The 72089-nt window shown below is 39.9% G+C and overlaps 1 protein-coding gene across 1 annotated transcript; it reads right to left on the reverse strand.

Moving 5' to 3' along the window:
• Positions 1-13073: 13073 nt before the first annotated feature.
• Positions 13074-24195, reverse strand: ISL1 (ISL LIM homeobox 1). The gene is made up of 6 exons (XM_004265939.2): positions 23615-24195; positions 22596-22785; positions 19597-19856; positions 17482-17768; positions 16077-16244; positions 13074-14028 (listed from the first exon to the last, which is right to left on the reverse strand). Exons 1-6 carry the CDS (start codon positions 23640-23642, stop codon positions 13912-13914), a joined length of 1050 nt encoding a protein of 349 aa, XP_004265987.1. The 5' UTR covers positions 23643-24195; the 3' UTR covers positions 13074-13911.
• Positions 24196-72089: the final 47894 nt, after the last annotated feature.

The raw sequence follows: 72089 nt of genomic DNA on the forward strand, positions 1-72089 counted from the left end.
CTTTGAAAAAAGACAATTCATATCAGGTGATATCAAATTAATCTAGCTATAAGAGGTAAGTTACATTTCCACTATTAATATACTTTCCACATGATGTGTATTTTGGAAAGTTTATCACATGAACACAGATGATATTTCATTCAGAAAAAAAAGTCAAAGATTATATTGGAAAGTATTTTATATGCCAATTCTGGATTCCACAAGGAATAGAATAACTAAAACCTTTACAATTATGGAGGTGTCTTCATTTGATCGTTTGATGCACTTTAACATAATCCCAAAATTAGAGCTGCAGGTGGAAAAAGATGGAATCTCTATCATTTTAGGGGAAAATAGTATTAAAGAACTCACCAAGACTAAACATTTTCAAAACTGAGTAATTCAACGATACTTACTGAAGTCTTTTGTCTTGTCTTTACACACTTGTCCATACTACACCTAGCACATTTAGCAATCAGATGAGTGTTTCCCATTTCCTTTATGTTGGCCCTCAAAATCAAGTAAGCCTTTCTCTTCTTCCTCCATTCATTCCTACCTTTACCAAAGATTTTATGTTTTACCTTCTTGTGTACACAAATAAGGGGGATAATTAATCTTTTCAAATTATTTTAACTACAAATAATAACTAACCTAGTGTGTTTTTATGTTACTAGATTTAGTCTTTACTTTTCCCTCTAAAGGGCCTACATTATAGGCACATCTATAGTGGCACATATACAACCCACCATTTCTCACAGAGCAAAGTAAAACTAAGAGAAACTTTGAATTCTTGGTAGGCATCCATTCCATGAGAGGCAAATTGTAGCAGATATTATCACTGGTTTTCTCTTCCCATGGACACCTCCGTGATGCAAAACGATATACCATCTGATTCCCCAGTGTTTTCAGACTAGCAAAGCATCAGTTAGATGATGACTCACAATTCAAAACATATGAGGACTTTGCTTCTTGCCACTTAAGTTTCTAAGGCCCAACTGATGTTTTTTCCCGTTACTTCATGTGGTTTTCAAACCTGTTGCTCTTTCTCAAAGTGTTTTCAGTTGCGTTTTTAATAGTATGATAATATAGAGCCCAAGGAATATTACTTACTGTTGAAACATCACATACACTAGCCTACCGTCAACAAAACTAAGCAAATTGCTAACCTCTCAAACAGTTTGACAACATGCCAATAGGACTTTTTTCTTTTAGGTTTTTGCCTAGGTTCTTATAATTACTGGATAATGACCTCTCCATACTCACTTTCTTTTGACAGCTTAGTTCTAGCCTCTGGGATTTTAACATCTAATTGGTTTGTCTGCTTAGATTGTGGATACTTGAGTCTTCCTGAACTCAGCAAAGCCAGACGGCCAAAGGGATTAAAAGCATTTTAGGTAATTCTGTCCCCCAGAGCCCTTCTAAAATAGAAGTACCAGAGTCTGGTACTTCCATCATTCTTCACAAACCTGGTAACTGGATTCAGCGAATACTTTGGTTATCAGAACAGCACTCTATAGAATCACTGCACTCAATAAATGTCCAATAACAATGGTGAAGAGTTAGATGAACTATATTTAAAATATTTCCCCCTTAATTCCCCTCCTAAATCTGGCTTCCATCTTTGCCTCTTTATGGTATCCAATGATCTCAATTCAGCCAAGTTCAAAGGCATTTTCTCTGTCCTTATCTTCCTTGATCTTTCTGATGTATGGGGCACAGCTTTTCATACCTGCCCCTTTGAAGGCTTCTGGCTTTAGTTCCTGAGACATTTCTATTGTCACTTATTTTTCTTCATCATCACCCTGATCTCTTCACTTATTTCTCACATTTCTTTGTCTTTCTTTTTTCCTTATACCTTTCCAGTCACTTTTCTTCTAAACATACCTTTGATGAATTACTGTTTTCCTTGTGTCTTCCTGCTTTTTTTTTAATTCTACAGAGATTCTTTTGTTTTCACTAAGTTGTGTAAGTTAATAATTTACAGATACCTCTCTAACATTGATCCATTTCTTTCCGTACATCAAGGACATGTTAAAACTCAAATATACAGTTTCAATATAGAATTGATACAGTACATACATTATCTCATTTTCACTTTTTCAAGTGCTCACCATCTCTTCAAAAGTCACTGCTTCTGAGAAGCTGTACTTGATCACCCTACTTCAAATTCTGTCCCCCTTTTTTTTAATCTGCTTGATTTTTCTTCATAGCATTTGTTATTGCTTTCACTGTAATGTGCATTTATTGTACGTCATCTGAATGCATCACAAAAATATAAGCTTCATGAAAGCTTCATGTTTACTGCTATATAGCCAACACATAAAATAGTACATAGCATGAAGTAACCACAAGATAAATATTAGAATGGGTTAATGGATGAGTGAGTGATTAAGTAAATAAATGCATGATTCATTCAGAATCTGTCATTCAGATTCAGAACCTTAGAATCATCCTTGATTTCTTACTACCTCAATGCTCTAGTCTATATCCTGTTGTATTAGGATAATAAGGCTAATTACCAGCCTAAGGCTAGGCTGATGTAATAAATAGACCTAACAATAATTCAGTGGCTTGGGGCTTCCCTGGTGGTGCAGTGGTTGAGAGTCCACCTGCCGATGCGGGGGACACGGGTTCGTGTCCCAGTCCGGGAAGATCCCACATGCCGCGGAGCGGCTGGGCCCGTGAGCCATGGTCGCTGAGCCTGCGTGTCCGGAGCCTGTGCTCCGCAACGGGAGAGGCCACAACAGTGAGAGGCCCAGGTACCGCAAAAAATAATAATAATAATAATAATAATAATAATAATAATAATTCAGTGGCTTAACGAAGATTTAAAAAATTACTTCTCACTTATAGTTTGAACTGTTTCAGGCTCCACTGGGCAGCTGGGCAGCTCCATTCCGTGAAATTATTTAGAACGTTAGTTATTTCCACCATGTTGATCCACCATACCCGTAGGGCACTTTCCTCATCTGTCCTATTAACACTGGACTTTCCTGGGTTCCAGCCAGTTAGAAGGAAAAAGAGAACATGAATGAAGCACATCCCCAAGCCCAGAATAACCTACATTATTTCTGCTTAGATTCCATTGGCAAGGATGTGATCATGTGCACCCCACACACACCTGCAAGGGAACCTGGGATATAAGCCTATTATACAATAGCTTATGCCAAAAGGGAAAAACAGATTCTGATGAGACAACTGCCATTCTCCTCCACATCAGTCAATTTCTCAGAATATTTTTCAGACCAACTCCTTCCATTCTCTTCCTGCCAAATCTAAAAAAGTCCTTCCCTTGCCTGAACCACTATGATCCTTGACTTGCTGTTTTTCTAGGCTTTAGTCTTTCATCTCACAAGCTTATCTCATTCCGAAATCCAAATGACTTTTCCAAATTATCACTGTCATTTTTAATTTGCTGTCTCAAAATACTGCAGCCAGAAATTCCCACATATGTCAGGTCAGAATTATTCCTCATGGATTTCAGTGCTCACCATCCTCCAACTTTACTAGGGTAAAGGAGAAAAAGATTCTAAAAGATAAAACATAAAATAAATGAGTCCCGCACATATTACATACTCTAGTCCACATTCATGGATCTGTTTCTCCTAAAGTTTTTTTAGAAAGGAGTCTTAAATTTTCAGTTATGTAACATCACAATATTTTTTTTCTTCAAGGCCCTGGATATAGGTGACTTTCAGATCAGTGTTTGGTGACGGAATTGGAAAGTCACAAAATAAAACTGCAACGAGAATTTGCCTTAAAAACAAACGTGTTATCACTAGAACATTAACCTAAGCAATTAAATTCCCTCAAGCAATAGTTTCTCTATAATCCTTTTGTAAAAGCCCATTTTTAAGGCAAAGATTCTCACTGTGTGATCTGGGGACCTCTGAGGAGGTGTCTCTGAAACCTTTTCAGGGGGTCTGTGAGGTCAAAACTCCTTTCATAGTAATGCTAAGACATTTTTTTACCTTATTACTTTCATTCTCTCATGGGAGGACATGGACTTTTCCAGAGGCTACAGGATGTGTGATATGACCACAGTTTGAATGAGGAAGCAGATATGAGGATTAAGCTGTCTTCTATTAAGCCAGATATCTAAAAGATTTGCAAAGATAGAAAACTATACCACTCTCTTCTTAGAGAACAGAACTTATGGTTACCAGGGAGGAAGGGTGGGGGGACAGGATAGTTAGGGAGTTTGGGATTGACATGTACACACCACTATATTTAAAATGGATATCCAACAAGGACCTACTGTATAGCACAGGGAACTCTGCTCAATGTTATGTGGCAGCCTCGATGGGAGGGGAGTTTGGGGGAGACCATTGGATACATGTATATGTATGGCTGAGTTGCTTTGCTGTGCTCCTGAAACTACCAAAACATTGTTAATCATCTATATACTCCAATATAAAATAAAAAGTTAAAAATATTAAAAGATTTTAAAAAAGAAAACTATATCACTCTTCTTACTAGATTTTTTGCTTTGTAGTCTATACTTATTTTTCATTAAAAAGTAATTTATGTGATCATATGACACATTATTTTAAATAAATAATAAATATTTCAAAATCATCATTTAAAATTTATATAGTAAACACTGACAAATATAACTCGCATAAACCAAAACTTTTTGAGATCCTCAATAATTCTGAAGAGTTTAAAGGGTCCTGAAATCAAAAAGTTTGAGAGTCACTTATTTAAGGAGATAAATTACAGTTTTGCTAGTCAATTTCACACACCCACTTCACCATTCAGCATCTCCCCTCAATTCCTGGAAGTAAGGAGAGTGGACCTCACTGAAGATGTTTATGGAATGGTTTCCATTCTCTGATCTAATTTAGTCCTCACTGAAGCCATCAAGGACAAAGTATTGCTTCTTTGATGTTCTGCTCTTACACATATGAGGGAAAGACAAGGGAATTGAGAATTATGCTGAGAAACAGGTAGAGAGGTCATTAGAAAAACAGGCTCAGGGTGGCTCTCATGCATAACTAATGACTGTAAAGTGCTTTACAGATAGAAAAGTGTCATGTCATGGCAGAAGCAACCACTATGCGTCTCTTGCTTTAGGAGAAACTGCCTCCTTCCCTGATATTCCCTATAAAGACGATTTAAAATATTCTTAGTCTATATAGTGGTTCTAGAAGATTTTAACTTGAATAACCAAAACAACATTCATGATGAACAACATTCATGATGAACAACATTCATCATTTATATTCTTGGACCATCACTCAATTCTGTAATGTTACAGATTCAATTCTAATACCAGCCACTTAGCCTGGCCCTCGAGAAAACTATGCCACGGCCAAAGGCTGCCATAATACACGTTACAAATGCACACATTTATCCACAAGAATGATTTCATAGAGTCCATCACCACTACAAAATGAAAACAAATAAACAAAGCATTACTCAATTCCGGTAGTTAATTCATTAGAAACAAGTTCCTATATGGTGAGTAAGCAGTATATCACCAGCTTTGGTCCTAGATCTCAATGGTAGAGAAGCTGTATTATTTGCCTGGCCTGGCAGGAATATTTCTGAACAGTCAGTTAACAAATAAGGGTTACTCCTAAAATTCTAAAAGGTCAGGGAAAATATTTTTAGGCCTTTTTTAAAAAAATTAATGCATCTGTTTTTAAAGTCAATTCTAATCCTACCATTTCATATGCTGATTTTCACCTGTGAGACTAATATATTATCTAGGCCTAGGTGTGACTGAAATTATTTCTTAGGTCGTTTTGGCCTTGACATACCTGCTATAAGGACATTGCTGGGTGAAATACCTCCAAGCCCTGTTTTGCAAATGACACATAAGGACATTTTCCATTAACATTAATGAGACTTATGAATCCATTGATGGGATAATAGAACTAAAAGGTGAATTTCTATTGGTGATATACAATCCTTCATCCAAGTGTTAAAATTCTGGTAAACAGGGAGAAATTTGGCCATGCATAAAATGCCACAGTGCCTAGTATCTCTGAAGCTGTAAAGACTTCAAGGATATAGCATAGTCTTAAAAATACGAAATGTACTTTGATACAAAAATGAAATTCTAAGTAGTGATCTCTAAAATATTTCCATACATTACTGAAGGAAGTAAATGATTTCAGAATTTATTCAGCATTTTTATTCTCCAGAAACTGATAATCAGTTTCATTCTCCAGAAACTGACAATAATGTATTTTCCACACTTAATCGTTTTAGACATCAGCATTCATTGTTAGTGGAAGAAAATGACTGCATTTTATAAATAAAATCACTCATTTTGTTTCATGAATTAAATCTTAAATGTTATTTAGGTTGCCAGACTATTTTTATTTCAAGTATTTCTTCTTGAGAACTTATATCCCACAACAAAAACTCTTGGACAAAACTTTAAATAACTATTATTTATAGTTTGTGAGTTTAAAATGAGATTTTAACTATTTAGCCCACAAGCACTTTCCCCTTTATTGCTTAAAATATACTGTTTCAAAGTATATACGCTCTCTTCCCAAATAAAACTTTTTTTTTCTATTTCCTGCTAGTTCTCCCCCGAAGTCAGATATTCTTTTTCCTTTGCTAAACCTATTTTTAAAGTAAACCTCCTGTATATAATAAAAACAAAGTAATATTTGATCTAATAAGTAATTATTGAAAATTTTAAGGCAAAACATGATCTTAACTAAGTGTGGGCAGTTTTTATTAATGGTAAAGAAAACTTATTTAAAACTAATTGAGACTATAAGTAATCTAAATTATCAAAATAACTGCAGACCAGAATCTGCACAAGTAGCATTTTGCCAGTCATGTCTTTACTGTGCTCCGAACAATTCTTTACTGTATGATATTACAGAACTGTGAAAAAAAAATAGATGTAACATTTTGAAGAAATTAATTAAAAAGCTATTGGGAAAAAGTAAAATCCTTCATAGCCCCTAAAAGTTCATTCCCACCGTATTTTACCTTATCATATTCAGTGGCCTGTCTAGTATTATCTCCATATACCTGCTAAGTTTAACAAGTTTCAAACAACACATTGTATTTGTGACAGGTCAAAATAAACAGCAACTCTTACCCATGAGAAAAAGGAAAGTCAATGCCTGAGTTACAGTTAAGGATTATTTTCTGGAGAAAGAAAAAAAAAATTAAGCTCCCTACAGAAATTCTTCGATTTCACGAAACTTGGGTTTTGTCTTTTTTCATTTGACACATTTGTGAGACTGGGACCAGGCAAGGAAGAACATGATGTGAATTCGCATACCTCCAAAGCTGGGAGATGGTGTTGTCTGTATGGCCATCACATGAAGCAAATAACCAAATTTTCTGACCTCCATTGATGGTTAGTTTTCAAACAGAGGCAGTATTATCTGTTCCATGCCAAAGACACACACACATACACACATACATTGTTTGCAAACTAGAAGAATAGTGAATAACAAGATGTAACTAGAAACTCTCCCTTCTTTTTGAAACAAGAGAAAAACCCCACAGGGAAGGACCAAAATTATAATTAACTGAATGCTACTCAATTAATTTGAAATGCAAGCCACAAAATCCTTGGTTATAAATCCCCAAGCTGGGTTATTCGTCATTCCAAAAAGGGCACTGCAAGCTCTGTCCCAATGGTCCCCTCGCTCCCAAGTGGATGGTAGTGCCAGCCTCTCTGTGGTGGAAGCCAGATGGAGGATCAAGGCAGGCTTCCACGGTTTGCCCAGTGAACTGGTCACGAAAAAAAAGTCACGCCACACCTTGTGCTTGCTGGGAAAGAAAGGGCGCTCCGCCGCTCAGGGACACTCTAAGATGGTGACGCATCCTTCTCGGTACACGGTGTGGGGCGAAGGGGGGAGAAGCTTATTACTGAACTAAATGTTTTTACTGATTGCCCTTGAGTCAGAGCCCACTGACCCCGCAGACCGTAAGTGGTTATAGCGCAGACCTGTCATTTCCAGGCAGCAAGAGGAGATACCGGATTAGTCTAGGACACCTCGCGCTGAGCTTTCTCCTACAGCCCGCCACCCCCTAGGCCTCCGAGGCGCGGATAAAGATGCGCGCCGCGCTGGGGTCTCCGGCGAGCCCTGGCCAGGGGCTGCGCGGGGGCGGCATGGGACCGGATGGCCGCGCGCGGTGGCCCGCGGGGACCGAGCGGACGGCTGCGCTGGCGCGCGTCCCACCCGGTGTCCGAGGCCCGCCGCCACGCAGAACGGCCCGGATCGGGGCCGAGAAAACAAATGACTGCTTTGCGGCCCTCCGCATTAAACAATAAAGCGAGCTGTAAAGCCTCAGGTGCCGTGTTTGTTGTGCCGTCTGCGCCGCGCTGTGGCTCCGGCCGGGGCGAGCCGAGCGCAGTGGGCCGGGGAGCGCCTCTTCGGCTGATTCCAGGGAAAGATAAGGAGCCGCCGAGCCACCAGCTCTGTCTAGACTCGCGACCTCACAAGTCAAGCGCCTTGTTTGGATTAGCCCTCCAGATCTGCCAACCTGATCAACCCCTGAAAGAGAAGGGCCCAGCAACACCCTTTTTTCCTCTCCCGGACCACGATTGTCCCTGCTTTAAGGGATCAAGGGCTGACTTGCCTGCGGGAGTCATGGGGCTGGTTAGACCGCTGTCGGGTCCCCCATTCCTAGCACCCACCCACCCCAAACCCGAGTGCAGCCCGGCTCTGCCCTGCCCGCTGGACATGGGAAACACTTCAGAGGGGAGACCACTAGGAAGACCGGAAAAATTAGTTGCCAACCCAATCAAGTCCACAAATAACATCACCCTGAAATGAGCACGAACTTTTGCTCAGTGGAAGGGAAAGAGGGTCCTAGGCGTGGAGAGGGCTGAGCGGAGTCTCCCCGTAGGGCTCTCGTAAAGCTCAGGTTAAGGTGCCTTTCTTCCCATCTGGTGAAAAGCAATCTTACCCCCCAACTTTCCCCCCTAGTCTTAGGCGTCCTCTTTTGTAGAAAAAAAATGGTTTTCTTTTTGGAACGCTTTGCTTATCATTGCTGAGCCCTTTTTCAGAGGCATAATTAAGCAGAAAGATTTGCAAAATAAATGTTAAAAAAACTAAAAAGGATGAAGTACTCTTTAAGTGCGGCTCCGGGAGAGGCTGACTTCTCCAAGGCATAGAAACTGGCTTCTCGGAGCCAACAGCTTAAGCGCCATAAAAATTAAAGTATGTGATAGTAACAATGCTCACAGCAAACACTCAGCAGTCTTCCCTCCTGCCCCTCCCCCTCCTTCGCTCCCAGTGAACCAACTTCTCTGTCTACACTTCAGAAGTCTCCGGGAGGTGTGGAGAGATCCTCCATCACGACTTGGGACATTGTAAGCTGTGAAGTTTATGTTTGTGGCGCCTGGGCTCAAACAGCCATTCAGTGGCTTGCTCGGTTATCAAGAAAACAACAATCAGAAAAGATCAGTAAACAGAATCGGCTGCCAGCACCCTGAATTAACTACTTACACTTTAGTTTAAAAATACCCAGTCACACTGTACGTTAATTGTTTTCATTTTAAATAATTAATGAGAATTCAAGATTTGCAGTCATTTTTTGAAAGTAACACTTTTAAAATAAGGGCACAAAAATAATCTCCTCCCCCTTTCTCCCAGCGCCCCCAAAGAAAATTTGACTTGTCTTGTTGTGACATAATCTTTAATTGTTGATTAGCAGCGAGGAAGTAAATAGTCCCTAATGAATAGAACCCAAGCATAATTTGGATTATAAATCTCCTTTACAAAAGTTGACTAAACTGAACTTTACAGATAAGAAAACAAGTACTTTCTGCTTAGTTTACTTGTATTAGAGGTGAGATTAAACTCAAACTGGCTGGGTTCCATCCAAACTTAGCTCTTCTGGTGGTTTGGACCTAGTTTTTACTTTTTTTTTTTCTTCTTCTTTTTGAAGAAAAAGGAAAAGGCTAAGTAAATCCACAGGGGGCTTATAAGAGATATTTCAATGAGATCGATCTTATGGCTTAAAAATTCAAGGTGCTAGAAAAATGCCAAGTACTTTGAGGTACCTCAAAAGCACACTGTGTCTTTCTGGCTTTTAGCCAAAAGGATAAGATAGACCAAAAAGGGGGTCAATAGATAGGTTTAACAACTTGATCAGGGTGAAGAGCAGCAGAGCAACACAAAATCATCTATTTAATCTTGGATTCCAAAAAAGTTGTGAATTGGGAAGTGGGTAGACACACCCACGCAGAATCTCAAATAACCAGAAATGTTATTTCAATGAAGAAAAAAAAATCTCTTCGAATATGATTCTAACTTAGAAAGGACCTTTTTTTAAAAAAAATTTAATGGTAAGAAAAGCCAGGTCCATTTGATGAAAGGAAAAGACAGCGACAGTAAACTGACACAGAGGATGTTATTGCTCTGAACAATAAGGAGAAAAAAATCCTGTCTTTTTAGGAGTATAGATGTTGATATAGATTCCCTGATTTAAGGACAGCGTCCTGGATGTTTTTAGTTGCATTAAATTTTAGCTTGCAGAGCTGGAGGAAATGAGTCATAATGTCCAGAAGGAAGAATTCAGAGTAATAAGGGGAGGGAGGATCAAAGATAATGGCAAACAGGAGGAATTTCATTAGAAGAGCACCGCTCAAAATTCGATCTCCAGAGGTGTGCAGGGAAAAGGAGAGTATGTGCAAAAGATGGTTTGCAAACAAGAAGACATTTCAGCTACACATTTTAGAGCACATGCTGAGGAGTCTAGAAGGGAACACACCTTTCATATGAATAATACAAGAACTGGAATGCTATCAACCCATCAATCCGTTCTCAGCCATCAGGCAACATATATCTTGAATCTAGCAAGTGAACCCAAATCATTCAACACTTCCCTCCCAAATTACTGTACTTAAATTCGAGCTGTGGACTTCAGAACAGACTGACATCTATATATGTAAAACATTATCTCCCCACACACAAACCTAATCTTAGAAATAAATGTCAGGATGAAAAACCACCACAAAGATGTGTGCCTCACTTAAGTACCTCTATTGCATTCAACCCCTAAATAAAGTTTTTATCCAAGTCCTAATGTTTTCAAAAGTGTCTACTAAAGGCTATGGCTGGGAAAGGGAACTTAATGGTTTTCAAACCAGGGCTTGGGCTATCCGTAACTCCGCACTCCTGATACCAATATCCATGTTGTACCTGCCATCCTTGCACTTATTAGTTAGTCGCCTCAGGTATGACGGTGAGCAAAAAGGAAAATCAAAGACAGGCGAATAGAAACAGTGAATCGGAATCTGAAAAAGTCAAGTCTGGTGCAAGAGATTAGAGGAGAGAGACGGGACAGAAAAGAAAAAGAAGAAGAAGAAGGAGAAGGAGAAGAAGAAAAAAAAGAAAAAAGGCCTTTCTTGGAGAAGATCCGTGTGAGATAAGACATAACTCCTGTTTTTCTCAACAGATGACTACAAGCCATTATTACTGCGGCCAAATTATTACCCCTCTGTCAAGAATTAGACACAACAATCAAAGTAATCAACGGGCATGTCTAATGCACTGTAACATTTTCAATGCAAAGTTTGTTTTCTCTCTGGCCCCACCACGTTAGAGCCTGTAATTAACCCCTTATGTAGGACAAAGCCAAACAAAAGCCTAATTGAGGCTCTTTCCCGACTTGCGGCAGGTTTGGAGAGGGTGAAAGCGACTTGAGAGCTGGGGAGACGCGGAGCTCCCGGGGCTCCAGCCCGGCCTCCACCCCGCTCGCCGTCAGGGGTCCTAAGGGGCGCACGCCACGAGACACACGATTAGGGTACGTTAGCTTTCGTATTTATTACGAGTTGTCAGATGTTTAAAAAGGCATTACACTGGCGCGTACAAATGCATTCAGTCTGTAGAGAGCCAAAGTATCATGGGGGGAGGGGGAGGGGAGGAGACAGGGTGGAGCCCCAAATCCTTACTCTACACCCACAAACGAACCGAGAAGCCTGATTTCGAACAGGGCCATTTCTCCTTCCCTGGGTTCTGGTTCTGGCCCAGGAGCCGCTGCTAAATGCCAGCGGGCAAGGTGTTAAGAGCTCACGTCCACGAAACTCTGACCGCACGCAACCCGGATTCCTGCCCCTAGAAGGCGGTTCCCCACCTAGTCCTCGCCGCGCCCCTCCACCCTAACCAATCACCCTCGTAAGGTTTTGGGGGTCTGAGTTAAGGGAGAAAGAGAGAAGGGGAGGGGGGTAGGAAACAAGTTAGAGACGGTGGGGAAGGAGAGGCAAGAAAAGACACCCACTGACTGGTCTGGGAACTGGTGAGAAAACTCCCCTCTCTCCGTCTGGTCTTCCTGCTCAAATAAAGCAGCATTTCTCAAACGGCTGACAGCCGCCACTGGTAAATAATGATCATACTTCACTGGCTAGGCAGAAAGCCTCTCTTTTAGCGAGAGCTTATACTTGAAATATGGGTCATTTCAACGATCCTAAGCAGAAGACTTTGGTATAAAGCACTCTAAGGAGATAAACATAGTGACTCAGGATCAAAATCCATTTTAAGCAGGACCCTCTTCCTATTTTGGGTGGGGTGGAGTGGGATGGAGGGTGGGGCAGGAAAAGAGACAGGAGGAAAGAAAGGTGGGAAACAGGACAGAGGAAAGCATCTCATTGTCAAAAAACCAGTAATATTATCACAGCTGAGAGCAAAAGGCTTCCAACCAGTTTTGATCCAACTATTGAAATGCAAACTTGCAAGTTCCACCTTAACTATCTGCAATAAAATATCACACCTATTATATGTCAGTTTACCCCGATTCACATGCAGTCTTTAATTTCAGACATTTTAATAACTTACTTGTAAACATATAAAAGAGGGACCCTGGATCATTGTGTTTATTTATTTATCTATGCCAAACATTTATTGGTGAAATAGTCCTGAAGATATAATTCTACATATGGCGCTTTGATTTCACATAATATTTAAGAAAAAAGACAAAACACATAGAATTAGACATATAATTCAAAGACCACGGTACAACCTTTATCTTTTTTTTTTACTTCAGCAAACAAAACATAATGTCAAATGACATGAAAAGTGGCAAGTCTTCCGACAATAAATAATAAATTATAATTTTTGCAATGCAAGAGCAAACAAAAAAAAAGTTTCCTTTTTTTCCTCTTTATTTCCAGAGAGAGCGAAAACAGTCATTTTAACCAATAACTATACACATCTTTGGGGGAAAAGTTCTTGGACAGACACAAGTCAAACACAATCCCGAGACGCTTGTGGCAAAATAGAGGTAACCTTGTTGCAATGCTTTATAAGTTGGTTTTTAAATCTGAATTCAAAAACCTTTAAAGTCGCTTCAGACTTCTTGATAGAGGATGGATCTCAAAAAAAAAGAGGGGGAGGGGCAAAAGGAAAAAAGAAATCAGCTACAGGACATGCTAGAGACCCAGGATTTCAATTAACCCCTTGTTCAAGTCAACTAAAAACATCGCAAACCAACGCAGCTCCACCTTCCTGAAAGGACTCTTTCAGCCAAAGAGGCCAGTTTCTCTTTCTGCTCATTTGCTGGAGCTCCTGTTTGGCAAGGCAATGACCAATATAGAAACAGCACCATTCAGAATAAGATGGACTAGAAAATCTCTATTTCTGCTTTTCTCTAGATGTGCAGTGAAATGAAAATGCTTTTTTTGAGATCCTTGAATATAAATCCTCTACGTTTTAAAAACGTCTTTTTTTTTTCTTCAGTACTCCTAAGGTCATTGGATAGCATTATGTTGGGTTTGGGTTTTGTTTGTTGTTTTAATTCTAGTAAAATCCCATGATTGTCTTCACAGTGTTGCTACCATATCACCTTGTCATTAAAACAGACTTCGTGCGTTTCATGGAGCATTCATTTCTTGATTCAGTTTTTATTGACTGGGTCGTTAAATACTTTTGTTTCGGAGTTCAACATTATAATTTCCCACTTTCTCCAACAGGGAAAAAAATACATCTGAATGAATGTTCCTCATGCCTCAATTGGACTGGCTACCATGCTGTTAGGTGTATCTGGGAGCTGAGAGGACATCGACGCCACTTCACTGCCAGTGGAATTAGAGCCCGGTCCTCCTTCTGAAAAATTGACCTGCATAGAAGGTTAAGAAATGAATAAAGGAGGCTGTGATCGTATTCACAAAAGGATTATAAACTTGTCCTCTGTGTGTGTGTGTGTGTGTGTGTGTGTGTGTGTGTCTGTTTGCAGAGACAGATATATAGATAGAGATATCCGCACATATAATTGAATTTTAACAGGCTTAAAGAAAGCCTACAAGGAAAAGAACTTGGGAAGAAATCCTCTCGCTTTCCCATCTTCCAAGAGATCTCTGTTTTAACTGAAACTGAATTCCCAACATTATGTTGCATTAAATTATTTAAGAAGAAATGTGTTTCCCACTGTAAAATGGCATCGCAACTCTACCATGCATGCTCGAAATAAAATTATCCTGCTGGCTACGTGTTGCCCTTGGAGCAGGCGAGTTCTCAGTCTCTAGGCGTCAAAGCCTCTCTTCTTGAGTTGGAAAATCCATAACACGCCGCTCAGATCGTGTGACGGGAGATTCAGAGGAGGCTCCACAGAACAGTGATTAACTCCTCAGAGGGTTCACAGCGTGGCCTTTCTTCCTTGTTGTTGGTCCTGCTGCCTTTTGGCCTCTTTCTCTCTTTCAATCAGGCTCTTCCTTCCGAGAGGAGACCCATATATTATAACGTCATCCACATTATAAATATCTGGCTCCTTCTCTTAAGCCGAAAGTACTGTGTTGCTGTTGTAAACCTTCTTCTCCACTCTGCTCCCAACACCTCCCCATCCTCGGCTTCCCTTCCGCTGCTCTCAGCTGACACTAAAGTTTCAGGAGGTGCAAACACTTGGCTGCCCTGAACCCTCCCCTTACCTGCCTTCTATGATCCAAATAACTGGTAAGATTAGCCTGACATTAAAAATAATTTCTTTTTCCTAATTCCGGGGTCTACCTTCCTTGCTATCTTATTGAACTTTCCCACTGTGAAGCCAAGGGACTTCTCAAATCTGCCTCCTCTAGACTGGCCCACTTTCAAACAGACACCTGGGCCAAGCCCTTTTAACCCCTGCCTGTGGCCCATTACCCAACTGTTGCCACAAAGAAAGAAAATGCCCTCCAGGTAAATGTGAGGGGAAAAAGTTAACCTCAATTCAAGCTTTATTTTCAAAGAAAGGAACAAGTTTTTCGGATGGATCTTGTTTTATAGAACAAGATCCTACAGGGCTGTTTATTACTTAAGAAAAAAAACCGTATGTGTACATATATCATCTCACAAAAGATATATACTTAATAATCTTAGTTATCTTCACCCAGGTGAAAATTGAGTTGAGTTTTCTCTTCTCTGGATGTGTAGAAATATTAACACGGAAACCGGTTTTCACATTATTATCTCTCTGATTGGTAGAACTCAGGTTCCTTTTGCTATACATGCCCCACAGTATGTGACTGTGTAGGATATTTGAACTTACATACTAAAAAAATGTTTAAGCACTCCTACATTTTAGATTAAGATACAGTCCCAGAAAGAGATATAGTCACAAAAGTATCAATCATATCTTTGAATAACTGAACTTTTTATTGATATATTTGAAGAGTGCAGATAGGTGCCTGCTGACCATTGATAATAACACTGATTATGTATTACAACATTGATTATTATTACAATCACCTTGATTTAGGTCCTTAACTATACCATGCTCTAGGAGCTGAGAAGGGAGTGCATTTACTGGCTGCTGATCAAAATGCCAAGGTGATCTCTAATGTCCCTTCTGACGCTACAAGTCGAAGATGTATGATTCTGCAACCCAGGATACCTTCCCACGCGTGTCTATTTAGTTAGGCACCTTGAAGTTAAATCCCTCAAAACAGGCCTGATTGATAGAAAATTCAACTTATATGGTCAAACTATGAACTCTCACAGAAAAGACTGACAAGAGGTTTGTTTTCCTTGAGTGCTTCCCTCCTCTCTCCAACACACCCCCTTCGTCTCTCCCCAAGCCTGGGGTCGGGGAGCACCCTCCTCGCTAACCCCCCAGAATCTTCCTTGTGTGACAGTTTAACCAGAATCTCCTTTCTCTGGAGATTCAGCCTCCCCACTCTGGGAGCTGACACTTACCAGTTGCTGAAAAGCCGGCTGATCTATGTCACTCTGCAAGGCGAAGTCACTCAGTACTTTCCAAGGCGGCTGGTAACTTTGCACCTCCACTGGGTTTGCCTGTAAGCCACCGTCGTGTCTCTCTGGACTGGCAGCCACCATGGGAGTTCCTGTCATCCCCTGGATATTCTGTGAATAGGTCCCCCCCCAAGCCCAACATGTTAATGAGCAAACTCCCTCCCTCCATTGTCTGTGCAGGCTAAGCAAATATACCCTGGTATTATCTTATCTATATAATGGCCTTTATTGACTCAGTTAATCTGCTGCGCGTATGGATATTAGCCAGGGTTCAGTTTTGTGTTATTACGTTTTGTTCTTCTGTTTCTGTGGGCTGGACTATTAGGTCTCCTTGGACCTTATTAAGTGAAATTCTGTTTCGACTTTCTTCTTTCCCTTTAAATTCACTGTTAATCCCAATTCCGCCCGTCTGCCTTTCCAGGCCATAGCATCTCAGTGGAAAGCTGAGGCAGGATAGGCCTCCCTTCAGCCTCTAGACATGATGATTTTCTGGGCAGTTTGTTAGTCAGATCTGGGGGTAGATTTTCTGCAGGCAATTCTCTGGGAGCCAACCCCGACTCCCAAGCACTTGGGTCAGGCCACTATTGTGCTATTATGCACTAACCAACTTAGAAAATGCCCTGGCCCAGGCTTGGCCAGTCTGTCAAATTTAATGACAGCATGTTTTATGGCATTTAAAAATAGGGCCTAAGCCGTAAAAAGCAAAAAAAAAAAAAAATTCCTGGTTGGTGGGGGGAAGAAAGAAACTCTTTAGTTTAACTTAACCAGGAGGCCTGCCAGTTGGGTGCCGCTCTGGGCCAGGGATGATTGTGGGTAATAGTGCCAGGGGCCTGACATCTCTGGAGACCTGGGCTTGACCTGGAGCAGAAGGTGCCCTGTTTTCACGGTTCACCTTGGGGCACTTCGCCCACCTGGGGGCTCTGCTGCAGGCTGCGCACGGGGGACACCGGGATGACCCTGGATTAAAAAGGAAGCCAAGGAGTTGTCCCTTCCTCCTCTCGGCTGCCTGAGGAACTGATGACCGGAACTTTGGCAAAACCAGCGCCAGGCCTCACTGCCCACGGAGGGGGAGACGGCCCTTCGGGATCCGGGATGGGGCGAGGCTGTAGGGCACGAGTCCACCCCCGCGGGCTGGGGCCTCCCGGAGCAGCGCGGGCCGCGGTGTGGGCGCTGGGCCGGGCACCGGTGGGGGGGCCTCTCCCCGGGGCAGGGGTCGGGGGGAGGGGCCGCCAGTGCCGGGTCCTGCTCCGGAGCCGGAGGGAAACGGCGCCGGCCCACCTGGGCAGCCGGCACGCACGCCTCCTCGGCTTCCCCTCTCGTCCCCTGCCCGGGCCCCAGGGCCACTCACAGTTTTGTCATTGGGTTGCTGCTGCTGGAGCTGCTTCATCATGATGCTCCGCTTCTTGTCCTTGCACCGCTTGTTCTGAAACCAGACCCGGATCACGCGGGGACTGAGGCCGGTCATCTCCACCAGTTGCTCCTTCATGAGCGCGTCGGGCCGGGGGTTGGCGGCGTAGCAGGTCCGCAAGGTGTGCAGCTGCTTCTCGTTCAACACAGTCCGCACGCGTGTGGTCTTCTCTGGCTGCTTGTGGACGTGGGGCCGCAGGGCCGGCTGCCGGGCGGAGATAGGCTCGGCTGCGGGGCAAGGGGTGCCGTGAGCGGGCCGGGCCACCCGCCCGCGCCGCTCCCGGACAATGGGCAGCTCTTTGCAGCCTCGACAGACAAAGCAGGGGCGGCAGAGGTGGGGGTAAGGGGCGCGAAAGGGAGAATAAAATCTCGCTCTCTAATCTCAGAGGTCAATGCTCAGTAATCCGGGCCCGGAAAGCAGCCTTCGCCCCTGCTCGTGTCAACATGGAGTCAGCAAAGGGGCGCACGTCTCAGGGCCTGTCCCTCTGCTCACAGCAAGGGCGGCATCGTTCTGCCTTGTTTCTCCTCCCTATGCGCCTTTTCTAGTACCCGGACTGGGCCCAGGTTACACCGAGTCCACACAGCCCCCCACCCCCAACGCACAGGCGGTACTAGGGAAAGAAACGCAGAACCCCAGTGACAGCCAGAGACACTACCCCAGCGGGATGCCTGCAGCGCAAAGGCTGAGGAGGATTCTGACAGAGAGCTTGAACTTCAGTCCCCAGGGTACAATTATATCAAGGGGATAAAGAAATTCGGGATTTCGGCCATCTCTCCAGGCTTTGATCTTTCTTAGTCTACCTGGATCTACTAAATCTACCTGGATGTTCCTGATGTGATCTGATCCCAAGAAAAGGAAAATCGAAACTCTTTAGAGCTGCCTTGCCTCTAGAGAAAAGACAGCTGGGGAGTGTTCTGGCTCCTGACTCCCCTCCCAATACTTCGGCCTCTTCTGTGCTTCCCACAGCAGAGCACAGGTTGCACCGAACAGAATTTGCCACCTCTGGCTTTGCCCCCCTGCAAGCTAAGTCACAAATCCCCCAGGACGGAATTCTTAGAGCTGCCAGAGAGCAGAGGAGGAAGAGTTGTAGTTTTCTCACAGCCAGAACTCAGGGCGAATTGACACTTTAAAAATGCACAGGGCAGATCTATCAAGACCAGAAAGCAGGTTTGGAAACGTTGTCTGCCTTCTTCCTGTGGCCCCCCTCCTGGCCAACCTTGCTCTATTTCTACTCTCCTTCCTGGGGCAAGGGCCCTCAGATCTGTTTGTTACAAATCTTGCACTTTCCAGGACCCCCGGGGGTCAGGTCAACACCTATGGGGTCAATTTAGTGTCACAGCAACAGGCCCAAAGATGAAATTCTCACCAAATCAAGTAGAATGAACGGTTTAAAGAGGGAGGCTCCCTTTCAAAGGCAATTACTGCAGATAAGCTTGTGGACAGTTTTAAATTACGGCTCCGTGCGAAGGCTTGCAATTATTAAAACTGTATCTTTTCAGGCCCACTCTCTCACAAAGGGATACAAATAAATATTTAAAGTATTTTGGAGTGGGGGGGCAGTTTGCAAGGGAAAAGGAATTGAGAGGCTAAATAACTTGAGGCCACCTAAGCTTCCTTCATTGGGTTAAAGGAGGAAGCGTCAGGGGCCCAGAGCTCCACCCCTTTAATTAGGCAGCTGCGGGGAGAATACCTGGCGGGGAGCTGAAGCCCGTTTTCAGTAAGCCGCGTTTTGGAGGCCAAGGTGAACTGGAAGTACTGTTTGGGCGTGTGCAGACACGTGTGCCCAAGCGGTGTACATTCACGGGCACCCACATCTAGACACACAGACGGGTAGCTGTGCTGGGGGGAGTCAAGGGAGACAGTGAGGGCATTGAACCTTGCTGCGAAAGAGTGAAGCGCGGTGCAAACCGCACCCAGAACCCTCCGTCTCCGACCGCAGCAACCGCCGCAAGGGTCCCAGGGTTGCTGCGGCCGCTAGCGCGCTGGCAGGGGTGGCGCTGGCCTCGCCTGGCGCCTGCCTCCCCGAGGAGGGCCTCCCTCCGCGCCCAGAAGTACCTGCCATTTGCAGCGGCCGCGCCGGGTGCAGGGGGCTGAGCGGGTCGCCGGCGCCCAGGCTGGCCCTCTCCACCACGTCGTGATCCGCGCGGCAGAAGAGCCCGTCCTCCCGCAGCGCGAACTCGTCCCCGGGGATGAGCTGGCGGCTGCAGGCCACGCAGCGGAAACACTCGATGTGGTACACCTTGGAGCGGGCGCGCATCACAAAGTCGTTCTTGCTGAAGCCGATGCTGCACTTGGCGCATTTGATCCCGTACAACCTGCGCGGGGGCCGGGCCCGGGGCGGGAGGGAAGCACAGAGAGAGGTGGTCACTTCAGGCGGGCGCTGCCCCCGACCCAAAGTCGCTGGCAACCTCGGCCACAACGCCCTGAGACACTGAAATCAGCATTGGCAGACAAGCTGGGAATGGGAGGGTAGAAATGATTAGATTTCTCTCGTTTCCCGCTCCATTTCCCTTTCCTATGAGCTTCTGCGTCTCGATCCGTACCTCTTAGTTGAAAACGCCCAGTCCAAACCATCGAAAAATGTTTGACGTGTTGGAAGCCTGGGCCGCTGCTCCAGCGACCAGTCCAGGGTGACCCTTGCCGCTCTTGGCAGGAAGGGGTCCAGGGGGACTCGGGAGTCACTGGCCCCAAATTTTTGCCTCCCTATCCCCCAATTTCTGCTGCTAGAAACGTCTCTAAAACTGCAACCCAAATCCTCCTTTCAAAAGAAAATGAGGTTATGGAATGAGATTGTCACCCCACTCGGTTTGAAAACACACAAATGCACAGGCAGAAGAACAAAATGAAACCTCTGAGGGTTTCCAGAGCCCTTTCTGCACAAGCCCACTGCACTTTTCCCCAGCTAAAGATCTTTTCCGCAGGCAGCAATGTTAACAGAAAGTTTCCTCTCCCTTCCTCCTTTTATTATTATTTTAAAAATCTGCTTTGGTTCCCTCCATCTTTTTCAATTTGCTGAAGCATCTACCTTTATTTCAGTTTGTTTGAGAACCCTGACCAGACAGAAAAATGAAAAGACCCACTCCTAAGGTCTTCCTCACTGCTGACCTTTCTTTACCAAGAGACAATCCTTGTAGGTTTCATCTAGAGGCTCTGCCCTGGCCCCCTCTCCGCGTTATCACTAATAACCAAAGCAGGAGCGTTCCTACAAACAGAGAGAATGGAGGAGAGGAAAAGACCTACACAAAGGGGGGTAAGAGGGGGAGCCTCGCTACCCCAAGGGGGGAAAGGCATTCGGAAATCTAAACGGTCTCTCTGTTCTGCTTTTACAACTACAGGATTTCAAAGGGACACACACACTTGCACGCGCATACACACACACAGTTGAAAGAGTGGAGAAGAAAATGTAAAAGCGATTGGTTCCTTCCACTAACGTTTAGCCAGAATTAGGCACAAGCAGGTCTGAATACAATTGAGTAAAACACTATTTCCACAGGAGTAAAGCTACTGCTGGGGTTGAGAAGTGAGCTCTCCCTCTCCAGAATCTCCAGTTCACAAACCAATCAAGTAAACAATTGAAAATGGCTCATTTGTCAGAGGTTAGAAGGTAGATTCAAAAGTTTTCCCTCCCTCCGCCTACTCTATGTGAGATCTTCCACTTCATAGGATGAGGACTTTACCTTGCCTGTGACCAAACAATTTGGAAAATCCCTCCCCCTTCCTCTAGCTCCCCACTTCCCCTCTTTCCTCCCGTTCTCCTCCCCCACCATCAAAGTATTAATAAACTTTTTTTTTCTGCACTGTTCAGCTTTATTAAAATTACACTCTCCACTTCGTGGTTTTAAAATAAGAAAAAATACTGCACACTAAGTGAGCAGGAAAAAATTGTAACTGCATACTTAAATCACAGCTAAACTTTAAGGTTAAGTTCTAAGCTCCATAAACTCTATGACTTACAGAGCTAATTACTTGTTAACAGCCACTGGAGAACTTATTTTTAAATATAATATTTTGATATTATTCGACATAATAACGAATCGACATAATAACGAAGGTGTTATCTCTTCTGTTTTGTTCTTAAAACAATAATATTTTCTTTGGAAATTCTACTTCCTTCCTAAGGCAGAAAATGAAGTTTCTGACATATGTATACACAAGTCAGAAAATTTGAGATTGGCAAAGCATAAAGTTTAGACGCAGAATAAATTGAAAGAAAAAAATTCAGAAAGTTCCTTATGTGGTTTTATTCTTGACAGTAAGGGCAATTCGCTCATTTTATCAGTTACCAGATTTTAATGTGAGAAAGGAAGCTGTTCAATTATCTAAATATACCAATTGTTCGTAGACAGATGATGGGCAATTTGATCTGCTCTGTCTAATTCATCAGCTCAGATAAGATAAGAAAGAAGACAGTCAGATGTCACCAAAGGGTTAATATTTAAAAAGATTAAATTTCCGGTCTTTTTTACAGAGAATATTTGGGTTGGTTTTTAAATTTTCCAGGCAGGAGTCCTTACCCTAAAAGTAAAAGGGCAATATCTCTATTTGCTCTTTCAAAGTACATCTCTAAATATGCTTAGGTCAAACTATTTCACCTATTGCATTGACATCTCCGAAGAATCTGGAAGTTACTAATAAAATAATTAAAATAAAAGAAAAGAAAAAACATTGCATGATACAATAAAAACCAACCAACCTTTTTTTTTTAAGTTTAGAAACCCCAACTTTTCCATCTTGATTTTTTTTGTTTGTTTTGGAAGGGGGAGGGTAACAGAGGAAAATAATTTGAGCATCACAAATTCCAAAAGCAATTATACAAGCTTCAATGCCACATAATTTATGGGAACCACTATCGAGTTTCGCGGGGGTTTTTTTCCCTCTAAAAAGTAAAATGAACAGCATAGGTTAATTTACATATTACACTTACAAGGGTAACTTTTGCACGCTGGAATCCATTAAGGCAAACTTCACCAAAGGACAAAGCCACACAAAATAATAAAGAATGGGGAGAGAGAGGGAAATCTCACAAAATTAAGGAAGCAGTATAAATGGCGTACCTGATATAATCTCTTTTACAGTAGGTTTTCCCATCTCTAACAAAGCACGTACAGCTCTCGTCCAAATACTGATTACACTCCGCACATTTCAAACATGCCGCATGCCATTCCAAATCCGGAGAAACCCTCAGAATATACTGATCGTGAATTTGATTGCCGCAACCAACACATAGGGAAATCAGACGTTTTTCTGAAATGAAAATAAATACATGATTGACTAACCGTTTACTTCCTACAGAGATAAACACACTTTTAGTGTCGTTCTCTTATAGGGCGTACTCTGCGAGTTTTTTTTTTTTTAAGAGTATTGCACTTTGGGATGGTAATTGGAGTGTGCCATCAAAACCCTGACTCACTTTTAAAAGGAGGTGGAATATATGTAAAATGCAGATTTGAATAGTCTACATTTGTAAGCCTAGCACGCAATCAAACCCGTTCATTTTGTATTTCTTTTTCCTCCCTCCTCCCTCTTTGCCATAATCATTGGGAAAGATTATGGATAAGTCAAGTCAAAGAAAAGGTTTTGACTAGAAGCGTTAAGTGAACGCAGGGATGTCTATATTTTCCATGAAGCACGCTCTTAAATAGCACATAGGACTGGAAATTGTTAGCAAGAGCACACATCAATACAGTTGTCATTCGTTGTTCTCTTTTGCAAGTCTAATGCTAATTCACATCTCCGGGTATTGTACTTGCAGGCGGACCTTTGCAACAGAATAACCTTCTCGGAGAGCTCAGGATTCCCGAGGAGGAAACCACCGCTTAGCACCAGAAGGCTAGGGTTTTGGAGGGCACGCAGGCGAATTCAAACACAAGGTACGATCAGTTTCCCGAAGATCAGAACCGACAGCAAGCATGCAGGCGTGGCGGCAACAAGAAAAAGCCACCTTCTCTCTCTCTCTCTCTCTCTCTCTCCAAGCAATGACTCGAACTCCGAGGAGCCCTTGGCACCCTTGCCTGAGAGAGACCCCCGCACAAGAACAGCACACCGAGCCCCACAAGGTAAAATCGCCTCTTACTTTTTGGTGGATCTCCCATGTCTCCCATATCTGTAACAGGGAGTAATGTCCACAGTGAAATGGTGGTTGTACAGTTGGTGACCAGCCCACAGAGAGGATGCTGGAGCTGTGGCTAAGTGGGAAACAGTGGCCCCTAAGGTTGCCAAGGCTGAGAGAGCCGCTGCCCGGCTGCGCCGCGCCCTCGCGGATCGGGGAGTCCAATTTAAGCCGGCGGAGCTGGCGGAGCGGCGGCGCTGCGGCGGCGGCTGACTCGAAGCGGCTCGGGCACCTCTCTTCCTTATCTCTTACTCAAACTTCTCTGCTCCAACTCAGCTCCATCGCCATTGGTCTGACGCAGCGCGCGGGGACGTCAGGCGAGCGCCTCGCCCATTGGCTGCGGGGCTTGCGGCGCAGCTGTTCTGATTATCATATTTCAGCCTCGCTGCTGCCGTGCGCCACTGACCGCTCAGCGAGCCCGCGGGAGAGGATTAGGGCTCCCGAGGCGAGTTGCTCGGGGCTCAGGCCGCTCTCCCCCGATGCTCGGGCGGCCCGGCCGCTCTGGCTTTTGGCTTCCTTCTCCTCCTCCTCCTGCCCCCTCCCTTGCTCCTTCTCGGCCGTACCGCCAGCGCCCTCGCCTCCTGTCGCGCTGCTCCTCCGCCCTGCGCTCCTGGGGTCCCCGCAGTCCGGCTGGCCGTGTTGCGCGCTGGGCTCACTTTTCCGCCGCCGGTGGCGAGTGGCTGGTGGGTAGGTCTTCCTGATGAAGAGGTCCTTCCCGGGCTTTAGGAAGAGGGGCGACTTGGAACAGGCCGTTTGCCTCGTTTGGTTTCGCGCTTTGGCGCACAGCTCCGGGCCTGGCCGGGCTTTGCTGCCGGGGCGGGTGAGTTCCCGAACTGGCTGCGCGTAGCGCGCTGGGAGCTGGCTAGGGGAAGACGAACCGGTCATGGGATGAATAGACCCAGAGGAATTGTTCGCTGCTGCTACCCCACTACCCCGTTATCCCTGACTTCAGATCTCCAGAGACGTGGGGGGTGGGGGGAAGGGGCGCTTCGTGCCTAAGCGGAAAATCAGGTTGGAAGCGCACAGGTAAAACCAAGCTGACTCCGCGGACTACTCTCTCCTTCCGACCCGCGAGGTCGGCTTTGCAGTTTAGAATTAGGAAGTGCACTAACCCGAAGCCTAAGTGCAAAGTGATCGGCCAGTAGTTTAAAGTTTGCAAAGTGAATATAGCCTGTCCAGTTCCTCTCTCTTCTGGTTTCCTGCCCTTTGTTTTTAAGCAAACGTGTACAGTTAGCTGGTGGTGGTTGATAATTGTAAGGACAAGTCTCCACGTCTCTCTAGAGATTTTAAAAATGCGTCAGTCTAAGGGCGTGAGTTAGGGAGAGGTCCAACAGAAGAACAGCGAAATACCTATTTCCCTTCACTGGGTGTGTTTATCTAATCATTTTCTCTCGGGAAACAACCTGGAGAGAGAAGAATGTTGGCTGCAACTCGCCGGTAAATAACTGTTTTTAATAATTTCTTACATGTTCCCGTCATATCTTAACCATCTCCCCAAAAGAGTCACAGGAAGGCCACGAAGACTCCCCCCACCGCACTCCTCCAAAAGCTCCTGAATAGCTATTCCTTATCTAATGTGACTGCCAGTTTTATCTAAAAAGGCCCGCAAACGCACGCAGTAGTAGGTTTAATTTCGGTGTTTAATTTCGGTTGCCTTGAGAAAACCTGGTGTGTTAGGAAACTCCGTTCTTTGTATCATTCGCCAGATCTAGCCCTTGATAACAGCCGTGAGCCCTCAGCCGGTCTCAGTGGCTCGGTTTACAGGGATATGCTTCTCCAGAGCGCAGAGAGAAACTAAGATGCTGAATTTCCTCCTGATCTGGCTGGGGCTTTGCCAAGAACATGCATTTGTTTTGTTTTCTCTCAAGGAAAATTTCTAAATGGATCTCATCCCTTCTGTTTTTATTGTATCAATAAGTTATATCAGAGTGCGTGTGTGAAATCGAAAGTTAGAGGTAGGTTGATACATTTACCAGACTGGGGGGGGGCGGGGTGGTTTTGGTTTTTGGTCATAGTTTCTAGTCTCGATGGTATTATATGCGTGGAGCCTTTTGTCAGGCTGCTTTTGTAAAACTGATGCTGGTAATGACAACACGAAGCAAATCTTCCCAGCATACGGGTATGTTTCCTGTACAGATAACCAAGCTGACTCTATTTTTTAAAAAGATACTATATCTCCAGGAAGTAGAGAATTTTAACCAATCATATTCCATCATGCCACCTTTATAACATGGAATTAAACAACGGAAGCTGCCAGAAGCCTGATGACTTATATTTGAGATCCAGAAAGCACCCTCACTATCCATCCTCCTTCAAACCAGCCACACACACAGTGTGGGATTTTAACTCCCTAAACTCATAAGCTATTCTAAAGAATTATTGCTCCTGATGATAGCAAGTCCAAATAGAAAAGCTGGCATGTGGCTTGGAGGTAAACCGTTAGTAATAGGCAATTTTATCATAATGATGAAGACAAGATGTTTTCCTTTCTTCAGCCCACACTGTTACTGTAAACAAGTATTTTCTTAAGAAGTTTCTAAGCTGTTAGATACCTTCTGTCAAAGGGAGAAATTCGAGGGAACCCAATTATGTTGTTCCATGACGGATGTACTCTGGAGTTCTGTGTGTCTGTAGCTAATACATTTTGCATTAAAATCAAAGTTAGGATAGCAGGCATTATTGTTTCACTTCACCTTGAAGTTCAAGTGCGATCACAGATTATTCCCCTGTTTGTTTAAATGATTTCTATACACACATTTAACGCATCAAATATATCTAAAAAAATTTTGTAATGTTTTTATAGAATACATCAAACTCACATCAAACTGTGATTAGCAATATTTCCGCCCCCCCCCCGGTATTTGATCACAGGAGCGACCTCTTGTGTTCAAAGGGGGGATTAGACCCTCTCTTGTCAAAAATGGATTCAATTTTGACCTTTGTATATTCTGGTAGGTCAAAAAATCTATCCTTAAAAAGAGCAGTTGTGTGAATCCCGTTGTCAGCTCCTCTACTGGTGAGAGAAGAAAGAATATGAGTTCTTATTAAGTATAGTTCCCATTACCTCCTGGCCATCACAAATACATTTTAGTGTCTTTGAATATAAAAGGGATGCTAAGATTTAGTAAGTTCCACTTGAGTCTGAGGCATCCACCCACATGGACTTGTACACACCTTCCAAAACGCAGCTTTTCCACCTAAAATGCCTGGTGAGCTCTTACAGCTGCGCTTTGTGTGTTGTTGCTTTCTTTCTCTGCTTTGATTAAAATTTAAACACTCCACATCAAACAATGCCAAATACAGATTCCTAAACAAATATCATGTTCTCAAGCTACGTTTCAAATATCTAAATAGGCTTTAATTGCAATTGACAAGTAGCATTACATATTTAGGATTTATTTCCCAACAACTTCTGGCAGATATAAGTGGGTTTTAAGTAGGTTCTTTGGTAAATTATGTACGGTAAGGGGGAAAACTTTTCCCTCCCCAACTAACCAAGATTGGGAAGGAGAGGCGGCTTTGATCAGCTTTCCCTGAACTATGGATTTGTTTGGGAACTTATTCCCAGGGAGGTGATGCTCAGTTTAGCCCACATCAGGATCAGGCTTGAGAATAACAATTGGAATGCCAATCTCCACGAGTAAGGTGTTCAGATATAAAAAAATATATATAACTGAAGGATTTATATTTTCTGATATCCACAAATACATAATTTGGGGGTCAAAATGAAACATGGACATATTTTATTCACCTCAGAAAATAGGTATGGAATATATATATATTTATCCCATTCACACTTTTTGTTTTTACTTATCCTATGTAAGATAGGAATAAGGCTATACAAACCATCAGTATCTTAAATCACATCCAAGGGTCAGATAAAATTACAGCTGTATAAAGGGAGTCACGATTAACCATTTATATTCCACCCAGAACCGGGTGTGGATGTTTAGAACTAATTTGCCTCTCTTCCAGTTGCTGGTGCTGGCTTAATGAGGATGAATCAAGAGAATCTGCACTCTAATTTCAGAGAAGAATGGAAGGGATATTCTTTATGTACCATTGGGTATGAAATGATTGTCTTTTTTTCTCTCCTTTTACTTTTTTTTTAAAAATAATTCTAAGCAAAGATAATAATAAAGGCAGTTAACAACAACAAACCTTTAGTTGTCATTCTTATTGCCAAGGACTCCTGCTGTGATTGTAGTTTTGTTGAGTGTCAGTTGCTTTATTAACCAGTTAAAACAATCTGGGTGAATTAGCAAGAATTTTCTTCTGCATGCAGAGCTTCTTAGCCTGAATTCAGGTAACCGCTGTGTCTGTCACCAGCGGTTCTGCTATTCTCTACTGGCGGACGGCAGCCAGGGAGGCAGCGTTCATGTGCGGTCTCCTGGTCGGTTCCCAGTCAGGATAGAATTCCACACTCCCGGAAGCGGCGAAGCCGCAAACCTCAGATCAGTCTTGAGAATGCGAGTTTCCGCATCTCATTGCCGGTAGGACTTCGACCAAGCGAGGACAGAAATTTGCACCCTCCCTTTAAAATTGTGCTTTTGGAAACATTTATGATTTCACAAAAGCGCTGGCCATGTCAGGTGAAACCCTTTTCTTCCTTCTTAAAGTTTTTTTTTCTTTTTGAAACCCTATGTGACTAGGAACAGGCAATTTTTAACTGGACTGGAGGTCTGCGTGGACCCCAGGTTGGAGTCAGTGAGTGCAATGTGCTAAGAGGTTCTGACCCAAGGACGCACTGAACCCTACCTCTGGCAAAGCCTTCATTAAATGCATCGGATTCTCTCGGGGGTAATTGGAGTCCTGAGGGGCGAAAAAGCTTCTCTCCCAGGTCCTGGGCGGTTCAGCTGAAAGCTACCACATCTGTACCGAATCTAGCAAAACACCCACGGGTCCACCCGAGCTCTCGGGAAACCCGGAGCAAGTTAACTCAAGTGTAGTTGATCAAATGACATTCTTTCCGAAAGAAGTGACACCCTTTGCCCCACTGCAATCCTGTCCAACCGGCAGCTCTGAATTTAGCGCCAAAGGATTGATTTCCAACGCGCGATGGAGGTTTACTGGGAACGAGTGGGGGGAAGGGAGGCGAAGGTACCTTGTTGGAGGTCAAGAGGAGGAGGGGCAGCAGAAAATTACCGGCCAAGCGGGGGAGGGAACTGGAAGCCCGGAAATCTACCACTATGCCTCAAATAACCTTCCCTCACGTCTCAGAATTCAGCGCTCGAAAAAAACAGCCTCAGTAAGGTGTCCTCGGCTGGAGTCCTCGGGTAGGTTGCGGAGGTGATGTCAAGAGTTATAGCTACTTTCTACGAATAAAACTGGTGGCTAAAGCGTGTCGGGGCCGTTTACTGTATCTGAGAAGAGCGTGGGTGGAGGCTGTTTTTAAGCGGGGGGGAGGCAATCATTGGTGGCATCTACCGGCAGATTGTGAGCGTAGGAGAGAAGGTGGTTTCGGGGCTGGAGGAAAATCTCCAAACCCCAGTAAATGGCTGGTCAGTTCAGAAGGTATGATGTTAGGGACAATCTTAAAGGTCGACTCCGCGAAGGTGAATGGGAGGATGAGCTCCGGGCGCGTGTACATTTATAGAATTCTCTACGCCTCCAGATCCAGGGTGTTAAGAAAAATCATTAATTCTTTGCGACTTCAGGCTGAGAGGAGAATTTGCTTTGCCCCCCTACCTGCTAAATACCAGCTGAGAAAGGGGCGCAGGAGACGACCCCTTTCAGAAAGAACGTCATTTGATCAACTCAACCGAGTTAATCACTTGCCTCCCGGAAGGGGTCAAGAACGCCATCCCTTCCCCCTGGGGCAGCCGCGCGGCGCGAGGTCGACCGCTCTACCCCAGGTAGCCTCTCATCGAGGGCGCCGGAAACCCTGTCTGACTGTTCTCTGTAGGGCTCAGAGCTTTGCGATCATGTTTCTGGTGTTTCCTAGAACCCCACTCGCCCGCGTTCAAGCAACAAAGGTCGCTAGAAATTTAGCCTGCCCCGAGTCCAAGGATAAGAGGAGCGCGAAACAAAGAGACCCACCCCCCCGCCCCACATCTCTGTCTCTCGGCCTCCTCCCTTCCGGATTTCCAACTTGCCAAACCCTGTGCTGGAATCCCCCCCCCCACTCCCCGCGCCCCGTGTTCTGCGCTTAAGGGCATTTTTCAATTTCATCTTCCCATTGAAAGAAGTGGAAAAACCGAACTGAATCTACACCCCCGGCCCTAATTCCTGCTAGACTTGGGAAAAAACCAACGTCCCGCAGACCTCTTTCCGTCCGGGTTGGCGAGCGCGGCCCCCCGAGAGAGGCCACTCAGTTCCTTAGTGTGAATCTGCTTATCACGCACCTTTGGGACCAGAGCCCCGGATGGCCTGTCTCTGTCGCGCACTGGTGGGCCCGGGTGGGGACTCGAAAGTAAAAGTGAATCAGGTCGCCTGCCCGCGGTGCCGAGCACTATAAGAGCAGGGGTCTCTGCCTGCCACCTGGGGGCTGCCTGCTGCGAGACCCTCCAACCTCCTAGACCCGAAGAGTGGAGAAGAAAGAATCCGCGGCTGCAGGCTCAGAGACTAACCCTTTGGGAAGGTAAAACTTTCAGTGTTAGGTTGCCCCCTTCTCTGTCCATACCCCAATCCCCCGGGCTTCCTCCCCCAGATGAATATACTTGTGGAAATGAAAGAATCAAGGTACCATTTTAATTGCTTCAAACCCTTTGTCAAATCATCTCTTTATGCCAGCTGCCAGGGGCTCAACTTGATCTGAGCGCCTACATTCCAGAAAATGCTAAGGACATTCCTTCTGCATTTGCCTTGGTGGCAGCGTCCGGAAAGGATGGTATAGCTATTGATACAGAACATTGGAGTGAGTGGTTTAATTCTTAATATCACCACCAAAATATAGATAGCCCCAAGTATTCGCTGGCATTTTTTTCCAGGTTTATTTTATTCACTTTGTGTGGCAAGTGTTTGAATTGGAAAACGAGAGAAACCCCGCAGCGTAGATTCACTTCTGTGCTCTTCTGTCAGGCGGGGGACCCACATGCGCTGATTAGCCGGAGAAGCGGACTCCTTTGTTGATTTAAGAGTTCATCAGGCAAGAGGTAACAATTACCTTGTTGCGTTTTCTCAATTCTCTGTTGTTGACTTGTATCTGGAATGCCTCCATTGTACAAAATTCAATCCAAAAATGAAAAAAAAATTAAGGCAAAAAGGTAACAATGGTAAGACAGATCTATTTTAACTGACTTTGTGTGTGGATTGTATATACCTTACAAATATATGAAAAACATTAAAAGTATATAGCATATGTTTTATGTATAATTATGTATAATTATGTGCTAATGATAACATTATTTAATATTTTAATATAATTCCAGAAAGAAATGTTTGAAATGCTGTTTCATAGTACACATAACACCCTCCTTCCAAGAAAATAATTAGCAAGCTTCAAAATAATATTCAGGGTGCTTTGTAATAAGAACAAAATCTGAAGCTTCATAGACCAAAATCCCATCAAACATCATGGTCCATAACTAGTTTGCTACAGGTTAATTCTATAAAGAAATACCCTTCTGTTTTGCACAGTCTCATTTTATTTCAGTTGTGCATTTAAAGTATGTATTTTACCACTTACTATTCTGAAATTTCCAATCATATCGTATCAACAAGAATTAAAATATGAATAAGTCCTAGATAATGCTTAAGGAATGACTACGATTAACTTTTGTGGTTTGAGAGTATTGTGCTCTTCTTTAAGTGTAAATATTAATATATTAATATAACTAGATAGTTCACCATCTCATAATTTACAAGACCTTCATATAGTGAAAGAGCAAGCATTACTTTCTGTAATGTCTACTTAGGGTCTATTATCAAAATATAGTAATAAGATTCATATGAGTAACCAAAATGTAGCTATCCACTCTGCTATCAGAGGGTTCAGTCTAGTTATAAAAACATTGAACTATTATATCATGTGTGCTCTCACTTGAATGTAGTTAAATTAATGCTTTGTCATTTTTAAGAGTCCTCCCCACACTCCCTAGGTATGTGTAATAGCCTAGGAAGATCACTGCATCAACTGTAATGCTAAATCAGATATTATATTATTACCTATAACTAGCATCCTGCTGACTTTCACTTGAATATCAGGACTCAAATCATGTCTTACTTCAGAATGTGGTACAGTGTGCTGTTTTGTCTTCTTGGCTCAGTGTTACAATTTATTGTTCACTCTCCTTTTTATGAGCTGCACAAACCATTGGGGATAGTGATGAGAAGTGCTGGATAAGTTTCATTGGCTTTGGAATCTCCTATGGTTGTTGACAAAATAGAAGTCTTATCTTTTTAGGTCTTGATGGCGTGTTTCTTCCAATCCTGAGATGTTGATTTAGCTGCCCCGAACATCACATGATGTACCTCTCCATAATCCTGTACCCAAGTCATTGCAGATCTGCTGACATGATTTTGGATGTGCTGTGCCAGGGCAAGTATATTCTTTTGAATGATGCCAGTAGTGAGGAGGAAACATGAGTACAGCTCTCAAAGTGGAAGAAAAGGTAAGTGGGTAGAACATCACTCCTTTGAATATGGTGGTGGAGAAAGAATTGAGTGTACATGACTTTAGCAACCATCAAAAGAGAGGATGAAAATAGATGTTAGACTAAGAGAAAAGTATTCAATTTTGAGAAGGGTAAGAGAAAGCTTATTGAGGAAAAGGAAAAAGTGGAGTAAATATCAAGAGGAACAAAAGAAAGGAACAGGCCTTGATGGCCCAGTTCATCTGGCACCCAGATCTTTACTAGCAATAGATGGAATTTGGGAAAAAAATAGACTTTATAATTATTTTAATCTGGCATTTATACTTTAAAACTCTGATTTAAGGGGGGAGATTTTTTTGTAGACTATTTGGCAATAATTTTAAAAAGTTGTATTGCATCTTTAAATGTCTTATGCTAGAATGCTTACCAAAAGTAAACTCACTATTGTTAAACTGAATCAGCACAGAAAATACAAACTAAAATTATTAGAAATGCCACAGAATGGATTCCTACATGTTTTTAATGTAACTATTTTCATTTAACAACAAGATTCAGGACTCAGAAAGGAGAAAGGACTAGATCTGAGAAGGAATTTAATAAAATGGCTTCAAAGTTTTCCAGAGTTTTTGTCAGTCATTGCCCTTTCTACAGATTGGATTATACCAGAAAGTGTAATTCACGTATTTGGAACTGCTCACTTAAACCATAATAAAAACAGAAAGATGTTGTGAAAAAACTACCCTATGTTCAAATTCATGCCAGGGGACTTGAAGGGCTGCCAGCAAAATCGTTGCTCTGTTAGCATTTCTGACCTGGCTTCACATTCTCCTAGACTAGTTCTTCTGATGTGAGAAGAATGTAAGCCAAAACCACAAGGGAGCACTCTTCGCACCCATGCCCTTGGGAAGAGCTGGGATGTCCAAAATGTTGGAATGGTCAGATACAGTTGTTCTCAGAATCTATTCCAGAGGTCCTGGGGTCAGAATGTCTGCACATGTGCACAAAGCAACAAGCCCATAACAGCCTGATTGGAGGCAGCAGTGCCCCATAAAATGTCATACCCAGCCAGAATCCAACAACATTTGAAAGGCGTCTGCTATAGAGAAGAAATATGAGACTGACAGCGTCATCTTCAGCAGTGGCAGCAGCAGTGAAGAGAGATGGATGGGGATTAATCATGGTAAAATACTGAGCAGAAGAGACAGCAAATTCTGCCAAGCATGAATACTTCTCTACTCACATGTTTCACAAAGTACACTCTTCAAAGTACAAGCTGATTGGTCAAGGTCAGGTTGATCTTTGCTAGGCTAAAAGAAGCAGCTGCTGAGTGTATCCCATGGCAGATGGACGACACTTAAAGATTTTGAATGTTAAAAAAAAAAAAGAAAAATTATTTGTGGTTTAACAGTAGAAATACTTCTGATAACACATGGCAATCAAAATTGCATTCCCTCTCAGCGCTCATGCCGTTCACTTTGGGGAGTAACATGGATTTATAAAGTTTATTGGATGCTATTAGCCTGTGGGTCTTCAGGACTTTTTATGTATATCCCTTATGTTACTAGATTTAGCATGTTGCCTCATTTCATAACCTCTCCTCATTAAGACATCCTTTGTGTAAGTAAAACATTTACATAACGGCCTCTGAAGGACTGAACAGGTAGCTCTAAACGTTAGCTCTAGGCAAGGCTACCAAGACTGAAATAGCACCACAACCCTCCCCCAGTATCTATCAAGGGACACCAAACAACTCTTGTAAGGATTTACTTCTTTGACATTCATAAAAGGCTTTTTAATCTTCAGAGGTTTTTGTTTAGTTTTGTTTGTTGGTTTTTATTTCAAATATGAAAGCTTTCTGTAGGTGATTTTTTCCCCTGTCCCTTTACCCTTTTGCGTTATTTTGAAAGTTTCTATAATAAGCAGGTTGACAACAAGAAAAAAGGAAGGAAGATGTCAAAAAGGAAACAAAGATGGTGGATCTAAAAACGAGTGATATACAATGGAATACAACTCAGCAATGAAAAGGAATGAAATATTGATACATGCTATTACATGGATGAGGCTCAAAATACGTATGCTGAGTGAAAGAAGTAAAACCAACAGAGGGACACACTGTATGAATCCATTTATGTAAAATTCTAGGAAATACAAACTAATGTATAGTGACAGAAATTGGATAAGTAGGGGCTTGGGGATGGGACAGGTAATGGAGGGGAGGCAGGGAGGGATTACAAAGGGCCTTTAAGAAAACTTTTGGAGGTGATGTATCTTTTGGAGTTTCATTATCTTGATTGTGGTGATAGTTTCACTGGTGTATATCAAAGCTTACCAAATTATATACTTTAAATATGTGCAGTTTATTGTTCATCAGTTAGACTTCAATAAAGCTCTTAAAAAATCAACCTCAAGAAAGAAGCTTGAAGTATTGTGTTGCCCCATTCTTTATTATTATCATTCCTGTATACTTTTTACAGTGAGGTGATAGGGGAAGGGACAAGTGCACAGCATTGTACATGATGAAATAAGGTGCTTGAAGAGAGAAGGAACTTACCTCAGCCATTGCCCTGATTGGAGCTTTGTCAGCAGTTGATCAGGAACACCAATCTGAATTTTCTATTGCCTAATTCTATAATTTTAAGCACTTTCCCTTCCTCTTGTACTATCACTATTAGGGAGGATCCCAAGATATGCTTTCAAGAAGGTTTCTCAAGTATCCTACTTTCCCCAAAGCCAAATTAATTCTATCATTTTTAGCACTTTGTTGATAATTGTTTATGATACATAACTTTCTACTTTGTTTAAGCATATGTCTTTCCATCATTATCAGAAAGTCTAACAGAGGGTCCACATCCAGTCCATTATTATAAACCACTGGCTATCTACAGATCTTTGGTGAATTATCTAATGGTCTCCCAGCCAGATGAGCCCTGCTGCCTTCGGCTGAACTCCTCCAGATGTCAGTGTGTGGCTCCCCTGAACAGTAATCTTGGCCACTTGGTTCTGTCACCCAGCAGGTCCTAAAGTCAGCCTGATTTATGTCTGAGCTCTTCACACCCTTCAGGCACTGCCTTCAACTCCTGGCTGCAGCCCATGGCTTTCTAGACAGGCTGCCATGTTCCTCTTTTTGTCCCTGTGGATGGGTCTCTAGCACGTCCCCAGCTCACTTCTTCCTTGTCAACTTAAGTTGCTGTGAGCTGACCTCTATATCTGATCTTCAAGTAATCACATTGGTTCTATCTTTAATCACTCAGACACACACAGGCCCTTCTGTGAGGTGGAAAGAAGGGGAAAGAGAAATGATTTAATGTGACAGTGCTTAAATGTAAGATTTATGTCTCCATGTTTTGGATTTGGGGTTTAAACATTACTCACGAGGGAAGGGATCAGCTAGTTTCTTTGCCTGTAGCTTATATGTGTGGGTCTCTCCACAGGGCAGGACTTGTACATGGGTGAACACATACCTCCCTTAAAGTCAGAGGAGGGTATGAGGTGTTTGAGGGCAGAGGAGATGGAGCAAGATGAAGAACACTAGTATTGACTAGAAACCTTTCTTCATACTAGTTTCTCCCATCACCATTCAAAGTTACAAAATATGCAATACAGTATTATTGACTGTAGTCACCATGCTGTACATTATATCCCCGAGACATTTATTTTAAGACTGGAAGTTTGCACCTTGTGACACCCTTCATCTATTTTGCTCACCCTCCCAGAAAACTTTTGTGGCAGAAAAAAAAGAGCATTTGAAAGGCTGTTGCCAGAACAATTTTTTTCTTCCTTTTCTCTCTGTGGAAGAGACTGCTGCTTGCTCACAATATCCATTCCTCTCCCACCCTGCTTCTTCCTTGCCAGTAGAATCCTGTTTGCTGTTTGTTTGTTTGCCTATTGGATATATTCCCAGCTAACTCACTCTATTTCCTAACCTCTCTTGTAGATAGGAGTGGCCAGCAAGGTGTAAGTGGAGGTATATGTGTGGGTCTTGTGGGAAAACTATTTAAAGGGTAGCAGACAACTAGCATGCATCTCTCCTGCTCTCATTTCCCCTCTTCTCTTTGATTGGAACTTGGGCATTGTGGCTGGAGCTCCAGCAGCCATACTGTATCTTTGGGATGACCACGAGGAAGAAGCCAGGCACAGTGAGCAGATGGAAGAGTTTCCTGGGTCTCTGATTATTTTCTAGAGCCGTGATACCATCTCTGAAATGTTGTGCTAGTTACCTATTGCTGCATAAAAAATGACCACAGATTTATCGGCCTAAAACAACACCTGCTTATTATCTCACAATTTCCTTGGGTCGTGAGTCTGGGCATGGCCTAGGTCCTTGAGCAAAGGACCCACTTAGGGGTCCTTTGCTCAAGGTCTCACAAGGTTGCAGTCAAGGTGTCAGCCAGGCTGCATTCTCTTCAGGAGTCTGAATCTGCTTCCAAGCTCACTCAGGTTGTTGGTAGAATTCATATCCTCGCAGTTGTAGGACTGAGGTTTCCATTTTCATGCTAGCTGTCAGCCAGGGACTACTTTCAACATCTAGTTCAGGACTTTGCCATGTAGCCATCTCCATAGTTCACAACATGTCTGTTAGCTTCCTCGAGGCCAGCAGAAGAATCTCTCTCTTCAGGAAGGGCTCAGTCCTTCTTTTAAGGGCTTTCACCTGATGAAGGGAGATGACATCTCCCTTGTGATTAACTCAAAACTCAACTGATCTGGGACCTTAATTCCATCTGCAAAGTCCTTTGGCTTTTGCCACATACTGTAACCTAATCACTGGAGTGGTATCCCATAATATTCACAGGTCCTGTCCACAGTCAAAAAGCACGTATAGCAGGAGGCTGAGAATCTTGGAGGCTGTCTTAGAATTCTGCCCATGGGCTTCCTTTACATTCAGAGGATAAACACCTCATTTCTTTCACCATAGACACATCTCTGATACTTACAACCAAATACAATTCCTAACTGTTACAGTCTTTGGAAATGTAAGGGAAAATATATAAAGAAATAACTGAGTAAAAAAAAGTAATTTCAAAATTAATACAAAAACATATGTTTGTAAATTTTTTTAAAAAGTCAAAAGTGAACACACTCTTTCAAACACCCCAATAATTCCTCTTCATTCCCTAAGAGTAGAAGCTGTTAGTCACAGTCATTTTTCTGTGCATTTACAGACACACACTCCCATATGCATGTATTACATATATAAAACGTTTAATTATATTTTATACATATATAACACATCTATATTTATTAAAAAATTAATCATGTGATGCATAATATTGTTGTAGGATTTCTATGTGTGTTAATGCCTTCTATCCAAAGACCACCAGGAATTCACTTGTAGTGGAACAAGTTGGGTTTATTGTTCATTGCTGCAAGAGAGACTGCACGCCATGGAGAACTTGATAAAAGGGTATTAGAAAGAATTGAGGATTTGTACTTTAGTTGGGTGATTTGGGTGGAGGGTTTAAAGAAATGGGGGTTTGCACACTCTGGATTGGATGCTATCAGAAGGTGGGGATAATTTTGTGATTGAGTATCTTAACAATCTTTTCTAGAAGGAGGGAAGACCAGAAGGAAAATAAAGCTGTCATTGCTGAAGAGGCAGCGCTCACTTAAATGAGCCAGGAGATATTTGATATTTCTGTGGTTTGTACAGTGACTTGCCTTTTGTCTTGTGAGTAGACAAAATTATGAAGTGGTCTTGGTCTCTAGAGTCACAGAGAAACCTCGCTTCATGTTGATATCTGTGAGACTGTTTTGGTGGGTCAAACGGGAGAACACTGAGCCTTAGGTGTGAGGGCCAGGCCAGCTCCTAGCAATACTGAGCCCCAGCTGTGTCAGACTAAGTACACAGATGTCAGGATCTGCTTTTCTCATTCTCCCAGAGAATGTATCTACTGAGAGAAAAAGAAAGATACAAATGAGGTAATATATTGCATTCATTTGGAGATAGAACACTTATAAACTCTCCATCACATGCATAATTATATATGTAGGATCATAATGTAGCTGATAATTCTAGACTTTGAGACATTTCAATATTGTCTGAAAATATCCTATGTTGGTAGGATACACACACACCACACCTACAAGCATATATGAAATACATGTTTTATATATGTCTCATATATATACTTTTTAAGAGAAAGCGTTACTCTAAAGGTATCTATAGACATGTTTATAATATATAATTTGTATATACTTTGTTAAGAGAAAGTATTACTAACTATCACATCCTGAATCAGTATACTAGTTAGAACTTGTAGGATTTATCTTGATTGGTCTTTGTTTCAAAGTTGTATAAACAACCAACTGCTGCTGCTAATATCAACAACATTTTCTAAAAATATGCAGAGTATGTTGTGTCCTTCTAAATATTTATCTTTTTTAATAATCTCAATAAGCTATATTTTGGGAAACTTTTTGGGTGGGCAAATAAATACTTCCAACTGAAACCAAATGAAGAATAGTTCAATTCTCCTCTAGCATTTATAGCATTCTTCTCTAGTAATCGAAATATCCTTGGTCCAAAATAGATCTGGGCTGTAATGATTTTTCTCTCTAAAGTTGGAGTAAGTGAGATTCTTCCAGAGTCAACCAGCCTGGTTTCTCATTTTTCTGTTAGAGAAAGAGAGCCCTTTGAAGTTCATTCTGAAGTTCCAACTGGAGTCATGTGTATTTTTCACATTCCTAGTCTTTCAAGTAAGTGTTGTAAGCCTTGTCTACAAAGTAGTTACAGAGTTATCTGAAAGGGACTGTGGGTTGCTTGTCTAAATTAGTTAAGATGACTTGTAATTTCTTGGGGGAAAAAGTTAGAAAATGAAAGTTATCTCTGAGTGTTTAGATTGAATTTCAGTATTCAAAGGATGAAATCTTCCACAAATCTATTTAAAGTTGCTGAAAAAGGTGTAATATAAGCACAATACTGTACCTTCTTTCCTTTCCAAAACCCCTGGAAAGGTGCCATAGAACATGTGTTTACGAGTCTCTGCTAGAAGTGAGTAAGCAATTACCATAGATCAGTTTAGCGCCCAAAAGACACCCAGTTCATTATTCAGTTTCCTGGTCCTTGTTCCCCCCAGGTGTTCTATCTACTTCATATGCCACTTCATATCCAGGTTACCTGGTGAATCAAAGGAAAAGGGAATAGGCTCTGTGGTCTCTTGAGAAGGCAGAATGATGAAGCAAGTTGATTTTTAGCACACCTTCCACTTCTTTTTTTTAAATTTAATTTTTATTTTATATTGGAGTATAGTTGATTTGCAATGTTGTGTTAGTTTCAGGCATACAGCAAAGTGATTCAGTCATATGGGGCGGGCCAGAAGCTTTGTTTGTTTGTTTTTTCCATAAGATGGCTCTAGTATCACTTAGTTGTCTTTAATTTCATTCAAAACAATTTTGTTACATTGTATGTGACAGCTGTCGTATCAATGTGAATTTTTAAAAAGACATCAAAATTGGTGAATTTTCGTGTAGCCATTTTAATATTGAAGATGGAAGAAAAAAAAGCAACATTTTTGGCATATTATGCTTTATTATTTCAAGACAGGTAAAACGCAACTGAAACGCACAAAAAGATTTGTGCAGTGTATGGAGAAGGTGCTGTGACTGGCCAAACGTGTCAAAAGTGGTTTACGAAGTTTCGTGTTGGAGATTTCTCGTTAGATGACGCTCCACGGTCGGGTAGACCAGTTGAAGTTGATAGCAATCAAATCGAAACAATAATTGAGAACAATCAACGTTATACCACGTGGAAAATAGCCGACATACTCAAAATATCCAAATCAAGTGTTGAAAATCATTTGCACCAGCTTGGTTATGTGAATCGCTTTGATGTTTGGGTTCCACGTAAGCAAAATGAGAAAAACCTTCTTGACCATATTTCCACATGCGATTCTCTACTGAAATGTAATGAAAACGTTCCGTTTTTAAAACAAATTGTGACGGGCGATGAAAAGTGGTTACTGTACAACAATGTGGAATGGAAGAGATCATGGAGCAAAATGAACCGCCACCAACCACACCAATGGCCAGTCTTCATCCAAAGAAGGTGATGTTGTGTATATGGTGGGCTTGGAAGGGAGTCCTGTATTATGAGCTCCTTCCGTTGAACCAAATGATTAATTCCAACAAGTACTGCTCCCAGTTAGACCAATTGAAAGTGGCACTCAACGAAAAGCGCCCGGAATTAGTCAACAGAAAACACATAATCTTCCATCAGGATAACGCAAGACCGCATGTTTCTTTGATGACTAGGCCAAAACTGTTACAGCTTGGTTGGGAAGTTCTGATTCATTTGCTGTATTCACCAGTTATTGCACCATCGGATTTCCATTTATTTAGGTCTTTACAAAATTCTCTTAATGGAAAAATTTTCAATCCCCTGGAAGACTGTAAAAGGCACCTGGAACAGTTCTTTGCTCAAAAAGATAAGTTTTGGGAAGATGGAATTATGAAAAATGGCAGAAGGTAGTAGAACAAAAGGGTGAATACATTGTTAAATAAAGTTCTTGGTGAAAATGAAAAATGTGTCTTTTATTTTTACTAAAAACCTGAAGGCACTTTTTGGCCCACACAATACATGTATGCATATCCATTCTTCCTCATATTCCCTTCTCATATAGGTCATTACAGAATATTAAGTAGAGTTCCCTGTGTTATCCAGTAGGTCCCCGTTGATTATCAATTTTATATATAGTAGTGTGTATATGTTAATCCCAAACTCCTAATTTATGCTTCCCCCACCCCACCATTCCCCTTTGGTAACCAGAAGTTTGTTTTTGAAGTCTGTTTCTGTTTTGTAAATATCATTTGTATCATTTTTTTAGATTCCACATATAAGCAATATCATATGATATTTGTCTTTATCTGACTTATTTCACTTAGTATGATAATCTCTAGCTCCATCCATGTTGCTGCAAATGGCATTACTTCATTCTTTTTTTTTATGGCTAATACTCCATTCTATATACGTACCACATCTTTTTTATCCATTCCTCTGTTGATGGACATTTAGGTTGCTTCCATGTCTTCACTATTGTAAGTATGGAAACATGAAAGACCCCAAATACCCAAAGCAATCCTGAGAAAGACAAATGGAGCTGGAGGAATCAGGCTCCCTGACCTTCCACTTCTTATAGTACTGTGGTCTTCATGCCTAAGGAGCCATCCTGCCAAACTCTGAACTCTGTGGGTGTTGTTTGGATACCCACACTGATCCTGACTGAGCTCTAGTGCCCAACATTGTGATCTGGACTATCATGCAGTATGTCCTGTTCTCTCAGCCCTGGCTTGTGCATTCTAGATTTGTTCCCTATTTTCATGTGGCCAGTCAGGTACCCTCATTGCTCTCAACTGATGTGCCTGATGGGTTGAGGCAGCCCCATATCAGCTGATGTTTGGTTGGTTTTCAAGCACCAACCCAGAAAACCCACTTTGAAGGCATCTGCTTAAGATTTCATAAAGGCATGCATGCATGAAAGTCTATTCACAGGGAAGGTCAAGTGTAACCCTTACTTGCAAGAGATAAATGAGACAGAATCTAATTTTTCTTTCCTACCCCCTGCAATGCATACCCCTATCATTAAAGATTATATTTGAATATCACAAGGTTGATGTGAACAAAATAAGGTAATGAATGTGAAAATAATTTGTAAATAAAAAGCAGTTTTGTTCTATAGGCATTGTAGTTAAGGCAGTATAACTCTCATTATTAGTACTATAGTTATTATCATTGAAGGTATATAGTAGTAGCATTAGGAAGGACATTGTAGATGTATGTTCCTGTTCAAGTAGCAAAAGACTTCAGAATGGGAAATACACTAAAGACATAATTGCTAGTTAGTAGATTGCTGATGATTATAATTTTTCTAGCCATGTAGAAATATATAGCTTTGTTGTTTTCTTAGAGATACCAGAGGAATATTATATATATATACAACATGCAAAAATACTAATGTAAGCACATATTTATGAATGTTGTGCATACATTTTATAAGTACTATCCATGATGTAATGTGTAATATATCACACTACTATAATGTAGATTCCATGTATATTACAATATAGTACACATCAAGTTAAAGAGGCACTAATACCTCATACCAAAGACAGACTAATTATCATATATATTAATTACAATTCTATCTTTCTCTTGTAAAGTACAAATTATTTATTACAATATTATGTAAAAATGTTAAATTGAACTTGGAAGGGCAAGCATTCATCCATACTTGTACACTTCAAGCACGTTATGTTTTACTAACGAGTACCAGTGACTCTAATGAAGGCAGCTTAGGGTAGTTCAAACAAGTAATTAGTGCAGACAATGTACGTATGAATCTTTTCTGCTCTGAATAAGCCTGTAGAGACAGGAGCCTATTTTATAGTTAAATGCAAGTGCTAAAATTATAATCTTAGTGTGCATATTTAGTTAATTTTGTATTTTCACAACCCTTTGATTTGAGGCTTTTTTTTTTTTAGTATGCAATATCTAGAGTGAAGCCTGTTCTTGTATCTTTGTTTCAGTGAGACTATAAAACTGACACTATCGTGTCTCTATATGTAAGACTCTATGGCATTTCCAGGAGCAGTAATGTGTCCGCAGTCATTCTCAGTTCTCTGTTCTCCTTTGTGACATTCATCCGTGAACAAAGCGGAAAGAGTTGAGTCGGGGTAGACTCTGTAGCAAAATGGTAACTGAAAACAATTTTAAATTGATTTGAGAAATCTCAAGCCCATTTTGGCTTTATTTCCCAGAATCTTTCATCATCTGCCTGTACAGCATAAATTAATCTTGTAGGGCTTGATATTTTCCAAAAGGAGAGAGGATTTCATGATTTCTATGAAATACAGTTATTTGACCAATTTGAGGGGGCTGGTGGAGGGTTCTTTAAATTATGCTATCTTATTTCTTTGCCTAATTTGTCTAATTCAATAAAGTGTGAATGTTTGTGATTTAAGCATGCACAGAAGAAAGTTTCTTCTTCTGGCAACTTTGACCAACTCTCACTTAGGCGTAATTAAGTGTATTAATTAAGAGTATATGTATATTATTAAGTGTATATATATATACATATATATTAATTATACATATATTATTAAGTATATATATACATTATTAAGTATATATATATATATATACACACACACTTAATAATCTAGACATAAAGTGACAAATGCATTTCAGTTATAAGTCATTTTGGACACTTATTTTCCATATTATAGCAAATCTCCTGAAGATTGACTAAATATTTTTGATCAATCCAGATATTTGACATTTCATTTATATAGTTTCTAAAAGCAGCCATGTTAAATAATAGTTTTGATAGATTATAAACAAAATAAATGTGCTCCTGATGGGCACATACATTTTAAAAATTAAATTCTTAAACTCTAGTTACCATTTATTTATTACTGTAATGATCTGTTATGTCTATCTGATTGACCTTCAGTATTGCAATAAACTGTATTACTTCATGAAAAGCATTTCTCTCCACTCTTCTTTGTGCCTTTGTTAAATAGTTTAAAGTGCCTAAAACACTTGAAAGTATTTACTCTCTAAAGGTATGTTTGGTAACACTTTTTGTGGGCTTTTTAAGTGAAGGAGGATTCAGTTTTTCTAAAGTGGGGACAGACATGTTATAACTCGATTCAAAAGATGAACAAACTATAATTTCAATTACTGGTAGATGATTACACTGTCTTAAACTTTCTTATGCTTGGTATTCTTTTAGAGCACCTCAAGGAAAATGTAAGACTCAACTAATTGAGTCTTAAATGAATATGAAAATAGATATTCTGTATTGAATCAGACAGTTTACCAGCAGCAAAGAAATGGCACACTCAAAGGGCTTAACCGGAGAATTATTAAGGATTTAGGGAAGTGTGGGCAGGGTTAAGGGAACCAACAGGGGTAGTGAAGCATTTGGGACTAGCCACCGTGGGGAGTGACCAGCCCTAGGCCTAGGATCCTGAAGCTGTGGAAGTAAGGATACCTATTATGAATGGGGGCTGTAGGGAGACACCATCAAAGGCCAAAACTGCAGTGATCTGTGGGCAGGACAGGCATAAGTACTCTAGCGCCTCTCTTCGCCTTCCCCATTCCTGCTAGGGCCTCCATTCACTGATCTCAGCTAGAAGCCAAAGATTAGCCTCCTATGGCACAGACCCACACAGGAAAGGGTGGAAAATGGATCTGGGATGTCAGAAAGCAACAATAAGCAGAGACCCTGTTTAGTTTCTTATTTCTGCTGTAACAAACTTAGTGCCTTAAAATTACACAGGTGTATTACCTTATAGTTCTACAGCCAAAGTTCTAAACACAAGGTGTCTACAGGGTTGCATTCCTCTGGAGGCTCTAGAGGAGAATCCGTTTCTTTGCCTTTTCCAGCTTCTAGAGACTACATGCATTCTTTGATTCATCACCCCTTCCTCAAGTCACTCAAACCTCTGCTTCTGTCATTACGTTGCTTTCTGTTACTCTGAGCCTCTTGCCTTTCTCTCCTCAGGAACCCCGTGGTTACTTTGGGCCCACTAGGGTAATCCAGGATAATCTCTTCATTTTAAGATCCTTAACTTAATCCTAGCTGTAAAGTTCCTGTGCAGTATAAGGTAACATAGTCACAGGTTCTAAGAATTAGGACCTGGGCATCTTTGGGGAGCCATTTTTCTGGGTTCAGATTACAGACCCCAGCTAGCTATGAATGTGAAAGAAGTTGATGCCTCTGCTATTGGGAGATGAAAACTAGAGACTTTGTTTACACATTGTACAGCTAAGAAAGAATTGCTTTTCATAATCTGAAAAGTATTTTTTGGAGGAATGCAAAAAAAAAAATGTTAAAGTAATGTTCCATTTAGTGTTAACACTGTTGTATATGTTTAGGCCTTTATGTTTTTAATCTCTTCCAAATTTTCAGCTTCCCAAGTTATCCTCTCCACATCTCATAGCATGAATTACTTTGACAATTTTTAGTTAAAAAAAAAACTGACTTGGAAAACAATAATAGCTAAGTTTTATTGAGTAGTTATGATTTTCTAGCTATTTTCGTATATTATTTCCACAATATCCCTATGAAGAAGATACTATTATTAGCTGGATTTTAGAGATGATGAAACAGAGAAGTAAATGTCTCAGGTAATATAACCAACAAGCGGATATGTTGGCTATCATTTTCCACTTACTTCCCTAGATCAATTTTCTGTTCTCCTCTCCCCTGCTGTGGGAGGCAAAACTATTCAAACTGCATCATCCAGGCTTCCTTTTCTCCTGGCTTCTGGGAGCCTTCAACACAAGGGAGATCTCAGCAGGAGGCTTAAAAGTGAAAGAAGAGGGAAGTGGTATTATTTTTCCCTACTCTACTGCCACCCTGCTCCCTTCCTGCCTGGCTTGTGGAGAGTCTGTTTCCCATACAGTCGTAGCTCCTGTTGGGTGCTCTTGTTGGTGTTTCACCAAATTCTGGTAATACTGTTTCTTGACTTCTTGGGGGTAGCAATGGCTTCCCATTTTTGCGAGTCCCTGAGTTATTCAGCATCCCTTGTTGTTCCTTTCAACTTTCCCCTACCTCTGCAAATAATTCCTCCATTCAATGATTTTTATTTAAACCCTTCTGAAGGTGCCGTCTTTTTTTCTCCCTTTGGAAGTTAGCTGCAATTTGATTACAAGGATATTTGACTTAGAGGCTGAGCTCTTAATCATTTCCATGTAGTGACTTTAACAAAAACACATCCCCCAAGCAAGTGAATTTATAACTTGAAATGACTTAGTTGCATTTGGTCAACTGCTTATGTACTTGTTTATAGCAACTAATTTAAAAACAATGACTAACTTACTAAGTTCAACCAGTTTATTAATTTTCAAATGTGGACATAGCATACCTTATGTTGGATATAATGAGTATATTATGTACTAAATCTCTCTGTAAATATAAGGCCAGTTCACCCTTGTTAATTTTCTGCCATCAGCAAGCATTGTTCATAACATCTTTTCTCAGATTTCATGTTTTGCAGTGAGTTTGGGTTCTATTCATTAACATCAGAAACCTATCATGTTCTCCTTCAGAGAAGGAAACTCTTACCATTGCAACATACAATATACTCCTCTTCTTTTACTGGTTTCTTTTCACTACTTCCTAAGTGATCCTGACGGCTGTTTCCTTGACAACAAGGTGGTGTAAGCACTGAAATGATACTGAGTACATGTCAGATGTATTCATAAAATGAGTTGTAGTTGTTCAGAGGAAATATATCAGAGCAACCTTGTCTTCTTTCGTGAGCAAAGATGCTAATGAAGGAGCTTCACGTCACCAATGATTTCCATGGATCTGAGGGGATAGATACACATATTACTCAACCCTGGACTATCATAGTTTTGCATTAGCTTACTACTACTGTTCACTTTTTTCCCCCAGTTATTCTTATGTTGTATATACTGACCAACTAGTTTCTAACTTGAAAGCTAAGCAAACACTTCATCTATTCCTTTTCAACTGTGGGGTACAGTTAAGATATAGCATGATGGTCTCCGGTGGTCTTTGCAACTAGAACATGTAGTTCAAACTGTGTTATAACAATATAATAATTATTCTGTGACCCAACAGCAGAAGTCTCCATTAGTAGTTGTTCCTGCAAGTCTAAATGACAATGTCTATATTGATACATGTGTGATGTAACAAGATCCTAAAATGACTTTTGCATTGTAAAAAAAAGTGTTATTTTTAGTCACCTGGATCTTAAATGTATATTGATGTTTTAAATTATTTGAAAATTGGTAATTCAAACATAGTACATATGGAATCTCCATTAAAAATAATATAATTAATCAACACATTCCTTTTCTTGCTCATGATGGATAGTAGAGTAGAGTTTACTCTACTTTAGTAATGATCCTCCTGAAACTAAAACCTGGGATATTGTGGTTGAAAATTAATTTATATATATGATGTAATCTTTGGCTATGATTATGGGATATGGATATTAAGGATTTATAACTTTAGTTCTCTTCAGTATTAAAGTATCTTCCCAACATTTAAGGATGTTTTGAAATGTACCTATCTACGTTCCTACTGGATAAAAATCAGAATAACTCCAGAGAACTTATACTTTCTCATAAATTGACCACATTGATGATATAACTGAGTACACACAATATAATGGGTATTTCTTTCACAGACCATGAAGGTTATATCTGTTTTAGCCATTAGCAAAAGTTTATATAATTTTCAGAAGTACCTAACTCACTTACTATTGTAGATATCAGATTAAGTCCCCTGAGAAGCAGACTTTGAAATGGAAGACTACTATGCAGGAAGTTGACTAGGCTGTTTTTTGAAAAAGGAAGGAAACAGGATTAAGTAGAAGGAGAATTTGGGCTGTGATGCAAATGCAACAAAGGTCTCAGCCAACCTCATGGTTGAAGCTGGGATGGTTCTTCAAGGTTGTCCCAAGTTAAGGTGAGGGAGCCTAGCCTTTATAACCCCATATTTACTAGTCATTGGATGGGGGCTCCTCTGAGAGGCAAGACAGCTGTCTGGCTCTCTGAAGCTTATGGTAATTCTGTGAGGGGCTGAGAACAGATCTGGAAGCCTTCAACAAACTTCCCAGCAGCTGAAGAATAATTTCTTCAGTCCTGAAAAGAGGATTTGAATAGGACAGCACAGCATCTCTCACAGTCCAACCCTTGAGCTACTTGCCTCCACTTGCTTTAGAGGAGGTCAAGAGCAACTCCTTCAGGGCTCTGATGGGCCTCTTTTCTCAGCAAAACAAATAAGAGAAAGTTTAGTGGTTGATCTCCAGCCTCTGGTGCTGCAGCTTGTCTAAAGGCTGCAACTGATACTCAGCATCTCCTTCCCCTATTTTCTATTCTAGATTTGCCTCATCCTTGGCAACTCTGCTGGTCTAGATGGCTTATCTGGTGAGGTGGCAAGACCCTGATCTGAGGGGTACAAGGTCCTCTTACCATGCTCTTTTGAGTCTGCTGCTCTTGTCTCACGCACGTCTCATTTGACAACCTGGATGCCAAATATATTCATTCCTTCCTATCCCCATTGTGTAACAGCATCCCTACCTCCTCTTCATGGTCTGGGTTAATTACTTCTGCCAGAATGGCAATTTCTCTTTTTGCTTGCTGAGTACCTTGGCAAAAGTTGTTCAGAGTGCTTAGGCAACCTATCAAGTTCTCCTTCAGAGAAGGGAGCTCTTACCCCTGCAGCTGTAGCTTAATGGTCAGTGAGACTCTTTCTGTTTTCCCTGGTGACAGAGTTGCAGAGTTGGGAAGCATAAAGTTTTCAATTGGGTCACTGAGAATGATGGTAGGCAGGGCCGCTCCTGCTTCCATCTTTGGTTTCCAGACCCATATACTCTGTCTACTGGGATCATTGCACTCTACAGTAGTCATTGATTTAGCATGTACACTGTGTCCAGGAAGGTAACACCTATCATCCTTGCAGGGTATCATCTTCCAGCTGGCGCCTCAGCTGTGTTTTTAGTAGGCCATTACATTCTCTATGAGGCCATCAACTGCTGTGTGCATGGTATGTGACAGGACCGGTGGACTTCATGGTCATGTGCTCACTATCACAGCCCTTTTGCTGTAAAGTGGGCCCACAGCTCTAATGAAAAGTTATAAAGCATGATGTATCAGTGTATCAAACATTCCATAAGTCCTCGAATGGTGGTGCTAGTTAAAACTCTGTGGACAATAAAGTCACACTCGCATTTGGAACACATGTCCATTACCAACCAAGTGTGTCTCTGTCCCTTCCCATAGTAGAAGGGATCAGATATAATAAACTTGCCATCAAATGGCCAATTGGTTTCCTCAAGGAGCTGTGCCATATTAGGTGCTCAGTATTGGTCTCTGTCTCTAGCAGGTTGGGATTCTGCTGTATCAGCTTTAGCAAGTGAGGATTCATGTTGTTTAGCCATTGCTTAGCTACCACCCCTGCTACTCTGGCTACTCCATTTATGTATCCATTGTATCAGCACTGTGGTGGTTAATGACAGACTGGGATTGATGTCAACTGGCTGAATTGTTCTATCAATCTGGTTGTTTAATGTTTTTTCCATGGTGGTTGTTCTCATGATCAACACTTTTGGGAGAAGGGAATGAAGTAGAATTGGGATGAATAAGAAGCTGGGCTATGGTACAGTCCCAACAACATTTCAGGTGACCCCATGAAGGCCTTGAAGCTTTAATGGCCTTTTAGAGTTGCCCAGAATTGGGAAAAGAGAGTTTGGCTTTTATAACACTGTATCAACCAGGGCTGTGCGCTGCCCTGGGACGTGGGGTCAGGGGAGGTATACTCTTGGGCAAGGTGACCTTTTTCAGCCCATTTCTCAAGGATGATTATATGATGGAGGAAGAAAACTTTAACCAAGAAGACCTTGAGACTTTAGGAGAATCTCTTCCCACCAAAATTCATCCTGTAGCTTGAACTCCCAATCGACCTGGATTATGTATCGCAATAATTTTTAGGTATATATGAGTATGGAACCTCATCCACGGAGGATTGGGATCGGACTAAACAGGACTGAGACTTGTGCTGTCAGATAGACTACCTTTGGGAATCAAGTCCATCTGAAAAGTTCCCAGCTGCCAGCAGTTAAAGAACAGACCATTAGTTTCCTCCAAGTGGAGGCTAACGTATGCAGGGAGCTCTCCCTGGTGCTGCTTAAAAACTTGACCAAAGACTGTCTCCTCTGTTTAATAATCTTTTGAATACTGCTCATCTGATCTGTCTCTAGTATATCTTACTTAAAAGGTGATCTTTTTTGCTTCCTTCCAGCCCCATCAAATCTCTTGAAAAACCACTGTTGCAATTCTTATCTGATCTGATTCTAAACATATACCCAGTTCTAGTTACTAGCCAGAGCTACCACCCTGTGGCCAGTTCCTCTATCATCAACTCACCCTAAACTATATTGTCAAGTACAAAAAAGTTATCTGTTGAAAACTAAAGTTATATGCATTATTCTTTTGAAAAGCATAAAATTCATTTGATGAAAATGCAACATTAGTCAGTAAGGAGATTTGGGCTAGCAAATAAAACTGGAAGATCAAAATGCCTGCTAAACTCTAAGTTAAATAATTGTTCAGAATTTTATACAAAAGGAATAAAAGCCACATAGCAACTTTAGTGAATCAAAATTAAGAAATGATAGGAGACATTCTCTTCCTTCTTATGTCAGCTTTTTTAATGCCACTCATTACCAATATGGATTTAGCTACCTAGCTTGTCAAGTGAATAGCCATTACTCCATGTGTATCCCTTTAACATCAGACTGGAATATTTTTTCAGAGTGGGTAAACAGTTTTTCTGTCAAAAGTCTTCACGTTTGCTAAACGTCACTGTGAAAATGTTTTCAAACATTCACAAGAATTCTGACTTCCAGATGTGGTGGGAGGGCATGCCAGAGAGAGTGTGAGCATAGTAGCAGAGGTAGGAAAGCACTAGAGCACATTTGGGACATAGTGTGTAGAGATTATGGTTGGAGTAGATAGTGAGTAGAGATTATGGTTGGAGTAGAGATTATTGTTGGAACATCAGATATTCAGCACACTGGTGGGGGAGAAGTCAGGGAACATGTAGACACTGATAAGAGTATTGGAGGCTGGGGACTTCCCTGGTTGCACAGTGGTTAGGAGTCTGCCGGTGCGGGGGACGCAGGTTCGAGCCCTGGTGCAGGAGGATCCCACATGCTGCAGAGAGTCTGGGCCCATGCGCCACAACTTCTGAGCCCGAGTGCCGCAACGGCTGAAGCCTGCGTGCCTAGAGCCATTGCTCTGCAACAAGAAAAGCCACTGCAATGAGAAGCCCATGCACTGCAGCGAAGAGTAGCCCCTGCTCGCGGCAACTAGAGAAAGCCCGCGCAGCAACGAAGACCTGACACAGCCAAAACTTTATTAATTAATTTTTTTAAAAAAGGAGTATTGGAGGCTGTAACGCCTAAGTAAACCAAGTAAACTGATTAACACAGGAGAGAGATACAGCATCAGTAGTGGCAGTGGAGGAAGAGGAGACGCTAGAAGTGTAGATATAAGACTTATAATGGCTTAGGTATGCAAATTTGAAGGCATAATCTAGGATTTTGTCAGTAGAGATAAAAAGAAGAGAAAAAATGGAAAAGACATTTAGGAGTGAGAACTAACAGAACTTGGTGATTAATTTTAAGGTGAAGTGGATTTTCAGGGCAGAATAAGTCAAAGAAGGCAAACATTTTTAACCTGGGTGACATAACACTACCATATTAGTGTCCATTCATTTAACTAGAACTAGAAAGATTATGAAGAATTTGGTTTGGAAGTTATGGTATTTTAAGTGCCAGCAAAGCATCAGGTGGGAAAGTGAACCAAACAGTTGTAAAGACGGTACTAGAGTTGGAGAGGCTGGGTTGAGAGACTAAGATTTTGTTGTGAGCTACATAGAAACAATAGTCAAACTAAATTAAATAAAAATGAAATATGTTGATCTGGTAGTCTGTTTCTTGGATCCATCTGGATCTTGGGATGATGTGTCTGTAGTTTGAAGGAATTTCCACAAGGTGGTGGTGCATTCTTATTAGGTAGCATAGACTTGAGACAAAAACAAGTATTAACAAGAATGCAGAGAACCATTTTTTGCCCCCTCTTTGGCATTCTTCCAGAGCTACTATTTGATGTGTTATATTAAAATGTCCTTTACTGACAAAATACAGCTATTTAATTTATCTTACTATTTTCTAAAGTACATCAAAAGTGTAAACATTACTTGGAATGATAATTAAATCAATAATAAAAATCTAAGATGATTTAGGGCCATCCCCACTTTCCATGTGAAAATAAAACTTGATATATTCTCAAACTCTTGGCATAATTCATGATGTAATCTCTCTTATGTTTCCTTTTATGACAGAACACTCATTTAGTCTTCTTATTTTTCAGATCAATCTTTCTTTTTCCCAGTGGTCTCATATTTTTAAATGTAAATAGTATTTTCTTTCTGGGTTTGAAAGCATTGTTGCACTGACACCCTCAAGAAATTCAAATGCTCTTGACAGCCATATCCCACTCATACTTGCTTATAGGTCCAAATAAGGACATGTTCTCTTCTTATGTGGGTGAGTCATCAGTGAGTCACATAATATTGCAAATATTCTGTGTCTCTAGTTATCTGAACTCTTAACCGTATATTCACTATAAATACTTGCAAAAATTTCGCCACATTCATTATTGAAAACAGTTTGATGTGCCAGTAAAAACATCTAAATTGCTTTAAGAGTTTGAATGAGAGGATGTATATAGATTGTGTTTCAGTCTTAGCTTTTCTCCTAATATCATCTTTGTCTAAAAGTATTGTGCATTATCTATTTTCTTCTTTACATTAAGTAAAAATGTCTTTTAAAAAATTAGGTGAACCTAAAGTCCAGAAAAACCCATCCATTGGAAGAAAAATTGTAAGCATTAAATTGAATTGAGAACTGAATTGAGAGAGGAGAGCTTATAAAAGACATAATCTGGTAATGCACTTGTCTTCATTTACCAAGTGTACAATGATTTTCTACATGTGAGAAAGTAAAACAAGAAAAAAAAATTATGAAAAGTATGGTTGGTATTAAAAAACTGGAGAAATAACCACGTGCTGTGTATTGATAACCTCAGTCATTGTGGAATGTCATTAAGAACCATGCTGATACAGCAGAAAGAACTGAACATCTTCAAAGACCTGAAGAAAAAGGAGATGGAAAGGAGAGATATTCACAAGACCTTACCTTATGTAATTTGAAGGTCATAGGTGAAGCTGCTAATACTGAAACAGTAGCGATTCTCCCCATTATATGGCAGAAAACTATTGATAAACAAAGCACATTTTCAATATTGATGAAACTAGATATCACTGGAGATGACTGTCATCATGTAGATTTATTTTAAATTTCTAGGAGGAAACAGTACCATGCACTTGAAGCATCCAAAGATAGGCTAATGTTGCTTTTAGGTGGAATTTGTTAAGCTACAAGTTGTTGGTTTATCATTCCGCAAACCACATGGCCCTTTAGAGACTGTTGAAGAATGCTTTGCAAAGCAGATGTTTAATGATTATAGACAGTATTATCTTCATGGTTATTCATAATGGAACACATGAAGAAGGGAAATCTTGCAAACAAGTCTCTTTTGATAATAATGTTCCCAGACATTCCTCTATTGTTATTGATTAGGAACATCCTATCTGAGTAGTCTTTTTTTTTTTTTTGGCCTGTAGTGTTATTGATTAGGAAGATTCTATTTAAGTGGTCTTTTTTGCCTCTCAAATATTATGTGTGGTATCTGGTGTGACAGTCCTCCACTAAAGGATTTATGGAATAGTCTTGACATCAAGGAGTTCCTTAAAACTTATCAATCAGGTTTTGACAAACTGTAACACAACATACAAGGAAAAAGTATAGAAGACACTCGTCTCACAGTTCATTGCTCTTTTCCAAAGCTTAAGGAAATGATTGATGCAAAGCAAAACATCTTAGAGCTTGCAAAGGAGATTAGACTTATTGAAGTAAATAATGAGAATGTTGAAGAACTGTTAGCTTCAAATAGCAAAGAATTTATGAGCAAGGAATTCATTTAACTGCTGCTGAACAATAGACAAAAAGGAAGACCACACATATTGGTACAAGATTTTTTAAATAAATTTAATATCATGTAGACAAAGTGATTCCTGTTGCTGGTGATCTTGATATGATGGATCATCCCCTTTGGCACCTTGAGGTACTATATTTTCTAGCTGAAACTATGAATGAACAGGCATAGAAGCCTTGGCCTGAGAATGATGCAATTACCTAGAGCTCAGCTCCCACAGGAAAGAAGGTCTGGGTTTTACCACCAGGTTAGTCACTGTGGTGATTAATTTTATGTGTCCGCTAGACCGGGCCACCCAAATATTTGATCAAGCATGACTCTAGGCATGTCTGTAAGGGCGTTTCTGGATGAGATTAACATTTGAATTGGTAAGCTGCGGAAAGTAGATTGCCCTCCCTAATGTGGGTGGCCCTCGGCCAATCAGTTAAAGGCTTAAATGTAACAAAAAGGCTGACCCTGCCTCCAGTAGGATGGAACTCCTCCTCCCTGACTGCTGCACCTGAGATATTTGTCTTTTTCAGCCTTTGGACTAAAACTGAAAAATCAGCTCTTTGTGGGTGTTGAGCCTCTACTGGTTCTCAGGGCTTCAGACTCAGACTGGAGTTATGTATCAGCTCTCCCAGGTCTCCAGCTCGTCAGTTACAGAACTTGAGACTTTTCAGCCTCCATTATCACATGAACCAGTTCCTTATAATAATTCTCTTTCTTTGACTCCCTTTATATATATACAGTCATCAAGACCTGCAGAGGTTGGAGATGAAAAGATGTAATGACAGTGGAGGTGGGACATAATACCAGTTGTGATCCTGAGAGCAGCTGAGCTGCACTGATGAGGGCAGTCGTTTGTCCCACTCATTTTCATCTTCTAGGAGGAGGACCTATGGCCAGTTCCTGAGGAGACCCCTTATTGAAAAGGTTATACAAAGAAAGATCAATCAGCCAAGGAGACTGGGGAGTAGCCAGAGAAAATCACTGGTGTGTAGCATCATCAGAGCCAATGAAATAAAACTTTTTCAGGAGAAGTCCAGGAGAAGTCCATGGAACGTATGAGGGGCTGCTACCCAAATATTCATAGGTAAGTGGATCTGTGCATTGAATGGAGTAGGCAGTGGCAGCTGTGAAAAGAACCTTCATGGAACATAGGTCATTGACAGTCTCCAGTTACTACGTCATCAAATCTGCTATGGTGTTCATGCCACAGCCCTCCTCTCCCAGGGTTTCTCCCAGCCAGTGGCTGAGCATGGTGAAGGAACTAGAGCAAAGTCATTTTTGCCCAATCCGGAACTCCTTTATGGGCAACTTTTGCCTAGGGAGTCCCCATCAGCTTAGTCAAGATGTTTTTGGAAATGCAGTGTAGTCTGAAATTCTTTTTAACCAACTCTCCTTTCTTCCTTCCCTCTTTTCAAAGCTGTCATACTTGCATCACAGTCTGAAGGCTCTTCTCTCCCTTCTGTTCCCCCCGCCACCCCACTTTGTCCTTCACAAGCAGTTTTCACAACAAATTTCTTGCACATCTGATCTCTGCTTGGCACTTACTTCTCAGAACTCCCAAACTCACATACTTACAGGCCTGAAATTTAATGCGGACAGCACGTCTCATTCCATTTGGCCTCAGCTGGAGCTACACAAAGAGGAGAGACTGGAATTACCTGAAAACTGACTCACACTTTTGACATTTGAAGTTGGCTCTTGGTTTACAACCTTCGCTGGGTCTGTTGATGGGAATGTCTAAATATGGCCTCTCCTTTTGGCCTGGGTTTCCTCCCCCACTTGATTCCTGGGCCACAAGTCCTAAGACAGAAAGAGTCAGGCAGAAGCCATATTACTTTTTATGACCTAACAGCAGAAGTCACCCAGCTGCTTATCTACCGCATCCTATTGGTCACACAGAGCCAGCTCTGATTCGACATAGGAGACAATCACACATGCACATTATTACCAAGAAGTGTGAATCATTGGGGGCCATCTTGGGAGCTGGCTCCCTCAGTCTAAATGTAACACAGAAAATATATAGATCTTAAAAATATTATGTTGTATTAAAACAAAGTAAGAAGCAGAAGGAACTCTGGAGCAAAATATGTTTATAAATTTAAAATACGTGAGCACAAAACCACAATACACATCTTATAAGAATGCATTTAGGGTTTCCCTGGTGGCACAGTGGTTAAGAATCTGCGTGCCAATGCCGGGGACACGGGTTCGAGCCCTGGTCCCGGAAGATCCCACATGCCATGGAGCAACTAAACCTGTGTGCCACAACTACTGAGCCTGCGCTCTAGAGCCCGCGAGCCACAACTACTGAAGCTCGTGCGCCTAGAGCCCGTGCTCTGCAACAAGAGAAGCCACCGCAATGAGAAGCCGTCTCGCTGCAACTAGAGAAAGACTACTTGCAGCAACGAAGACCCCAAACAGCCAAAAATAAAATAAATAAATTTATTTAAAAAAAAAAAGAATGCATTTAAACAAAAGGTTATGCCTCAAGCATTTTTAAATGGCTGGTTATAGGAAGAAAAGCAGAATGAGGGTGGGGAATGGCAATACCAAGTCTAAAAACAAAATATATTTTCTTATTCTTAAATGTTTAATTTGAATATAGTTTTCCACTTACATGTAAATATTCATATTTTGAAACTCTGTGCACATGGCAATATGTAAAACACCATTGGAAGATGGAGGTAGATTACAACAACTCCCTTAGTTTCCTACGAGTGAAAATTTCAGGCAACATGAAACTCTCCCAAAGGAAGCTTTACTACAGTTAATGGTGTTTGGTCTGGAGCTTTTGATTAAAGTTTCTCATTTACTGAATGACTGGTTTATAATCCACATCAGACTCTTAGGCATGATGATTTCCTGTGTTTTAAGTTCAATTACTTGTATTATATATATGTAAACTTTGAAGATAATATATATTAAGGACATACTTTGCATATAAGAAATTCCTATTAATTCATTTAGATACCATTATTCACCATTTGTGTATTTAATTTACAGATTCATCATTTATTTATTTGAACAAATAAACATTTGGAAATAAATTTTAAAAGATTTGTGGATTGTAAGGACATAAATCTTTAAACTTGAATTTTTTTTGATTGAAGTTATTTTTCTTAAAACAAAAAAGTGACAATTTATGTAGAATGATAATATACTTTCTTATCTTTAAAAGATGTAAATGAAAACTTTCCCAATAGCAATATGCTTCTCTTCATTTTAAAAGTATAGTTTCACAGATAATTATAACAAGAGCTATACCAGTTCTTTATACATGTATATATTATCTTAATTCCTCTACCTTTTTAAACCTCTGCATTCAATTCTCTTTAAAAGTTCCTTAGCTTGACAGTTGGCAACTAGTCAATGCTGAACCAACTTCCTGCAAAAAGACGTATTTTGCATGTCCTTGGAGACTGGATAATTAATGTGTAATGTTTTACTTAAAACTCTAAGTTTAAATTAAAATTCTTTGGGGTTTTAATAGAGAAGGCAGCATTTTGGTGCTTTTTTTCACTTAAATGTTATATTTGCCAGCCTGTCTGAGCCAAACCACCTTCATTTATATGTACTTAATATTCTTGTTTTAATGTTGGCATTTGCTCTGAAAACTGTAAGAAAACTTTGTTGGTTTTTTCCTACCCTCCATTACAGTTGTTTCACTTTAGTTTGTGCTAAAGATATTATAAAACAAGTAAGATACTTGTTGTCGTTTACTATTTATCCATTTCTAGAAACTAGAAAAGTACTATTTACTATTTCCTCATAACTTCACTTATGAACACTATAAAGCCTTATTTTCAAGAGCTTTTCTTTCTATTCATCAAGGAGTCTAGTTAGCTACATATGTAAACTTTTTTTTTTTCCTCCATCACCCTGACTTTCTCCCTTTTGTTCCCCAGGCACTGATTCTGTTCTGAGGACCAGTTCTCTGGATGTGCAAGTCCATCAGTGGTAGGACTAAAGTTCCCCACCTGTCTTGTCTCACACTTAAATATACACTCCATCCCCATTTTTGAGAGGTACCACAGTATTCTGAACTTGAAGTGTTTTCAAATTAATCTTTACATTCAAATAAGCCATGTTAATTTTAGCCACTCTATACTTTCCTTCCTTTTCTGCCTACAGTTCTCAGAATTGGGAAAGAGTTTTAACTTATGATTTGTCATTTACTATTATTCCTTCCCAAGAAAAAGTTTTACTTAAAAAATATCTGTAGTTGATAATTTGTAGTATTCAAAGAGTCTATGTAAAGCCATACATATGAACATTTACTGAACATAAACTGGTACATTCAGTAAATCTTCAAGGTGTTGATTTGTCATGGTTAGTGTGGCTGAATGGTGACCATTTCTGGAATAAACAGGTCAACTAGTTTATAGGAAAATCCAGACATTTTCAATTTTGGCTTCAGCATCTACACTTCAAGCAAGTGGAACCTTTCAAAAAGTGTTGGGTTTTGCTATTCTTTTTATTATACTGTAGCCAAATGTTTGATAGGAAATAAATGAGAAGCTCTAAATTAATTGTGGTCTCTGCCAGGATTGAATGAAGGTTTTAAGAAAGTGATGTATGTGACAGTATATTTAATGTACATCACTATTGTTCTTTATGACCTGTGTTTTATTTATTTATTTATTTTGCCGGACGCGGGCCTCTCACTGTTGTGGCCTCTCCCGTTGCGGAGCACAGGCTCCGGACGCGCAGGCTCAGTGGCCATGGCTCAGCGGCCATGGCTCACGGGCCCAGCCGCTCCGCGGCATGTGGGATCCCCCCGGACCGGGGCACGAACCCGTGTCCCCTGCATCGGCAGGCGGACTCTCAACCACTGTGCCACCAGGATAGCCCTATAACCTGTGTTTTAAAAAAAAGTGTTCACTTTTTCTTAAAGACTATAGGGCTCAGAACACTGATCTAATATACACACATATTATTGCTATAACAAATAAATAATTAAAACAGAGATAAAGAAAACACTCTATTTTTTCATGAATTTGCACTGTTATTGGGAGTTAAATTTTGTCATCCATAACAGTAAATTGTAACAAAGTAAATACAGGGGAACATCAATTTTAAATAGTAGCTAGTAGTGTAAACCACTTTTGAAAGCAACTATTAAATTTTTCTGAAGTAAAAATAAAATTTCAATTCTTAGTTTCATAAGAATTTATCTTGACTTTTTGCCAATAGATCTTTTTGGTCAGTCATTTATTTATCTAACAAATGTATGTCAACCAGTAAGCTAAAACAGGATGTTTTTATTTAGCATTATTTATTGATCTCAAATAGTTACTTTTAACATTAATTTAAGATCCTAATGCATTATTTATGTTTTGTTTTATTTTTAATACCAAAACTCCTAAAATAACAGTTTTAAATGTATACAAAACATATGGCAATACCATTATGTGAATTTAAACTGCCTGTAACTTTACAGTGTAAATATTTTACTAAATTTTCATGAGTTTTTATACAATTTATATGATACTGTATATGTACTTCAGTAATATTATTATCTAGACGAGACTTTTTGGATTGAATATACATGAGCAAATCCATTTAAGATGCAAATTTGGTTAAAATATTAGTAAACAGCATTTAAGACATTTACACTATACTTTAAAAAAATAACCACATGATTAAATTTGTCTATTAAGAAAGGGAGGGAGAGAGAGACAGAGAGGGAGAGGGAGAGGAAGGAAGAATGTGTGAGTATTTGCAAAAAATTTAAGGTAGTGAATAAATTTAAAACCATTAATTTGAATATTTAAACCTTGTTCAAATAATTTTGAATCTATTATATATGATAACATTGTAATAGTTTATTGAAACAGGTGAGTACCATAGTCCTTCAGTATCTGCAGGTAGGATTGGCTCCAGGACCCCCGTGGTTACCAAAATTTACCAATACGTGCAGAAGTCCCTTATATAAAATGGCATAGTGTTTGCATCCAACCTATGCACCTTCTCCCGGATACTTAAATCATCTCTAGTTTACTTATAATACCTCATACAATATAATTGCTATGTTAATAGTTGTCAGAGGTGTGACAAATTCAAGTTTTGCTTTGCGAACTTTCTGGAATTTTTTTTCTGAATATTCTTGATCCACTGTGGATTGAATCTGAGGATACGAAACCCTAGGCATGGAGGGCCAACTGTACTCACATTGCATCTTTGATTTTTGGTTTTTTTACATGCACTTTATCATTTCCCGTGTGTTTAATTTCTAAAAAAAAGTGTGCACTCTTGTCTTTTCAATTAAATACAAATCCCTACTTGCCTGTGTCCTCCACAGAGTATATCTTATACTGGGTACACAATAGCTTAATATATATGCATTAACTAACTGAGGACTAGTCATATTTGTTGATAAGGTCTTTCTTTTATATAAAAATATAATTTGCATAGTGTTGAGTGATTTACAGTTTAATTATAATTTTCTAAAAATAATATTTTCTATGTCATGTAGAGTAGATCCTCAATTTTAAGATTACTTTAGGACTGAAGGACAAAATGAATATATTAGCACATGGAATTTATACTAGTACATACATTTTGAATATGAAATTTACTAAATTTAATTGTTACTACTCTGCCTTTATTTATATAGATTTCAAAATATCTGGAAATTTAAAAGAATGAATTTAGTCTCTTAAAATTTCTCTTAAATATAATGTATAATGTAAGATATGTTCAAAATGTACAGTTTCTATTTACTTTACGTGAAATTAATTTTACATAAAATTGATTTTATAGGAAATGGAATTTGTGTAGACTAATTATTGTTATTCTTACTGTATTTTAGGTAGCATTCACTTTTATTTTTCTGGTTGTGAGATGTCTATTTTGTGTTTGTCTATTTATTCTGATTTGGATTCATTGAGTTTCTCAGATCCATGGTTTAATATTATTCACAACAGATGGATTTTCTTTGACCATTATTTACTCAAGGTATCATTCACTTTTAACAATGAAAAATACAGTATTTTCATGTTAATATTAAAAACTAGCTTCATGAACTGAATTTACTCTTTGCTAAGGTTGTAAATTAGCAGACTAGCAAAGGATTTTAAATTTTAGAATATCTTCTTGTATCTGCAGGATGGATATGTTAAATATATATACATATATATATTTCTTTGCTTATCTGTGCTATTTTCTGGGTTATTTCTTAATATGTTTCTTCCACTTCACTGATTGTTGTCAACCATGTTTAATCTGCTGACTAACCTGTCTCTTATATTTTTAATTTAAATTACTGTATTTTTTTCTTTCTAGTAGTCCTATTTATGATTCTTTTCTGTGATTCTTTTCTAATCCACCCTGACTTTTTTTGTTATAATCTCTTGTTCTTTAGTCAGACTTTTGATTCTCTCACTAATTTCTTTAAAGATATCAAGCATTTCTTTCACACTGTTTCTGATCATTATATCTACAGTTTTTGTGGGACTATTTCTACAGTTGCTGTATCTGTTGATGTTCTCTCATTTGTTCTGCAACTTTTCCTTCTGAATTTGTGTTCTTTGGAGTTTTTTGTTTTTTAATTTTATTAATTTTATTTATTTATTTTATTTATTTATTTTTGGCTGTGTTGGGTCTTTGCTGCTGCATGCGGGCTTTCTCTAGTTGCGGCAAGTGGGTGCCTGGGCTTCTCATTGTGGTGGCTTCTCTTGCTGCGGTGCACGGACTCTAGGCGTGCAGGCTTCCATAGTTGTGGCTTGTGGGCTTCAGAGCGCAGGCTCAGTAGTTGTGGCACATGGGCTTAGTTGCTCTGCAGCATGTGGGATCTTCCCAGACGAGGGCTTGAACCCGTGTCCCCTGCATTGGCAGGCAGATTCTTAACCACTGCGCCACCAGGGAAGCCCCTTCTTTGGAGTTTTATCTGTGAGAATTCCTTGATGCCAGGATATATATATATATATAAAATTCTTTTTGGGCGTGTCGTGCGGCATGTGGGATTGTAGTTCCCTGACCAGGGATTGAACCCGCACCCCCTGCATTGGAAACTCGGAGTCTTCACCACTGGACCGCCAGAGAAGTCCCCAGGATTGGTATTATATCTTCCCAGAAAGCATTTGCACGTGCTTCCTCCATGCACTTGAGGGGCACTGTTGACACAGGACTACTGTCATCTTAATTTGGGGCTTGGAGTTTTCAGATTCTGAGGATATAAGAATTCTGGAGTCAGGCCTAAATGAAGGCTTTGTTAGTAGGCATTTTCTGGGAAGAATTTTCATTATTTTTCTTCCACTTAGAGCCAAGATCAGACAAACAAGACTTCCCTCCAGTTCCCTCTGTGAGGCAGGTTTTTTCCTAGTTTTCCCAGGGAAGGTATTGCTTTTGGGAATCCTGGCTTTGTGCAGAAGTCTCTGTTTTAATCTCTCCATTCATGAGTCCTGGCTTTGTCTTCTGACCACTATGGTGCCTATTAAAAATAAAGTTCAGAGACACTAGGGGTCATCACATGCCCCCACAAAATGTTCCAAAACTGACTAGCCCCTTTGAATTTGAGCTTTTTCATTGCTTCTGGTTTTGGAGGACATTCCTAATTTTCCACCTACCACCTCAAGGAATACCTTCCAACAAACTTTTAAAAAGTAGTTCATTCAGAATTTTAGGAGATCTGTATTGATCCACCTTTTGCTAAAAATGGAAAAACCTGAGACAAATATTTTGCAATAATTCATTCACTATTTTCACTAATTCAAAAACAAATCTCTTTTAGCATAAATAATCATTACTAAAATTACTAATAGCACAGACTTCCTTATTATATCAGAATTACTTTTTCTAGGTTATAATTATTATTATTTTTATTACCTCTTTTCTAAAATGCATTTAGCTAAACCAGTGGTACTAAATGAAAAAAAAAAATGACTGTGAATTCTAAATATTTTATTGTCTAAAGTTTTTTTTTTTTTAATATTACTTGAGCATAAACCATGCTTATGATTTTGACCTTGTTTTGTAAGGTAAAAGAAGAAAATGATCCCTTTAAGAAGATTCTTGCAAAAAAGTCCTGCAACTTCAAATCAGTTGCCTAGCATTCTCTTTTAATCAGTATTCTTTAATATTTTACTGTCATATTGCAAATTTCCAGATTCTATAGGGTGAAACAAACCCAAGTCCATTCAGTATGTGGTGAAAAGAAACAAAATTGAGCTTTATTGTAACCATGAAACTGTGGCGTTCCATAAATTGCAGATTATAGATGTGTTACAACGCTAAGTATCCAATAATCTCTTGTCAGTTTTTTTGAACAGAAAATCTTTTTGCTAGTTAACATTAGATTGAGGCCTTTGTTTTAGGGAGGGGATAAAAAGAGTTTTGAAGATGTTTTTCAGGATTCTGGATTTATAACCCCTTCTCTTTACCAGCTTTACCATGTAATCTTTAATCTCTGGAAAACTTCGATTTAACATGTCATCTAAAAGATATTACTTTCTGATTTGAATGCTGCAGCCAGAATGCCATGCATTTTGTGGTGCCTAGAAAATTAAAAATGTCTCTCTGTATTTAGATGAGAGGCTCCTTTCATATCTGTTTGTCTCTTTTTTTTAACTCTATACCTCAAAACACTAGAAAATATGATAAGGTATTTTTAGCAACTTGAAATTGTATTGAATTATATATGAGTACTAAACATAAGAATGTTTTACTTTTTATAATTAGGTATGTATCCTTTTAGGTTTATTTCTTACTATTAAATATGCCTTCTTTAAGGATTCTGATTAAGATTCACAGATGATTGCATTTTGGCTTTTTTACCAAAGACTTGAATTTAGTAGTCTTTGCTTTATATGATACTTCAGAGAGTTTACATGCTATTCATGTTGGATAACCAACATAATCAATTTCACAATATTCGCTAATTTTCTTCTAAGAATTGGGCTTGAAATTTCATACCTTCAAGATGTGAAACTGCCCATGCTATGAAATAAAATCTCCAGGGTAAAGGAATTTTAAAGTGTTATAAGATTATATTTCATTTTACAATGTCAAAAGAGCCATAGAAAAATTATTCATAACAGCTAACAAGTATGACCTTCAAATTAGTCACATGAAATTCTAGGCATAAACATTAAAATTACCTCACAAGCAACCTTTCCCTGCAAAAAATAAATGCCATAGTCAAATTTCAAAAGCTGCTAAATTACAAAGATCTTTAAAGAACTAGTTATTCCAATTTTATGTGGAAAGTGATTCTAGAAAAGAAATGAATTGTAACATTTTGAATTAAGGGTTGAGAATGGAATGGTCTCGCTCTTAATTCTTGAATATGGACACTGTAACGATGTTCTTTAAGATGCTTTTTTCTAATAGTGGTCGTGGCTGTGAACAGCAACCTTCTCTTGCTTGGTTTTCCTTGTTACCAAAATGAATTTTAAGATTGGTAGGCAAAGACTGAGAGTACAGTATTTGGTTAAAGCAACATGAATAGATATGGGAGAGGTTAACCTTGGCAGAAATCTCAGATCTCACTACGTTACTCCCTTGCCTAAAGAACCCTCCCGAATTTTCCCGTTGCCTCCCGTCTGCAGTTGGCCAGGTCGTGTGCACAAAAGGGTCTCCATGAACTTGTTTCCACCCCCTGACCCGGCCTCCATGCTTTTATCTCTTTTTATTCTCCACCTCACATTTAATACTATACTGATACCAAATATCATGGAACTCCACATATAAATCTTATTGTTTCAAACCACTCTGCCTTGCTCACCCTCTTCTGTTTGCTTGCAGTGTCCTTTCCAAAGAGTGACATTGTAACATAGTAGTCAAGAGTGTGTATTTCGGAGTCAGGCACACAGATTGATTTTTTAAATCTTGACTCTACTCTGGATTCTTTGAAAAGTTACTGAATCTCTGCAAACCTCAGTTACCTTATTCATGAAATGAATTCAAAAGTAATTCCTGTCTTTAGATGACATTATGAGTGTGAAGGCATTAGTAAGTGTTGATCACATACTAAGGACTCAATAAATAATAGCTTTATAACCAGTTTATTAAGGAGTTATTGGGATATGAGTTTATGTTTTAAAAACTGATGCAAACTGTGTTCTAGTAGATCCTCCTTTTCTGGGAATGTAATGGGTTCCCTTAATGGGCCGTTTTAGTCCAATTCTACAGTTTTTCATTGACCTCTGTTTATTCAGTCTCACTTAAGTTCTTAAGACTCAGTACTGTTTGTTTTAAAACTTTAACTTCATAATTGATTCACTCCCCCCGCCCACCCCACCCCCATGCCTTGTACAGGCTAATTCAAGTGAAGGCATGAGAGTGCTAGTTTGCTTGCGTTCTTTCTCTCATGCACACATACACACACTCACTCACCCCTCTGCCTTGAATTACCTCCTTAACTGTTGGAGACAAAGGAAGGCAAGATTATAATCTTGTAGTCCCCTGTTTGGTTGGCTGTTCTACCTTGTTGTTTGTGAGCTTGGTGTGGACAGATGTTGTTTCTAACAGGACCCAATGAAGAGGTCCTTCCTAAGAAACTCCCCAACATTTTGTGATTGTCCCCTCACCCCTGCCCCACCCAACCAGCCAGATAACTCAGATTCTTCTGATTCTAATGAATGTGCCTCTCTGTGCTATGCTGTGGCTGTCCCACCTAGAGTACTGCACACAATCTTATCTGACCTCCAGGGCCTCCCACCATCCCTTCCCCTCTCCCCAGTTTTGGGTTTACTATAACCTTCAGGATCCAATATCCTATGATCTGGGCAACTTAGAACTCGAGTGAAGGAGGTGGTGTTGGACTTTTAAATTTTAAAAAGAGGGTAAAGTAATTCAGAACTTGACTTGTCAAGGATAAATAGAAATCTTAAGTGTCTTTTCTGTAAACACTAGTAAAAAGGGTTTAGCCATCTAGGTAGGTGACCGTGATTTGTTCCATCTGCTAGAAGCCCAATTTGAATCCAACCCCCTGTAACTGATGGCTTTTATGTTGTACCTGACTCAGGGCTGAAATTTTGGAATGGGAAGTATGAGGCCCCTGTGTTTGTTTGTGTGTTCATATGCATCTATATGTGTGTTGTAGGTGTATGGTATTGCCTAAAATTAATTCGTAAAAGAGCTCTACTTAATTGGCTTTTAAAAAATTAAGCTCTTATATAAATAATCAGAAATAAAAACCAATCCGGCCAGAATGAATTTCAGGTTCATGTCATCGGGAAATATTCAGTGCTAAACTGATAACTGGTATTGAAAGTGGCTTAAGCTTGTTGGTTTGATTAACGTAGACATGTTAGAGTCATCGATGTCAAGTATAATACTTCTGTTGTATCTAGGTTTATTAGACGTCAAATAAGACCTTATTCTATCTGTTACAAATTTGTCAACAAGAAAAGTAACTCAATGTGAAAAAATGTTTTAAGAAAGGTAAGATATGTGTTTCTAGTAAAAGAAGATGTGAAGAATGAAAAGTACTGCAAAGAGTTATGCATGATCAGGATTTTCTAAGATTGGATTGAATTTAGTTGGGTAAATGGATTTTGTTAGGAATGGGTTAGAACAGACGGGATTTGATTTCTCCCTCCAAAGTATTCTTGATATGCTGCTTTTGACAACAGATTGACAACAGATTGTGTGAGTTTCTTTGCCTTTAAGTGACTTGTATTTGCTTTTGAGATCTTTTGTAACTTTGGTTAAAGGATAAATATTGTCTCACAGTGACCTATGATCTTATTTGACCAAGTGTTTTAAAACTTTTTGACAAACTTCCCAAATATCAAATTTTAATTAGGTTTCTTTTGATTTCCATTATGAGCATCAATATCATCTTCTTACATTTATATTTCGCTTTATCTGGGTGTAATATTATCTCAGAAGACTTCCCTAAAGCCCAAGTTGGATTAAAAAGGCTCCTTCTCTTTGCTTCTACATCACCCTTGATCTTAGCGTTTACCATATGAATTGGGCACTTCAGTATTCTCCAGGTTCTACCTTATAGTTCAGCCTGTGTTCCAGCAGGAATGACAGACCCGAGTATTCTTTGGCTGGCTTGGTTTAGGTGTAACTGGTCAGGACATTTACTGCCCCAGGCTTCTCTACGTCTTAGCATGGAATGACTATGGGAATGTGGCAGCTCTTATGCACAGGCAACCTAAATTCTCCTGAAATTAATGCAGTGGAAACACCCTTAACTGATGTGTGACTGGAGATGATAGATAAGTGCTTCTCCCTTTCAACCCTTGGGGCTGTCAGTTCTGAAATGCATTTCATAAGCTTCCTCAGATGATCCCAGGATTATTACTCCCTCCATCCTGTATTTCTGCTACTTGGGATCATGTTTCCTTAAAAATTGCTAATATTCAGGCTTTCATCCAAAAATCATCCATGATTTTTGGAGAAAACTTGGCTGAGACAGCATACTATATTGAAATAATTTGATTTTGGAATCGTGTTCCCACCATTACACTGTAAGCTACTTTTATATCCCAGCACTGTACTGACACATAGCCTGCACTCCATCAATTTTTGTTGAATTAGCATCATTTACAACTTACTCTTTCAAAAAAAGTTAAATGAATATTGTCACCTTCTAACCTATATAAAGACCAAGTTCAGATGACCATATCTATCCATAGTTGTTAAAAACCTAAATGTCAGATTTCTACAGGCATATTGAATGGAAAGATTTCTTGAAAATCCTTCAACTCTGAATGAATTCAGAATATCTTAGCAATGTCAGATGTCTATAATATAGATGTACCCTAGTTAACAAGAACTTATTCCCTACTGTGTTTAGAGCATGGGATTAGACACTTGGAGGTGAAAAAATGGATTCCTTGGTTTGGTGGGCTTGGGGTCCATAAGAAAGGCAAGACTTGCTCCTGTTAAGTTTCTGGGGAGCAATCTGAGTATATACAATATAATGATCAATCAGAAGATACAAAATAATGTGATATTAATTGAAAGCTGTGCATACATTGTTCTAAGGGGATACCAAATACTAAATTAGTCTGGGATCATCCACTTCATATTACAAATAGTAGCTTGATCAATTGACCTATGTGTTTACCTATATCAACACTCCTGTTAATGTCCCTTTGTAAACTGGACAAAGCCTCCTCTGGTAATTTCAAAGCTAAAAATTATGTTTTTCTAAAATAAAAGTCTCTTCTCTTTAGCACCAAATGATATAATTTTCTGGATAGAAAATCAATACATTAAAAGCGTGTCTCTGAAATGAGGCCGACCTATATTCCTAGAGGAGTTGAATACTGGACAAATTGATAAGATTTAATAATTCATCAGATCCAAATGATGAGTGGCACATGTTGCTCTCCTAACTCAATGAATGTGTTGTGCTTGATGTATAAAGAAAATAATCTACTCCTAATATGTACGTTTTAAGCACATGCTAAGCACTTAGGAACATACACGAGAATACTATTCTAAAAGAATCTGCTCTTAAAATATGGATTTTAACAGCACACTTCATTCCTCTTATTTGTAAACTGGAAAATGTAGATTTAGTTGAGTGATAGGGCACATGACAATTCTGGAGTTTAAGTCTCAAGAATTCTGAAAATGGGAAAACTGTTATGCATTATTGCAGATAGCGAGTACCATTGTCATGTAAACAAAGGGAAACCTGGTAGTAATTTAAAATGAGTTACATACTTGACAGCTTACTCCTTTGCCAGCTTTTACTGTTCTTTCAGTATTAAAATAAATAATGGATTTTGCTTAATTTGCTTTTCCAAGTGAGATCTCTATTTAATATGGTCTCATGATTACAAATACATACATTTTTCTACATACAAAAATTTTAAATGTGATATTTTATAGCTAATTTAAAAGTGAATTCTATAACGAAGCAGTTAAAGTATGATAATATGGTTTTAGGTTATACTTTGGTTGGTGCGCAAATATGTTACCCAGCCTGTATTTACAGATTTTGTTATTCAAATGAACAATTTGTATACAAGTACCATGTTTATGTGCCAAGAGAATCCATTTCACTCCTTTGAATCAAGTCTTTCACATTTTACTAATACATTCAACATTCTTTGGAAAAAATACAATGAAATCTTTTAATAATCACCTCTGAAATTGACAAAATTCTTTTAGTAGAGAGAAAAAAGAAAATTAAACTGCAAATATCAGTAATGGATAATGAACTAGGAAGAAATTGTCTATTAAAAAGGTGGTGTTTGGTCAAAGTATCTTTATTAAACTAGATAATTCAATGACTTCATTTCCTCCAGTTTATTTCCTCTGGCTATCTAGAGCTCTATTTTAAGAAAGCTAGAAAGAAGGAAATTTCTCCTGGGTAGAAATCCTAATCCAGTAGAAATGCATAATTCTATCTAATTTATAACGACTTCATGGAGATAAGTATATTTTCAATAGTTTATACATATCTTATATCAGTTATAATGTAAAAAGAATATATCATGGCTGTATATATATATATTTTTTATATAGCCATGGCTGTATAAAACTCTTAAATGACAGTATTATTCAAATTCCAACACCTATTTTATTTATCTCTAGCATTATTTAACGTCTCTATGTTCTAGGACTATACAACTGGAAACAATAACTGTATTCAATTATCTCACCTTTGAAGCTTGCCCAAAGTACATGAAATAGCATGTCTAACTCATCATGTTTTCTTAGTTAATTAATAAAAGGAAATTTCACACATAGGAACTATAAAGTAGTATAACAGAAGTATGAGTAGATAGCAAAAGATCTATCAGTAATTTGAACTCCTTTATTATTTTAAGATTTATTTAGAAAAAATTCAGTGCTAAGAATTTTGACTATTCAAAAATGCCTATTTGTGACAAATGTAATATATAATTATCATAAATTTTAAAAATTCATGTAGCATTTGCTCCTTATTTTTATTTAATATAGTTTAAAAGCTATGGCTTGGGCTTCCCTGGTGGCGCAGTGGTTGGGAGTCTGACTGCCAATGCAGGGGACATGGGTTCGTGCCCCAGTCCGGGAGGATCCCACATGCCGCGGAGCAGCTGGGTCTGTGAGCCATGGCCGCTGAGCCTGCACGTCCGGAGCCTGTGCTCCGCAATGGGAGAGGCCACAACAGTGAGAGGCCTGCGTACCGCAAAAAAATAAATAAATAAATAAAAATAAAAGCTATGGCTTTAAGACACTTTAAACTAAGCACTCTAAAAAAAGACACATAAACCAAGTTCCAATGGGAAGAAGTCTCCTGCATCATAGGACACACATTTTCTAAATTTATTCTGAAGGTAGAGAATGCATTCAGAACTGGCTCAAACCTTGATTTTTTTAAGTGTTGCAATTTCAATTACAGCATCTTCTGCCACAATTCTCTATCAGCCACTAACTAATTGTATAGCCTTCAACAAGTTACTCAGCCTCTGTGCCAGTTTCCTAATTTATAAACATAGAGATATAGAGTCTTGTACAACTGTACATGCTTTTCTCCCTGCCAAGGAAATCCAAAACAGAAAAATTGCATGCTGCCCATTATTAGCTTTGAGTCAGACCAGATATGTCAGTTGCTCTTGAGTTCCTAGCCAGGAATCTATTCCCTGGAGAATATGAGGGGAGATTCCATGACCTCTACAAAGGATCACATTCTGCTTCAGTTATGGGGATGTATTTTCCATCTTTTTTACATAACCACTTTAACCTTTCCATTTGTCAGCTACAACTCTGTGCCCACCACCATGATGAATACTAACGTGAAGACAAAATCAAAAGAAGACAATATCCCTACTGTTAAGGAGCTTAAGGTATAGTTGGTAATATCTATAGAGAGCAAAAAACTAGAAATCAAAATAAGAGTGCATGATCACGTGATAGACTGTGTGGAAATGTACCATGTGGGGCATTGGAGTAAAAAGAAAAGATTTCTGAACCTTGGGTTTCTCATCTATGGAAGGTGGAATTAATGTTCACTTCACAAGGTTGTTCTGAAGATTAAAGGTTGTAATTATTGTTATAGGTAAGTCAGGCACAATGTATTCCCTCAATAAATATTAGTTGAAATATCATTAAGATTGGATTAATTTAAAAATGTGTTTTCTATACATTCACATGAAGATCCTATTATGTACCAAGTACTAAGGACACAGTGGTGAACAAAACCAAAATGGGTTCTACTTTCAGAGAGCTTAAATTCTAGTTGGGAAAGAAGTAAAATAATTACCTAAATATATAAGAAGATATCAAACAATGATATACTAATGGACAATAAAAAAAGCAGAGTAATGTGTTAGAGGAAAGGGGTTACTTTGGATTAGGTGGTCAAGGAAGGCCTCCCAAAGTAGTGATATTAAAGGCAAAAGCTCAGTAGAAGGAGGAATCAGCTATGTTTCTATCATGTTATCATCAAAGGACAAATTTAAAGACTTCTGAAAGTTCCTAATGAGCATACATTAGTTATCAAAATGATACTGATATTGCATTGATATCAACTCCCGTAAAATATATATACATCTCATGATCTCCAGAAACCCAGACATGAATCTAATGCTTCCTTGGGGAATCTCATTTTTCTTGTGTGTGAGGATATACTGTATGTGTGTTTTACAAAGTACTGTTTATTGCTAACCCTCTTGATTTTCTACTTGAAATGATTATTCCATACAATTGACCTGTCATCATGATGATACTTCTTCAGAATGTTAAGCTCTATTGATAAACATGGTATTTTTATTCTCAACAATTGGTAGCACTATATCTGAAGGTGACCTGACCATAATACAGGAATGGACACAGTTCCATAGCTCTCTATAGTGTCAACCTTCCACTATTTGTTCTTTCCTGCAACATATCAATAAATTGTTTGCATGAAATGTTGTCTTGAAATAGGAGTTCTGTCTGTGGCCTTGAATTGATTTAGGAGGGGAGGGGTAGTTAAGGGATTGAAAGAAGGTGGATGTGCTAAGATACACATTATAACCTGACAATACAGCTGCATTTCCATGGGAGGTGAGCAAGAAGCCTTGTTATGAATTCATGTTGACCCTAAAGGCCCCACCCAGTTTTTGATAGTAGCCTTTTATAATGTGTCCAAGAGTTTCTAGGTTCTTCACTAACCTCTTCTGCAATAATGAAATATATGGAATACTTAAATATGCAATCAGTTGGGTTTAAGAAATTTGTGAAGAGGTTCCTTTTATAACCTTAAGTAAATGGTCAGATTATAAGAATAATACAGATATCTAAGGGTGTCCTGAATAGGGCTGTTGGGAGGCAACTGGCCAACAAGCTTGAATAGGTTTATCTTCACTCAAAAAAATTACTCCATTGTCTACATAGCACTCTCCTTCTGAATTAGTTAATATTACAAGATATGCCTTGGTAG

This window comes from Orcinus orca, chromosome 3, assembly GCF_937001465.1.
Source record: "Orcinus orca chromosome 3, mOrcOrc1.1, whole genome shotgun sequence".
Taxonomy (NCBI): Eukaryota; Metazoa; Chordata; class Mammalia; order Artiodactyla; family Delphinidae; genus Orcinus; species Orcinus orca.

Excerpts from the sequence above, each read along its gene's own strand:
- ISL1 (XM_004265939.2), bottom strand. The coding sequence starts at position 23,642 with ATGGGAGACATGGGAGATCCACCAAAAA. Across the intron at positions 17,769-19,596 it reads GCGGCCGCTGCAAATGGCAG|CCGAGCCTATCTCCGCCCGG; the intron begins GTACTTCTGGGC and ends CTTGCCCCGCAG. Across the intron at positions 16,245-17,481 it reads AGCAACCCAATGACAAAACT|AATATCCAGGGGATGACAGG; the intron begins GTGAGTGGCCCT and ends ACCTATTCACAG.